Source organism: Notechis scutatus, chromosome 2 (genome assembly GCF_049901735.1).
Source record: "Notechis scutatus isolate UNSWTSFEM ecotype Mainland chromosome 2, rNotScu1.2, whole genome shotgun sequence".
Classification (NCBI taxonomy): Eukaryota; Metazoa; Chordata; class Lepidosauria; order Squamata; family Elapidae; genus Notechis; species Notechis scutatus.
Window position 1 is genome coordinate 18,886,571 of NC_142010.1, and position 72,089 is coordinate 18,958,659.

The window sequence follows — 72,089 nt, forward strand, 5'->3', positions numbered from 1 at the left end:
GCTTAGCAACAGAAACTTTGGGCTTAATTGTGAGCATAAGTTGAAGATTACTTATATTGTAATTTTGGAGGCCCTCTTGAGGTTCTCTCAGATGACTGTAGACTAGAGATGTCAAACTCGGTTTTGTCAGGGTTGTGTTTGACCTCGGGGGGGGGGTGAGGCGGAAGGCCATAGCTAGCTCTACATCACTCATGTTGGGGGTACTTGTGGTGGCCTGAGCACTCTGCCAGCAAAAACAGAGCTCAAGAGGGCAGTGTGCAGTCCTCCTGAGCTCCGTTTTCACTGGCACAAGGATGTAAGAGGCAGTCACAGCTGAAAATGGAGCTCGGGAGGGCTGCATGTGGCCTTCTCAAGCTCCATCTTCACTGGCAGAGACACTGTGAGCCTGTCCTTTGCTGTTTCCAGGGTGGCCCCATGGACCATATCTAAGCAATCCATGGGCTAGATTGGAGCTGTGGGCCTTGAGTTTGACACCCCTGCTGTAGACAATTAGGCTCTCTCACTCATCAGACATAAAGTATATTAGTGTCAACATGTCATTGGGAATTAAAGTTAGTGTTCATCCATTCTTTTTCTATCCCCCCAAAACCAAGGATTTTTTTTTCAGTTTATGCATCTCCTATTATATTGCTATGTAGGCAGTATCTCTCCTAGGGAACAATGAGATAAGAGAGGACTTAACCCACAGCTGCATATTGGCAAGAGAAAGAAAGGAATCTCCCTGCTTCCTCAGGCTGTAAAAGAGGTGGCAAGAGATTTGTCTTATCAAACTTGCAAAATTGTTGTCAGCCCTCCCATGCAGACCAGACAGGAAGCATGACCAGATGAGCTAATTCTACTGTATTATAAGGCTATATAAATAGGGTTTCTCAAGTTTGAAAGTATAACTCTCCCACAGTCACTTTTAATAGCCTGATCGATTAGGGCAATTAGTTAGGTCCTTTCTAACTTTATTTCTTTGCCCATGATGCAGCTGTGGGCTGTGCCATCTCTTATCTGATTGCTCCTTGGGCAGCATCTCTTGTCCTCTTCTCCCAAGGTCATTCCCACATATCATTACACCTACATGCCCTTCCATGGCCCAATGCCATCTTTATTTATTTATTTATATTTATTTTATTTATTTGTCAAGCGATTAACAGGTGTAAGTATAAACATAGTTATGAATACATGGAATGGGAACATATAAGAAAAATAAAAGAACCAATAGGACAGGGACGGTAGGCATGTTGGTGCGCTTATGCACGCCCCCTACAGACCTCTTAGGAAAGGGGTGAGGTCAATAGTAGACAGTCTCTAAGGTTAAAGTTTCTTTAGACTGCATAGCACTGCTGAACATTGAGTTACAATGTAATTGTGAAAAACATTAGGATACTTTAAAATGGAGCTGTTTTATGAACCATGGTGGTGCAGTGGTTAGAGTGCAGCCCTGCAGTCTACTTCTACTGACTGCCAGCTGCCTACAATTTGGCAGTTCAAATCTCACCAGTCTCAAGGTTGACTCAGCCTTCCATCCTTCCGAGGTGGGTAAAATGAGGACCCAGATTGTTGGGGGCAATATGCTGACTCTGTAAACTGCTTAGAGAGGGCTGTAAAGTAGTATATAATTCTAAGTGCTATTGCTATTGCTATACCTAGGCCCCATCTTAGAAACCTAGTCATGCTCTTGATCCAACTCCACTATCTTAGACTTCTGCCATTAACCGCACTCATATATATATTTCAACACTTAATTTTCACACATTCTTCTCACAAGCAGAGATTTAAGGTGAGCTTCCATATTGTTCCCAGGAACCGCTAGTTCTGTTGTGTAAGAACGCACTTATTTATTCACCCTGGCTACGAATGGATTGATTCTGTTTTAAAACCACCAAGACTGAAAGGCATCAGCTGTTAATGGAGAGGAATCCCCCAGAAAGATTCTGAAAAAGATTTACTTTTTTCAAATTCAGTATGGAAAATGCTGAACTCTGAATGCCTATGTTTCAATATCTGAACCAGTCAAAGCAAGTCCAAGGGTGTATCTGGGCAGCCATCTCCCCTCTGGCCCCAGCATTGCTGTTTAACCATTGGATGATGGATTTAGAAAGTTTAAAACTGGGAGTGGCCAGAAGCATAAAGAGACCCAATGGCTGCAAGGTACATGGTTTTGGGGATAGATTGACAAGTGAACTCTCAAAGTCAAGATAATTATTTGTTTCGTTCACAAATATAGGAGACAGATTGTAACATTATTTATTCCTTTAATCTTTTGAGTACAATACAAACGCATACAAAGATTCAGAGCCTGTGTCTTGAGCACACTCTTGTACTGCAGCGAGTCTTGGACCCTTTACACACGGCAAGAGAGAAAATACCTGTCATATGTGCTGTCTCCGACGTATTCTTGGCATTACCTGGCACAACAAAGTTCCAAACAGCACAGCCTTGGAACGTGCTGGAATTTCTAGCATGTAGCTACTATTGAAACAGCGACGTCTACGCTGGCTTGGGCATGTTGTGAGGATGGCTGATTGGTGGATTCCAAAAGATCTCCTGCATGGAGAATTAGTGCAGGGAAAGCACCCTAGAGGGAGACCACAGCTTCAATATAAGGATATCTGCAAGAGGGATCTAAAGGCCTTGGGAAAGGACATCAACAGCTGGGAAACCTTAACTTCTGATCATTCAGCTTGGAGGCTAAAGGCGCAGCATGGCCTTCTCCAATTTGAAGAGACATTCATTCGGCGGGCCGAGGCAAACAGGCAGTCCCGGACCAGCGAAATCTGGGGGCTGGACAGGGGACAGACTGTATCTGTCCTCAGTATGGAAGGGATTGCCACTCTCGACTTGGCCTTTTTAGCCACACTAGATGCTGTTTTAGGACCTCTTTTCAGAGCACGATACACTTTTGAGGCTGAAGGATGCCAATCCCAATGCCTTTTAATCTTTTGAGTTTAGAAGTATTGTTTGAAATGCATCTTATTACTGCAACTTAAGGGGTTTTTGATTTAGAATTTAAAAAGCTGGTAGCAGAGGAGGAAGGGAAACAGAAGGGTAAGTCCAAAAAAAAAAAAAAAGTCAAAGGATCCCAAATTGGATTCTGCAACATTATCCTAGTATACGTATATTTGCCTTCATTTATGACAATCAAAGGGACAATCATCGTACAGGAAGGCAGAGAGGAGCAGAAGAAGCAGAAGAGAGGTTAAGGCAGGTGGTCTGAAGTTCTTCCAGCAGGATGGTCGTTTTTGTCCCACTGTGTCATGGGTGGACGAGAAGCTGTGCATTCCACTTAAAGATCAAGAACCATGGGTAAACCTTCTCTCCAGCAAAATTTGCTTTTGGAAAAGTGAAGATTTCAGCATTCGTATCACCATCAAAAAAGGCTATGAGGCCTTGTGAATAGTCCAGAGAAACTCGGATCCTTCTTGGGGAATGGCACAAGGTCAAATCTGTCCTGGGCTGAGTGATTGACTCATACTTCCCATTAATTCGCTGCACTCCCCAGTAACCTCCTTGAGGGTTGAGGAGAATCAGCCCGTTTCTGTTTGCAGATTCCCTGACAATCCCCACCCCCCACCACTCCCCTTCCTCCACCACTTCCACCTCCCAGCAAAGCTTCCCAGAACTAAAGCTCTCGTGGCTTAGGACGCTGGCCATAACGTCGTATCTCAGAGGACTGCGGTTCACTTGCTGATTCATGCCTTTCCATCTCACGCTTTTCAAATCAGAGGATACGTAGAGCTGTGGGTGAGCTGTGCTTGGATTCAGAGTCAAATTGGCTGTGTGGAAGAAAGAATGGAAAAAATGGTCACCATCCGCTATGGAATCTATAGCTCTTCAAATAATTATAATAGTTATCCGTTTATTTGGCAAGAGTAAGGATCTAGAGATGGGATCTCTCCTCAATTAAGGGAATTTTTTTCAATGAGGAGATTACAACGAGGCTGATTTTAAATAACTAATAAAATAGAAAGCCATAAGAGATTTCAATTTCATTGTACGCATATTGTGCATTGACAATAAACCTTTGATTTGATTTGATTTGATTTCAAAAGTGTTCAGTACTATAGAGCTCATATCCCAGGGATCTATGAAAATGATGGAACCAAAGTTAAGATGGTTTACACAAAAAATATCTTGTCTTCTAGGTAAGTCCCAAGAAGAAGTTGCAATTCTAGGCAGAAGCATTGGCAAGTTGATTGTGTGAGAAAGCCCCATTCATTGCAAAGCCTGGACTAAATTAATTTTGAAACAATGTTGAATGTAGGGGAAATATTTTTTTTAATAAAGTTTATTACATTTTCACCTTTAAAAAACAAATTCTAAATACATTTTTTGCAGTTATTTGTGACATCAGTTATTACCATTCTCCTATACATACATATATATATACATTATTTACCCTAACCTTTTTGCTGAGGGGGAAAATATTTTTAAAATGTCAGTGCAGATTAAAACACAACAGATTGCGATTCGTGTGGTCTATCTGTCTGCCTTTCTCAAAAACACAGAGCTTTATTGCACACAAAGATCACCAAGTTAAAACAGACTTCAATAGAGTGTGGTTACCCTCCTTCTTGAAATGATTTATCTCGCTTGGGCTGCAAAAACCAAAGTATGGCATCTAAAAGGCTGATTTGTGATGCCACTAAAACAAATAGAAAGGGAAATAGCATGCATGATGCACACAGCTATTTCCTTCAGAACGGAAACCCTCCTATGCCCCCCAAAAATCTGGGTCCCCATTTTACCCACCTCAGAAGGGTGAGTCAACCTTCAGCCTAGTGGGATTTGAATTGCCAAATTGCAGGCAGCTGATAGTCAGCAGAAGTGGCCTGCAATACAGCACTCTAACCACTGCACCACCAAGGCTCTTACCTTAGCTTAATAACTTAATGACCTTTGAGAAGATGTTTCAGATGGATTCTTACACCTGTCTTTTAGTTCTCCTTATGAGTTCTGAACATTTTAAAAACCATAGCTGATATCGATATATCAATATAGCTGATGTTTATTGATGAAAAAAAAAACAGGATTACCTATTATGTGGCCTTCAGCTGATCCACACGGAATACATTTCTGTAGACAACTTTGGATACCTTTTCTTGCCTTGGTTCCCTCATTAGGAAGCTGTGAACCTTAGAGAATAGTTTGATGTTAGAACACTGTTGTCATCATTTTCTTCTCTCTTTTTTTTTACAAAGACATTGCAAGGAGTTTATTAATATATGCCATCTTTTGGAGAAGGTGTGTCAGAGTCCTAGTGATCCAAGGGCAGCTTTGGCTAACCCCCCCTCCCCCCCAAGGACTAGCTACTTAGTTCTTACCCCATGTTTAGATGTTTGGAGACTCTGCAAGGATAGATGTGGATTTGTTTCTTCTGGGATTTGCAAACCACTCTGGGCAATTTTATTCTTGGAGGGGAGAATGTATGAATCTGAACAATAAACACTTTGATTTGGCATTTTAAGGAAGTGATAGATTGAATAGGCCATCCAATCCTACCAAGGGCTTGCCAAAATTTGCACCAATGATTCTGAAGGGAGAGGAGGAAAGATTAGAAAGTGAGGTTCCACAGGCTGAGCAAGCTTGTTTAAGACCTGGACTATCCTGGTCTTCCTTTAAATTCAGAGTGGAGAGTTTTTCTTGGGCTAAAAGTTGTAGTTCAGGCTTTGAATGGCATGCTGGGCCCTACAGAAAGAACAGGTTACAGCCAGAACCAAAAATTAATTGAATTTAATTTTCTTATTTCTTTCAAAACAGCTATACTTAATTCAGTTACTTTCCAATCATTGATTTAATTCTTCCTCCTTTTTCATCACATTAATGGACCAGTTTATTTTTTTAAATGTTATTTATTGAATTTTATCCCTTTTTTATCCTTTTATCCTTTTCGTTATAAATAAGGCAGCAAACATACCCAATACCCATTCCCCCTTTTTTATTTTGTCTTCTGCTCTTTTTATATCATTTTTAATGGTTGTAAGCAGAATCATGTTTTTGAGATCAGTGGCCATATTGACTGATGGATGGATTGATTGATTGATAGATGAATGAATAGTAATAAAAAGTACTATGGTATAATAATAGTACTTAGACTTATATGCTTCTATATAGTGCTTTGCAGCACTCACTGGATGGTTTACCACGTCGAAATGTTGCCCTCAACAATTTGGGTCCTCATTTTACCGACCTTGAAAATATGGAAGGCAGGACTTCTGGTTTGAGTCTCTTTGATGACAGACTGAAATCCGCGATCGTGCACAGTTTTGATCTGTGCTCGCCGCCAGAGCGCCCCGAGCTGGCTGGTTTTCGGGCTAAGCCACCCCATAGAGTGAAGAAGGGGGAGACTGCTAGCAGGGTTGAGGAGAGCCACATCTCTCTTCCCCAGCTGGCCATTACTCCCTTTCCCGAAGGTGGTTGCAGCGGTGGTCAGAAATGGCCACCTCAAAGAAGAACTGAACCGGAAAGAATGTGCAGGAGGAAGATAAGAAGAGAAAGTTTTGGTCGACCGGGTTAAACTGAAAAAGCAACAACATAAGGTACCCTGGAATTTAAATTAAATAACATTGTTCCTAAAGAAGATTTTGAAGCTGCGAAGGAGAGAGAGAAGGGAAAGGATTAGGGTTTTTTTTCTTCCCTTCCTTATACTGACAGCTAAGAGACTTAAGCAAGAAATTGAAAAAAAATCCACTTTGACATTAATAGGCATTTAAGCTGAAAATAAAAGTCAAAGGAATAATAAAGATTTCTGGATATTTAAAAGTTTTTAAAAGCAGGAAAGGAGAGAAAAAAAAGAATAAAAGGGCAGGTTCTGGAAAAATGGAGGAGATTGCCTGCAACTAAGGAATGGTAACTAAAAGGAACTTACAGTGAAATTTTAACAAGATTCCTCAAAGATACATTTTAACTGAAACTTTGCAACAAAATAATAGAACCCCAGGAAGAGAAAGTGGAAAAAAGAAGCAAGAAGAAACAGCCTTACTTACTTGCTGATTTTTGGTTTTTGCATCTAGATGACTAAAATTAATCGGGTGGTTGTTTAAAAGTCTTTAAAATGGTATCACTCTTAGAAGAACTGAAAATGGAACTTAAAAAATGGAAAGAAGATGCACAAGAAGGGAGAGGTTCTTATGGCTTCGTATTTCAATTCTTAGAAATGGAGATCTGGAACTATGAGAAACAACAAGAAACGCTTGCAGAACAAGAAGATTGGGACAAAGAAGAAGCCATCTTTACTGATCAAATAATTTTAAGTGGGGGGAAAAAGGAAAGGGGGAAAAGAGAGTGAACGGTTTAAGACTAGAAAAAACAACCAAAAAGAAGAAGAACAATTTGAAAGATAAGTATAATATTAGAAAGCAACAGAAGAGAGGATTACAGATGAGAGAGTTAGAAGTAGAGAGACAAGGGGGTAAAAAGGGGAGGGAGAAGAAGAGGGGGAAGAAGGTAAGGAAAAGAAGTTGTAAAAGACAGAAACAAGAAATAGAGAAACAGGGAAAAGATATAAGGATTGTAACCATAAGCTTGTTTACAGATAATGGGTGAAAATCTAATTGTAAAAGGGATTCTGCAAAGGTACATAAGATAGCATTGTTATATTACAAACAGAAATAATTTTAGAAAATATGACTAAAATGATGGATAAAATATTTACTGTAATGTAGTGGAATGTTTGTTAATAAATAAATGAATTAAAGTGAATGAGAGAATTAAATGGGAACATTTTAATTATTATTAATGATTTATAAAAATATAAGTGAGAAATATGGAAAAAAAAGAATTAACTATGGAAAGTTTATAAGTGTTCCCAAGGAAATATGATATTTAATTGAAAAGAAATGTTAAAGATGTTAAGATTTTAATGAATATTAATGATAGAATTGAATTGGAATGGAATGTGTGTTTTATTTACACACACACACACACACACACACACACACACACACACACACATATATATATATAGAATCTCATCTGCCATCATCAGGCTTCTGTATACAGAAGCCTGATGATGGCAGATGAGATTCTGCTGAAACGTGCTACAACTTTAAAAGAACAACTACAATGACGTGGGAAAATACCCGAACAAAGCCGAATGCCATACATGTAAGTACCCGAAAACTTAAGAATATATATATATATATATATATATATATATATATATATATATATATATATATATATATATATATATATATAATATTTTCTTTTAAGAATATAGTGTGTATTTTAAGAATGTACCAAGCAGAATTCGATTGGAAGTTATGTATTATATTGAATGCTATAATCTTAAAGGTATACACTGAAGCTTAGATAAGAGTTTGAATGGATAAAATTAAAAGATATAAAGGTGTCATACTCCAATTAGTAACTACAGGGGGAAATTTGTTTAATGAGAAAAGATAATATGAAATTGTAACAGGACAGACAAAAGTATAAATAGAATGATTTGAATTGATATGAGATAATTAAAATAAAGTTGAGAAAATTAAAAGAGGGGAAAAACTATGTAGAAAATATAAAACAGTAATAAGATATGGAATAGAATATAAAAATGAACATGAAATTGAGTTTTGTGTCTGTATGAAGACGTGATAACCCGGGACCATGCTATTTTCAAAAAAAGATGTTTTATTTGTATTTTGTTTTTGTGAAAACCCAAATAAAATTTTCAAAAAAAAAAAGAAAGAAAGAAAATATGGAAGGCTGAGTCAACCTTGAGCTAGTCAGTATAGAACTCCTGGAAATATGCAGAGTTAGCTTGCAATACTGCATTCTAACTTCTGAGCCAACAAGGCTGTGGTGACAGGCAAGATGGACAGGACTATAAGATTGAATCTCTGCCACTTTGCAGTGACCCTCTTGACTTTTTGATTTCCCTAATGAAGCTTCATGGTGATCTCTGTAATCTGGGCTCCACACTCTGCTTGTCAACTGTCCCAGCTTGGTCAGTTAGAAAACAAAGACTCTCAGGCCCATGGTTAACCAGGGGTGGGATTCAAAAATCCCAGCAACTGGTTCACTGCCCAATTGCTGGGTAGGCATGGCCATGGTGGGTGTGGCCTACTGGAACTTCTGGTACTTCCGGTAGGGTTAGGGTTTCACCTTCCCAAGGGTCCGGAGGCTTCCCTTGGGCCTCTGGGGGCCCTCCGGAAGCCGGAAACAGGGCCATTTTATGACTTCCAGTACTTCCAGAAAACCCATTTTCCCCCTTCCCAGAGCCTCCACGCGGACCCTGCACTTACCTGCATCGAAAATGGGCCGCCTGGAGACTCCTGGGAGGGATGGGGTGGGGCCAGCCGGTCGGTTCAAATACCAGTTTGGCGAACCAGATGCAAATTTAACATCTGGTTCACCCGAACCGGTCTGAACCGGTAGAATCTCACCCCTGTAGTTAGCCAAAGGTATACCAAGTGGTTATAGAAGAAGTGAAGCTGGATCTGAAGTTTTCTCACCAAAGCATATGGTTAATTTTCCCTTGTTTCCATCCACCCCACCCCTTGGTTATCAACAGTGTGCCCCCCAAAAAAGAAAGAAAAGATAAATAGATAATTGAAAGTGAACGGACAAAAGATGCAAGTAAAATTATTTAAATTGAGGTGAAATAAATAAAATTGAATTAAGAGAGGGAATAGAAGAGAGAAAATATATAGAAAATATAGAATGTTAAATAAGATATGAAATGGTATATTTGTGAGCATGAATTTGATTTATGTCTGTACAAAAAGATGTAATCAGGGGTAAGCCGCTTTCCAAAAAGAAGTTTTATGTATTTATGTTTTGTGTTATGTCTCTCTATGTTTGAATTAAAACCCTAAAAGAACGTTGGAAGAGAATAATGAAATTGTAAATAAGGCAGATGGATACAATGAAAATATATAATTCAAGGTAAAAGAAATATAATTGAATAGAAGGAAAGGGAGGAATAAAGAGAAGTTGGGAAAAGATATGAAGTTGAACAGATAAGAAAAATATATATATTAAATTGTGCTTGTATGGAAATATGATAATTTGGAATTATTTTGTTTTTAAGTAAGATGCCTTATTTGTTTTTCCAGGAAAGATCTTTTATGTTCTTATATTCTATGTTTTGTTTGTTTGTGTATTGGTTTCAAAAATTAATAAAACTTGTTTATAAAAAACAAAAAAACAAAACAGTGTGCCCAGTTAGATGCTAACAAATTGTTTGGGAAACAGTCCCCATTTTCGCATTTCTGCGTTTCTTTGCTTGACCTTAGAACGGTCAGCGATTCTCACAGGGTGGTGCAATACTTAGTTTCAATTCCTCCTGCTAAACCTCCCTCTTATCCCACCCACTGATCCCTCTTCCTGTTGCTATGGCAGGCTGACATGAAGCAATGCATAGAGTAGCTAAATGGCAGCCCTAACACTACTCCTCTGCAGCCAGTGGAAAATATTATGAGGGGAAGCGGGAAGACGAAGATATTTATAACTTCTGGTCCCCAGATTTCCGGCTGTTAAAATGGGGAACGAACGCAGTGCTCTCTTCAACTTGTTCCCAAAAGGGAAAAAAAGGGAACAAAAGAGGTCCATCTATTTCCTCTATTTGGTTGGGTGGCCTAAAATACACACCTATGGCAATGTCATCCCCCCCCCCCTTTTATATTGACTGAAATCATACAAGGCAGTTTTCATCCTTGTTGTGCTCTATTTCTGTAGAGATGTAGCTATTTCTTATATATAGTGCAACTCCACCCCCTTTTTTATTTGATCTATTTCTTTTAAATAATTTAAATCCCTCTAGCTGTATGTTCCATTTGTGGGATTCATCCCGTCAAGTTTCTGTAATGGCAACAATAGCAAATCTACTCTCATTTACTTGGATTTATAATTCGCCCTGTTTATTCCGCATACTCTGTGCATTGGTGTATTGTCATTTAAGTCCTTTTTGATTGACCCTGTGTTTACTTTCTACGTAACCTGTGTTGTGCCTGACTTCCCCTGCTTCCTTGCCACCTGTTGGATTAGTGCACACATGGTATGGCACTCACTATTAAACGCTTGATTTTACTTGACAGCAAGGTTGATATTCTTACCCACACAAACATCTATGTTACATGCACTGATAGCACTATTAATTTTAGATTGCTGGGGGCAGAAATGTTCTGCATCAATTAATTCTCTGTCCCCATTGTTTAGTTTAAATGTTTCTCCAGAAAATCTGTGAATTTAATGCCAAGTAACTCAGTCTCTTTCTTTGAGGGATGCAAACCATCTCTTTTGCACAGTTTTTCATTGGACCAGCTGCAGACAATGTGACTAATATAACCAAAGCCTTCCCTTTCACACCACTCTTTTAACCACACATTAAACCCCACTTTACAGTGGCCTTTTCCTTTTTGTTCCTTCTATACTGGTAAAACCTTGGAAAAGATAAACCTATAGCCTACTAATTTCCCGCCCCAAAGCTTTGGAAATCATACTGCACAGAAAGTATATCTTTTTGGGACAGATCATCCATGCCGAGACGTACAGTGGCATCCACATCCTTACTGGCATTCTTGATTATCTTAAAAATACACCTCTTGCCTCTGCTGGCAGTAGCACCTGGCAGACAGCTGAGCTCTTTCAAAACCTCCGTATTCTTTCCTAAATTTACATCCCTTACGATTAAATCACCAATCAGAAGATGGCTTCTCTTTTCGGATACTTTGCTCTTCTTGCATGACTGATGTGTAATACCTGATTCACAGCTCTCCCCCATCCAAAATAACTTCTTTGTCTCGGACCACTATCTCCTGCCAATCTGAGTTACCGTCATCACAAGCCAGCTTGAGTTATCATCGTCATCACAGCCAGCCACCTTAGTATCCCCATTAAGGTCATCAAGGGCACTTTATCTGTTATGTAGGGGCATAGCGAAAGCTTTGTGTTTGCGGTTCACAGCTCTCACTCTGCCAGGTCCTACGGATGTCCATACTGCTTTTCCCCTGCACGATCTTTGTGGTAGAGAGGGCTGATAGAGGGCAGCTCAATAGAACTGAATGGCTGGGCTGGACACCTAATTTCTGCCTGAAGAGCACAGACTACAGCAGTGGGGGTGAACCTATGGCACACATGACAGGTGGCACGCAGAGCCCTCTCTCTGGGCATGTGCGCCATTGCCCCAAATCAGCATTACCATGCATGCATGTGTGCCTCCCACTGGCCAGCTGGTGTTCGGGTCTCTGCCACGCATGCACGGGGGCGTGACGCATGCAGGGGGCATGGTGCATGCACGTGGGTGCACATGCATTGCATTTTGGAGGTACACGCACGCTTTGGGCACTCAGTGTCAAAAAGGTTCGCCATCACTGGACTAGAGACTCTAGATAAGTAATCTTGCCATGTAGACTAGCAATTTGTTTACAAATAGGGTAAGTGTCCAATTTTGAAAAGAGTCCCACGAAAGACAGCTACAAAAAAAGTATTGCACTGAAGTAAGCCAGATGTTCTAAAATAAAATAGAATCTATAAATAAAATAGAATCACAAGGAAATATTGATTTCCCTGCAACCAAGTGTTGGAGAGAGGTGGGAAAGACAGAGGAGGAAAAGAATTAATGGGTATATTGATATATTAGGGAGGGAAAAATGAGGTTGGTGGGAGAAGCTAGTGTTCATATCCTTCAATCCTCTTTTTTTTCATGCTAAAGACAGCTCATGTTTCAAAGATTATGTTTTCTTTCATTTAGAAATAGAATTGTACCATCTTTAAGACAAACAGACTTATTTTGAAATCAACAGACTTATTCTTAGAAATGTAACAGTGGGGTTAGGGTTCAGCTCAATCTTGACTTTTGGTGACTGCATGAATGAGCTGTTGCAATTGCACAACGGCCGGTTATTATTAGTCAGGGGTTGGGTTCTGACTTTAGGGCCAGTTTTTATTTTCAGATTACAGGATGAAACAATGGTGGGATTCAAAAATTTTTACTACTGGTTCTGTGGGTGTGGCATGGCTGGGTGGGCATGGCTTGGTAGGTGTGGAAGGATACTGCAAAATCCCTATTCCCTCTCCACCCCACTAATCTGCTTTCCAGTTCCCTTCTCCTGTGCAGGGCAACAAAAGAAGACCCAGCCAATCAGCTGGGGCTCGGGAGGTAGAGAATAGATGGGGGCGGGGCCAGTAAGAGCTGGTATTTGCCGGTTCTCCAAACTACTCAAAATTTCTGCTACTGGTTCTCCAGAACTGGTCAGAACCCGCTGAATACCGCCTCTGGGATGAAACCAGACCCTTACCTGAAAACATCAGAACGATCACCGTGCACTTCAGAGCAATGCTTGCTATCAGCAAGATCAAAAAAACAGTTCTATGCCAGAAGTAAGATGGAGCATCTGTGGAGCATTGGGAAATAATCAATACAGGAAAAACAAATAAATAACATCAGAAAATGTAAGAGTTCTTATGAAACACCTGGAAGTTCATTGTAGATGGATCACCTGCATGACATTGACAGGTATAGGAGGGACATCTGGGGTCTATATGGGATGGGACCAAAAAAGTCTAGAGGTAATATAGGAAGCCTCACAGGTGATTTTCCAGAAGACATCCAGAAACCATTAGAATAACAGCGGGGACAGAAGCAGCAAGTGTTAAGTGAAGTTTGGTGGAAGAAATGCAGGTAGTCCTCGACTTATGACCACAATTGAGCCCAAAATTTGTGTTTGCTGAGACATTTGTTAAGTGAACTTTGCCCCATTTTGCGACCTTTCTTGCCACAGTTCTTAAGTGAATCGCTGTCATTGTAAAGTTAGTATCACAGTTGTTCAGTGAATCTGGAGTCCCCATTGACTTCGCTTGTCAGAAACCAGCTGAGAAGGCTCGGAGTGATGTTCACATGACTCTGAGATCCTGCAAATGTCATAAATATATTTGGATTGCAAAGCACCTGAATTTTGATCATGTGGCCCCTAAACAAATGGTTGTAAGTCAAGGGCAGTGGTGGTATTCAGCTGGTTCGTACCAGTTCAGGTGAACTGGTAGCAAGGATTTGGCGTGGGTCGCCAAACTGGTAGTAACTTCTGGCTGGCCATGCTCCCGACCCGGTAGTCCGGTCGCCGCTTGCTCACTTGGCCCACCCACCCAACGTTCGCTCACCCCGCCCGCCTGACGCTAGCCCTCCCAGTCACTCCTTAAGGTATTTCTTTTTTTTTCCCCTCCCAACAATCAGCTGTTCCTACAATAAGCAGTGCCGGGATTCTCCTCGCTTACTTATTGCTTTGCCCAGGAAGCTTCCCTGAGGCCCAGGAAGGCAAACCCCCCCCCCACCATTTTTTGCCTTTCTGGGCCCCAGGGAGGTCCCAAAATGAAGCATGGGGGGTGCTGTGCCCCCCTATGCCAGGGGTGGGATGCTACCGGTTCTGCCCGGTAGCTCTGAAGAGCAGCAGACACCGAACCGATTCTGTGTTTGATGCTGTTTGACCCCACCCGCCCGCCTGGGCTCTTACCTGTCCTTTATTTCCTGCTTTTTCAACCTCAGCTGCTTTGCGCGGCACAGCTGAGGTTGAAACAGTAGGAAAAAAGAGGCTTTTCAAATGCTGTGCACCCGTGAGCAGCGCTTTTCATCTGTCCGGGCGGCAAACACAGATGTTTGTTTCACACACGTGCTTAGCAAAACGTACTCACCAAACTGGTGGTAAAACCGGTTGATTCCCACCCCTGCCCTATGCTCCATTTTTTTCCTTCCTGAGCCCGAGGGAAGCCTTCTGGAAGTAAAAATACCCCCCAGGAGGCTTCCCTGAGGCCCAGAAGGCCCAAAAATGGAGGGGGGGGTTGCTGCAAAAAGAAAAAAGCCATGCCCACCTAGTCACATGGCCACGCCTCCTAGCCACGCTCACAGAACCGATAGTAAATTGTTTTGAATCGCATCACTACTCTATAGTTCTAATATTCCTGTGGAATTGACTTCCTAATGGGAATTACCTCAAAGAGCTGAAAAGATGGCGATTGTGACCATATAACTGAAGCCCTATTGTGCAACAGATATAAAAACAAAGCGTTGAGGCTTCAGCTATGCCAATCATCTTGATTTTTTTACACACACACACACACATACACACTCCGATGGATAATCCTATGCTACAGCCTTGCAAATCAGCAAGCTGATGTCAGCTTTTAATAGGAACATTCTCCATCTGAAACCAAAATACCAAACGTCAAGCATGGCTAAACTTTTCAGAAACAAAACCGCTCCTGAAACTTACGCAAAAAGACAGACGGAATCAGCCTCAAAGACTGATATAGCTCAAAACGCAATTCTAAATTCAAAGAACTGTTCTCATCTTGAAACCACATAAAACTCATCTTATTGCTAAGATCAGCCGATGTCAAATTTAAGTATTTTTCCATAAACTTTAAAAGACAGTAAAAAAAAGAGAGCTACATTTATTTATTTATTGCCCTGTTTGAGATTGAAATTAGACAGCAGAAGTGCACAGTTCAAAGCCTCTGGCCTATAGACAGTTCTCATCTCTAATTTTTTTTGGCCCTGCAAGTCCTTGGTCCCTGAACAACTTAGCTGCTGAAATTTGGTTGCAAAATAGCAATTTAAATTTAATTTCTTTAAAAAGAAAAAAAAAAAAAAACCTGGTCTTTCTTTGGGCTTTACTGTATTTTACGCTAATATCAAAAGATTCATCTACGAATAGCTTCATGGTTCCAAATAAAATAAAATAAAGGCAATTAGAATATTAATTCAATACCTTTGGGCTGAGTTGATATTAGTGTGGGGTGAACTCCCGGTTTTGGCAGGTGATGTGGTTGAGGATTCATGTTGACTAACTGTCTGCCTTAAAGAAGCGCTTCGAAATAAAAATTGAAAATGAAAGAACCACAAGCAAAAAGACCACAAAAAAAGGAAGCTAATTTATGTATCCACTTCGTTTCCATTTCTTACCAGACTCTATCAGTTTTATCAATTAAATCTCCCGAATTAAACTATTAGCCAACTATTTTGGAATCTTATTATTATTATTATTATTATTATTATTATTATTATTATTATTATTATTATTATTATTATTATTATTATTAGTCAGGAAGTGTCAGCTTCCAGACAAAACTACTCCCATTTATTCAAACCCATTTATTACATTGGTACACTCAAATTGGAGCTTGTAATTTCTATAATAAATTTCACTTGGTCTTTTTGAACTTAAAGCATTTGACTTTATGTTGCTCTTTACTCACATCATCTGTTACAGGGGTCTCCAACCTTGGCCACTTTAAGACTTGTGGACTTCAACTCCCAGAATCCCTCAGCCAACCTTGCCACTTTAAGACTTGTGGACTTCAACTCCCAGAATCCCTCAGCCAACCTTGACTACTTTAAGACTTGTGGACTTCAACTCCCAGAATCCCTCAGCTAGCTATGCCACTTTAAGACTTGTGGACTTCAACTCCCAGAATCCCTCAGCCAGCATAGCTGGCTGAGGAATTCTGGGAGTTGAAGTCCACAAGTCTTAAAGTGGCCAAGGTTGGAGACCCCTGATCTGTTAAATATAGATCCTGCTTGCGTGAACCACAGCAGAGGTACTGAGAGGACCACAAGCTTTCATCCAAATGACTAAAGCAGGCTCATGCCATTGTGCGGACCACAGGGGTGGGATTCAGCCAGTTTGGTCCGGTTCAAGCGAACCGGATGTTAAATTTACATCTGGTTCGCTGAGCTGGTAGTTGAATCAACCAGCTGGCCCCACCTACCTCACCCTACCCCTCCCAGGAATCTCCACATGGCCCATTTTGGATGCAGGTAAGTGCAAGGTTTATGTGGAAGCTCTGGGTAGGCAAAAAACGGTCTGAACCGGAAATTCTGAAAGTCCAGAAATGGGCCTGTTCTCAGCTTTCAGAGGCCCTCCGGAGCTTGGGGGAGGCCATTTTTGCCCTCCCAGAGGCCTGAGGAAAACCTCCGGACTCTGGGGAAGACAAAAAATGGCCCTCCCGGAAGTTCCAATAGGCCATGCCCACCCAGCAACCAGGCAGAGAACCGGTTGCTAGGGTTTTTGATTCCCACCCCTGGTTTGCTGTCAAAAAAAAAAAAAGAAGAAGCCATGCCCACCTAGCCATGCCCACCTAGCCACACCCACAGAACCAGTTGTTAAAAAATTTGAATCCCTTCCCTGTGTCAAACTTGTGGCCCGCAGGCTGGATACATCACATGCTGGCCATGCCCACCCCCAGTTTAGCTAAAGGGGGAAAAGTCACTAAACATCACATGACAATGAAGTGACAATGCAAATTTGACACCCCTGGACTGGATGGTTATCAGATTGTCTTGAAGCTGCTGTGAATGTTCTAGAAATAAGGAAGAAGCATATTTGCAATTTGTGACTAACCATTTAGAAAATGTAAATGCACATAGAGATGCAGAGAATAAATCAATTGAGAATGGAGATGTAGCATTTATGAAGTGGAATCTGTTCCCTCAATCAATTAAAGAATTATAAATCACCCAGAGTTTCTTATTTAGCTATCTAATCTTGAATCTTTCTGCCTTTTTAAAAACCTGGTGAGTTGTTCATTTCTCCAAACCTCTTGGGAAGATCTCATGTAAAATGTGATTATTGTGAGGAGTAAGTGTAAAGTGCTCATTTGCTCAGTCTCTTGTATTCCCTTCCTTTTTATTTGTTGACATTCTAACTTGCCTCACTATTTTCCCCTGGTATATTTATTTCTGGCAGTAGAAATCTCAGAGAAGCAATGACTAATGGGAGGATCTATTTATCTGATAATGAAGAAAACCACTGGGTTCCTAGCAGGAAAAAAAAACTTTTATTAGATTTGAATGTCATATATTAAAGAATCTATAATAAATCAATGAATGGTAAATTCTCTCTGCCATTATGATCTTACAGTTTAATTTATCCTAGTAATGCACTAGGTCCTTCTTTGACTGTTCCAAAAAGAGACATTGTAGTTATATAATTGCTACTGGTTTCATTGATGTGCATTTGTAATCCAGTGGTTGGCTTTCTTCAACAGCAATGTCAGGTTCCGCTTTGCCACAAATAAAGACCAGGACACTTTGAGGGAGTTTTTTTTTCCCTCAATGCGTTTATCTTTTCTGTGGAACGGCACGAACTGACCATCACAAACAAAAAATGCTAGTAAAATCAGCTCTATTTGCAGCAAAGCGGAACCTGACAGGAAGTCAGCTCTTCTAATGCTGCAGTTTTCCATCAAGTAAATAGCGATCGTGCATGGCAGAGGTGGTATTCAGCAGGTTCTGACCAGTTCTGGAGAACCGGTAGCGGAAATTTTGAGTAGTTTGGAGAACTGGCAAGTATCACCTCTGACTGGAGATTTTACAGTATCCTTCCCCTGCCACACCCACCAAGCCATGCCCACAGAACCGGTAGTAAAAATGTTTGAATCCCACCACTGGTCCCCAGAATGGCAGCACTGTGCCAGAAAAGCGACCAGGGCTGACAAGCAAAAGATTTACTGAAAAACCCTTCACTATGGAACAGCTTCTGAAACTATTCCTTTCTTCTTTTCATCATTAGGTGCTCTTTGGTATTCAGATGAGGCTGCAATACAATTATGTAACACTTGGGAAGGAAGATGCAACCCACTAGCCCAGCACTGGAAGTCAAGATGGAGAAAACCTGCACAGCTACCATGAATTTGCCCCTGGTGCTCAAGTAGCTTGGCACGAAGGATACCCAAACACTGCAAAAGACTAGCATACTGAAGGTGATCAGCTTGGCTTCATTGAAACCTCCTGGCAACTCTCTAGCTAGGAAAGCCACAGTGAAGCAGATGGCCGCCAGAATGCCCATGTAACCCAGAACACTGTAAAACATGGCGACACACCCTTCATTGCATTGCAGCACCATCTGTCCAATCTGAGAATCCGTGTCAAGTTCTGGGAAGGGAGGAGAAATCCCGATCCAAGTCATGCAGATGCCACACTGAACTATGGACCCAGTGAGTACCACAGCCATTGCCAAATTCTTTCCCAGCCACTTGTTCATCTTGTTTCCTGGTTTTGTAGCCATGAATGCCAGCACCACAGTCAGAGTTTTGGCCAGCACAGCAGAGACCGCGATGGAAAAGATGATGCTAAAGGCAGTTTGGCGCAGAAGACAAGTCACTTTGTGTGGGGGGCCAATGAATAAAAAGGAGGATAAGAAGCAAAGCAGGAGGGAGACAAGGATGGTGTAGGTGAGCTTTTGGTTGTTGGCTTTCACCAGTGGTGTGTCTAGGTGTTTAATAAAGATTCCTAAAATCAAAATTGTAATTAGACTTAAGCAGAGGGCAAAGAAACTCAGAGTGATTCCCAGAGGTTCATCATAGGCTAGAAAGACTATAATCTTGGGGATACATTGATCTCTGCCATTGCTTGGATATTGAGCTTTGGGGCACTCATGACAATCAACTGTATCTGAAAAACACAATATATTTAGAAACTTAAACATCAGATGCTTTTCCACAATAATTGACATTTTCTCTTTTATTCTGGCTTTTATTGCAATTTCTTAAAGAGCATCAAAATCTAGAATATGAGTCTCATGGAAGAAGGCAAATCTAGAGATTGAAAACCACTGAGATAATTCTAAAGCATTAGACTGCAAAGACACTTCCATGTCATTGACCATTTGTAACCCTCATCTCTAACACAGCAAGGTAAGGTAAAGATTCTCCTTGCACATATGTGCTAGTCATTTCTGGTTTTAGGGGGCAGTGCTCATCTCTGTTACAAAGCCAAAGAGCAAGCGCTGTATGAAGACATCTCCGTGGGCATGTGGCTGTCATGACTAAATGCCGAAGGCGCACAGAATGCTGTTACATTCCCACCAAAGTGGTCCCTATTTTTCTACTTGCATTTTTACGTGCTTTCGAACTGCTAGGTTGGCAGAAGCTGGAACAAGTAACGGGAGCTCACTCCGTTACGCGGCACTAGGGATTCGAACTGCTGAACTGCCGACCTTTCTGATCGACAAGCTCAGTGTCTTAGCCACTGAGCCACCATGTCCCTTACAGCAAGGTAAAGTTAATTGCAATTGTTTTATGCCTAACCAAGCCAAACTATTACAGTCAATCAATTTCTCAGACAGTGCCTTGGCTAAAGTAGCTACAAGACCTGAATTTTTTCACCCCACTCCATTAAGAGAAATTGAAGCACATATAATCCATGTTTGCCATATATTTGTATGCAAAATAAACACACAAACAAATAGCTATCTGAACATTTGCCCTGAGTGGAAACTTTTGGCTATACAGCTCCACATCCTATGGTCTATTTAATAATCTTAGAGCTGTGAAGGTGAAATAATAGTATGGCTGCACTTCTTCAATTTTTGCATCAAGGGCTTTTCGACAGCTACTTTAGTTAAATGTAGCTGCAAAGGCTAGAATACAGAAGACACGAAGAGGTAAATTTAAAACAGGAGTTTCCATGCTTGAGGTACACCTCCCTCGGGAAAGTGTAGACAGACTCTGGGGACCTCTGAAGACATCTTTTGGTTCCCTTGTCCCAATGTACTTTTCATTCCCAAAGTTTCATTGTATTGTTTTCATTCTGGTATTTGGATTTTTAGGGAAGTTCAAGAACACACTAACTAAATAAAAAAAAAGTTTTAGGAATCCTTGCTTTAGGTAATGCCTTTGAAAGTCAACCGTAATTGAGCCTGGCAATTATGGTTGTAAGTCACTATGGCCAAAAAGTGGGTCACCACATGACTGGACATGATTTTACGACCTTTTTAGCAGTGGCCATGGTGATTATAAAATGAATGCAGCAGTCATTATGTGAACCATTGTTCACTATTGATCAGTTTTTGCTGGAAACTGGAAGTAAATATAGCAGACACGATAACAGTGTTCCGCTATCTCAGGGACTGCCACAAAGAAGAGGGAGTCAAACTATTCTCCAAAGCTCCTGAGGGCAGGTCAAGAAGCAATGGGTGGAATCAAGGAGAGAAGCAGTCCAGAACCCTAACTCTAAGCAGAAATTTCCTGACAGAACAATTAATTAGTGGAAAAACTTGCCTCCAGAAGTTGTAAATGCTCCAACACTTGAAGTTTTTAAAAAGTGTTGGATAACCATTTGTCTGAAGTGGTATAGGGTTTCCTGCCTAGGCAGGGGGTTGGACTAGAAGACCTCCAAGGTCCCTTCCAACTCTGCTATTCTATTCTATTCTATTCTATTCTATTCTATTCTATTCTATTCTATTCTATTCTATTCTATTCTACTCTACTCTACTCTACTCTACTCTACTCTTTCTACATGCCATGTAAATCATAGTCATGTGACCATGAGGTTCTGCATACCACTGTCCTTGCAGGCCAGTTGCCAAGCTCTCAAAATAGAGGCATTTGATTGCAGGGTGGGGTGGGGAATGATGACCAGGTCATAAGTCCCTTTTGTGGGGGAAGGTCCATTGTAATTTTGAAAAGTGGCCAAGCTACCAGTCATAAGTCAAGGACTACCTGTAAGATGGACACACTCAGTTACAATGGTATGTTGACTGGTGTACCATTAGTTGACTAGTGTACCATTAGAAGAACTGAGAAAACAACTTGGGGACAGATTGTCATGGAGAAAATCTATCTTTTGTATGTAGTTGCTAGGAATCTAAAATGCTTTAATGGCTACCAAGGGTGGGATTCTACCAGTTCTTATCAGTTCTATAGAACACCTTGTTAACTTTCTAAGCAGTTTGGAAAACCAGTAGTTAGAAGCAATCTCCTTTTGTTTTTTTCCACCCTTATTACATTCTTGCCAGAACGTCTAGACTTCTTGTCTCCGGAGCTTCTGGGGCTTGACTTTCTTAAAGGGGAAGGGTTGTTTTAAGATTTTTACACTGCTGTTGGGAGGAAATACTTCCCTGGACAATCAGCACTTGGAAGAAATAAGAAGCTTTTAATGACAGAGAACCAAGATGAGTGACATTCTCTTGGCTAGCTAGAAAGATTGACATTCAAACATGAGTTTACATACCTTTTCTGAGATTTGGTCTAAAACTGATTTTTGGTGAAGGTTAATTCTGTGCTAGGTGATGTTTAATTCTGTGTTTATTGATGGGATAATTTTCCCTATTCGGCTTCAACAAGCAACAGCTACTGTTGTGATCTAATTATTTGTATTGTGTTTGAATTTTTTCCTGCCTCATCGTTTCTTTTTCTATCTGGGGAGGGGGTCTTCCTTCACTGCTTTAGTGGTATCTGGCACTGTCCTTTTGGGGTGAACTTCCAAGAGGCAGAATGCAAGTGTGGCACTGATTTTTTGTACTGCCTTTCTGGGGGGCATGTGACCTTTCCTTAAATCTGGATGATTTTCTTAGGATATCTTGTGAAGTGAGTGAGACCAGCTGGTATCTTTAAGTGATGCAAATGGATGTAAGGATTGCTTTTCCTGGGTGTGCCTTTTCTGGAGAGCTTCAATGACTTCTCCGCTAAAGGGTTTCACTTTATGAGCAAGAGTTGGCTGCTGATAATTATCATTGCATTTTAATTATTTTAATTCCTCAAGGTGCTCTGGCACCCTACATGATTTGTAACTCAGGCTTGCAGGTATTTTTAATCTAATGATTGGTATTTAGGGCAGCTTTTTGCAAGCAAAGAAGCTTTTTGTATTTTTGTACAGGTAATCCTTGACTTACAACTGTTCATTTAGTGACCATTCAAAGTTACAATGGCACTGAAAAAAATAACTTATGACCGTTTTTCACACTTACGACTGTTGCAGCATCCCCACTGTCATGAGAGGCCAGGCAAGGAGAAGCGCCCCTTGACATGAGTGATGTCCAGTTGGCCACGCCCATCCAGTCAAATGACCACCAAGCCACATCCACCAACTAAGCCATGCACACAGAACCAGCTGTTTAAAAAATTGAATGCCACCCTGATCACTAGATAGATAGCTCGGGAACAGGACAATTTCTAATATATTTTACAGTGGGCAGCATTTCTGATGGAACTACCAGCCAAGTAGATGTACATGTGTCCTCTTACAGAAACAACTGGGCAAAACAGCCACACAAAACTTTGCAAGACATAGCACTTATCAATAGCAGTAGCACTTAGACTTATATACCGCTACACAGTGCTTCACAGCCCTCTCTAAGCGGTTTACAGAACCAGCACGTTGCCCCCAACAATCTGGGTCCTCATTTTACCCACCTCAGAAGGATGGAAGGCTGAGTCAAATTTGAACCTGTCAAGATCAAACTCCTCGAGTGATCAGTAAGTTAGTCTGCAGTACTGTATTCAAACCACTGCACCACCATGGCTCTTATACAGGGGTGGGATCCAACAGGATTAACTACCAGTTTGGTGATTTACGATGTGCTTCCCTGCACGCTGCACGCACGTGTAAATCTTTGTCAGCTTGCTGTCTGGACAGCTGAGCAACGCTGCGTGCAGGGAAGCACCATTTGAAAAAGCACTTTTTCCTGCTTTTTCAACTGCAGCTGTGCCGCGCACAGCAGCTGAGGTTGAAAAAGCAGGAAATAAAGGTCAGGTAAGAGCTCAGGTGGGCGGGTGGGCCAAAACAGCAGCAGACATAGAACCGGTTCTATGTCTGCTGCTCTTCAGAGCTACCGGTTCCACAGAGCCGGACAGAACCGGTAGAATCCCACCCCTGCTCTTATACAAAGATTTGTATCTTCTCTCATGATCATGTGCCCAATTGCTTTTCTTCAAATGCTTTATACAGTCCCAGTTCCCTTCCAATCATTAAAAAAATAGCTCCAAATCTGCTTCTTTTAAAATTTAAATAAACACTTGTTTAATATTTATTTTAACAACAGTCAAAAGTCTCCATAGATCACCCTAGGTATTGTGCATGAACAAATATAAGCTGGCTGAGATCTACAGACAGCACCATCAGAAAGATTCTACCTGGGGCTTATTTAGACCTTTCCTTTTTAAAGTGTGCATTTAGGCTCAATATAGGGTCAGAAGAGCTCAATATGTTGGGGTACAAACTGTTTTGATCCAAATGCTCTGGATTTGAATGTGCAAAAATGACTAAAGTTGCTGTAAGACATACAGGAAAAAAAATTTCTCAGTGAATCTGCCTTTGGTCACCCGACACATGCTATATTTTCAGAGGAACTTACCTACTTGGGTAGAAATTGTCCCTTCTTTGCACGGGACACAATCATGGCAGCACACTTGGCGTCCTTCAGGGATCACCTTGTGGTATCCTGGTTGGCAGCATTTTGTACAGACCGAACGAGGCCTTGTCTGAAGAGTGTCAAGGAAACAATGCTTGAGGATCTGTGTGGGTTGTGTGTCAGCAATGGCAGGGTTGGACTGCTGGGGGTTCACAGTGGTTCAGGAGAGCCCCTAGCTAAGACTCTGTGCAGTTTGGAGAACCCCCAAATCCCACTCCTGGCTGGCCCCGCCCACCCCACCCTCCCCTCTCCTCCCAGGAGTCCCCACCTGGCCCATTTTCGATGTGCAGGGCGCACATGGAGGTTTGGGGAGGGCAAAAAACGGGCCTCCCGGAAGTTCGGGAAGACAAGAAATGGGCCCGTTTCCGGCTTTCAGAAAACCTCCGGAGCCCAGGGAGGCCATTTTCACCCTCCTGAAAGCTCAAGAAAAGCCTTCAGATCCTTGGGAGCACAAAAACACTCCCCCTGCTGTGGTGCAGGAGGCCAACTAAGCCATGCCCACCATGGCCACACCCACCCAGCAACCAGGCAGAAAACCCGTTGCTAAAATTTTTGAAGCCCGCGACTGAGCAATACAGCCTTTCCCCCATCTTGAAGTAGTTGCTGTCTGAGGTAATTACTTCCTCTGCATCTTAGGCCTGGCCCTATGAAATGGATTCTGCTCCATGAAACCTTATGTTATTTATCTTTTAAACTTCAAGCTGTTGCAAAATATTTCTTCCATATCTTCCCAGTAACAAAGCCTAATCAAGGCATTTTGTGTGAATTATGCGATAAGCTTGGTTACAGTCACCCAATGTTACTTTATCGCTAACAGATAACACCGTATAATCAAAGCATGCTTTTCCCAGTATGGCTGTGAGAGTTGGAGTATAAGGACGGCTGAGCACCAAAGAGTTAAAGTTTTCAAATTGTGTTGTTGAAGAACTCTAGTGAAGAGAAGGACCAGAGGAGACATAATAGCAGTGTTCCAATATTTGAGGGGCTGCTACAGAGAGGAAGGAGGTCAAGCTACTTTCTAAAGCACCTGCAGGCCAGGCAAGGAATAATGGATGGAAATTGAACAAGGAGAGATTCAAAGCTAGAAATAATGAGACATTTTCTGACAGGGAGAGCAATCAACCAATGGAACAGCTTGCCTTCAGAAGTTGTGGAAGCGTTTCATCACTGGAGGCTTTCAAGAAGAGGCTGGGCTGCCATATGTCAAAAATTGTGTAGGGTCTCCTGCTTGGGCATAGGGTTGGACAAGATGACCTACAAGGTCCCTTCCAACTCTGTTATTCTGTTTCTTGAGAGTCCCTTGGATTGCAAGGAGATCAATCCTGACTGTCCTTTGGAAGGACAGATTCTGAAGCTGAAGCTCAAATACTTTGGCCTCCTAATGAAAGAAGAGGTCTCAAGGGAGAAAAACCTGATGTTGGAAAAGATGGAAGGCAAAAGAGAAGGGAATGTCAGACAGTGGGATGGTTAGACAGTGTCATTGATGCAACAGCCATGATCATGGACAAACTCCAAGAGACCATGGAGGACAGTGGGGCAGGGCGGCCTGGTGTGCTGTGGTCCATGGGGTCATGAAAAATCAGACGCAACTTAGCAATTGAACAACAAAGAAGCAACACCTGGGAGATAGCAGTTGGCTAAGGTTATTTGACAAATTCTGCTGAATTTCAACTCACTACTTTTAATTCCTACATTAACTGGCTTTGTGGAGTTTAAGTCTCCTTCCCACCTGATTAAATGAGCTGGGCCACACAATGGCCTCTTCCTGAATGCTCATCGCTAGACCTGCAGAGATCCGGGTCTCTAGTTTTCCCACAGTCTTCCGTACAGCTGACTTGTTTGGAAATACAACCAAATTCACAATGTCATAGTTGGCCACCAATGCCCCATCTTTGTCAAAAAATACCTCTTCTCCAATGATACTGTTGAAGTGGACAGCTTTCAGAAAAGGGTGAAGCTGGAATGAGAAAGGGAATGCAACACACTCATACCCAAACAAATCAGGTAAACCAATTTGATAATCAGAAAAATGTATCTGCAATAATTTTCTCTGGAATGCCTGATGCCCACAGAAATCAAACCTTTATAAGAAACGTAATATAAAGCTATAAGAAAGCTTCTGTAAAGCTTGAGAAAGTGAGGATTTAATACTGTATTATATACTTACAGGTACTCCTCAACTTACAAAGCATTCAGTTAGTTACAAAAGCAACTGAAAAAGGAGATGACCAGTCCTCGCATTTATGACCAATGCAGCATCCCTATGGCCAGGGAATCAAAATTCAGGAGCTTGGCAACTGGCAGTTATTTTTTATGGTTGCAGCATCTCGGGAACATAGTAACCGCTATTTCCCAGTCAGTTTTCAGCAACCATCAGTCAATGGAAACCAGAAACACTTAGCAACCATGTTGATTCACTTAATAACTGCAGTGATTCACTTAACAACCATGGCAAAAAAGATTGTAAAATTGGGCACATCTTAGTTAACAATTGTATTGACTGGGCATGGAAATTCTGGTCCCAGCTGGGGTTATAAGTTGAAGACTACCAGCATATAAATAGATCTGCAAAAAAGAGAGATGATGATGGATGAATGGACAGATGGAGGGAAAAAGAAAGAGAGAGAGAGATTAGATAAATGTTTGGGAGAGAAAGAGACAAATAGATAGAAGATAGAGAGAGAAAGAGAGAGAAATAGATGATATAGATGGATGGATGGATGGATTGATTGATAGATTGATTAGATGGTAGATAGATAAATAGAGATAGATAGATGATAGATAGATAGATAGATAGATAGATAGATAGATAGATAGATAGATAGATAGATGGATGGATGGATGGATGGATGGATGGATGGATGGATGGATGGATGGATGGATGGATGGATGGATAGATTAGATGATAGATAGATAGATAGATAGATAGATAGATAGATAGATAGATAGATAGATAGATAGATATGACTTTATTAAGAAAATTTATATGACCGCCCAATTCACTCGCAGTAATTTGGGACAGATTGTAAAAATAAAACCCCAATAATTATCATGTTGTCTGTTTCAGTGCTGACAGATGTGCCCCTTCTGACATTACCGGCTGAGCAAGGCTGGGTTACTGCATGTTAGAGCACTTGAAATCGTCTATATCTTACAAAAGGGACGCGTTGACTCAGTGGTTAAAACACTGAGCTTGTTGATTGAAAGGTTGGCAGCTCAGCAGTTTTAATCCCTAGCGCCGCATAACGGAGTGAGCACCCATTACTTGTCCCAGCTTCTGCCAATCTAGCAGTTCGAAAGCATGTAAAAATGCGAATAGAAAAATAGGGACCACCTTGGTGGGAAGGTAATAGTGTTCCGTATGCCTTCGGCATTTAGTCATGCCAGTCACATGACCACGGAGACTTCTTTGGACAGTGCTGGCTCTTTGGCTTTGTAACAGAGATGAGCGCCCCCCTCCCCCCCCAGAGCTGGAAACGACTAGCACATATGTGCAAGGGGAACCTTTACCTTTATATATTACCAGTTAAAGCGAGCGGCTCCTCCTTAAGAAGGCCCAGATGCTAAAGTAAAACAACCACTTTGGCCCAGTGAACAATTTCCCTGAATTTGCAGAAGTGTCACCAGGTTGTTTGACCCATGACATTTCCTCTCTCTCTCTCTCTCTCTCTCCATAATTCTCTACATCTCTATATTTGGGTGAGGACCAAACAGGGTGAGGATCAACAGATCTATATTTTGGGTGAGGACCATTTCACCATGGCAATGATGATGGAGGATACCACAATGAAAACAACAAACCAGTGTGGGGGTTGCAGCAAAACAAGAACAAACAAACAAACAAAAAAACCTCAGCAAGAAACATTAATGCTGGGAATACCTCTTAGCAAACAAATATAATCAAGAAAATCAAGAAAAATCACAGAATACACAAAAAAGGAGAGCAAGACACCTAAATGATCAAGTTTATTTATTTACACAATCTGTTTGGACACCTCTGCAGCCCATCCTCCTGAATTCCAGTATTACAAGGGAGGGATAAAAACATTTCCCCATCCTCTCTTTTCACAACCCACCATGCTTCATAACTTGCTCTTAAACTAAGCAGATTTAAGAGGTTGCAACCTTTCCTTCACAACCAGAACCATGGCACCCATTTGAGAGAGGGCATATAAGAACAATATGGCATAAAGGACCAGGACCAGGAAGGCCTATGTTCTTGTACCTCCTTCACCATGGACCTTCCCTGGGCTGGTCCTTCTGCCTTAATCTATAACACAGTGAGGTCTAGGAATGAAGGTACTGGATTAGGAATTGGGAGGTTCTAATCCCCTTTAGCCACAAAATCTGTTTGGGGACTTTGTCTATTCCCTTCTATAGCCAGAGTAGTGTAATGGTGAAGGTGCTAGACTGGGATGAGGAGACCCAGGTTCTAGTCCAGGGGTGTCAAACTGAAGGCCCAGGGGCCGGATCCAGCCCTCAGAGTGCTTAGATCTGGCGCACAGGGCTGCCCTGGAAACAGCGAAGGACTGGCCCACAGTGCAGCAAAACCACACATGACCCTCCCAGACTCCATTTTCAGCTGCGATGACCTCCTGCAGCCCTCTGTCAGTGAAAATGGAGTTTCTGAGCTCCGTTTTCAGTGGCAGAGGGCTGCAGGAGGCTATCGCAGCTGAAAATGGAGCTTCAGAGCCCATTTTTGCTGGCAGTGCTCAGGCCACCACAGGCACTGCCCCCCAACATGAGTGATGTCAAGCTGGCCACACCCACCCTGGCCCCCCGAGGTCAAACACAACCCTAATGCGGCCCTCAATGAAATTGAGTTTGATATCCAGGTTCTAGTCCCTCTTTAACCCTGGAACCTCCCTCAAGAAGACAGGCACTTGGTCCAAGGATAGGGCACGAATGAACGTAATAGACGGTGAGTGAGAGAATGGGGGAATTGGTGGGGGGTTTAATTTATCCTCAAATCTCACTGTAAGACTTTGGACCAATCCATCTCTTCCTCTTGTGTGGCAAAATGGTTTTTGTGCTGCTACAAATGCGTACCAAATAAAAATACTACATTTTGGTGGGTATAAAATTAACCTATATTAGGTTCTCGGAAATTGTGCAGATATTTGGCCCATAGAATTACCAAGAATTGGACACAACTGAATGGATAACATCATCATCATATTAGGTTCATTTTTATATTAGCTCCTTTATTCCATTCAATCGTGTCTGATTCTTAGAGAGAGCCTGGCTGCTTTGTTACTGTACAGTGTATTTATGTACAATAAATAACAAGATAAGCAGAGGTGGTATTCAGCAGATTCTGAGCAGTTCTGGAGAGCCGGTAGAGGAAATTTTGAGTAGTTCGGAGAACCGGCAAATACCACCTCTGACTGGCCCCGCCCCCATCTATTCTCTGCCTCCCGAGTCCCAGCTGATCGGCTGCGTCTTCTTTTGTTGCCCTGCACAGGAGAAGGGAGCTGGAAAGCAGGTTAGTGGGGTGGGGAGGGAATGGAGATTTTGCAGTATCCTTCTCCTGCCACGCCCACCAATCCATGCCCACCAAGCCCCACCCACAGAACTGGCAGTAAATTTTTTTGAATCCCACCACTGAAGATGAGGAATAATTTGCCATTTTAAAGAAATGGATGCCTAAAATGGTTTTCTTTAGCAATACAGCTGGCCTTGTTTACATTATGGGAAAATTGTTCCAGCTTTATTTTCTGTACTTTCTCCATAATATCTCTGAACAAGTTTAATAAATCAAACACGCTATTCCAAATATGGACATATTTTATAAGTACATTCTTTTCTATAGCACTTAGTTATTCTATAGCTGTTTGATCTCAGCCACTCAAAGTATCTTTGCTGGTCAGTAAATATCAGCTCATACTGGATATTTTTTCAGATAATTTAACTGAACAATGATTTTACATGATTAGCTTGGTTGATCGCTTGTTTGATTTATTATTTTTGTTACAATTATAGGAGATTTTTGTTGGCTCATCATGCTAGATAAAACTCAATAATCAATCAACCAAACAAAATCCTACAAATACCTTAAACAGTTTCTGAGTTTGGGCGACACACTTAGCCATAACCTAACCACAAAGGTCTGGATTCAACCAACATTTAGCGCTAAAATGTGGTTGGTTGACACTTTGAAACTGATGTGTCTTTAATGTGTTATATGAACATGACTATTGTGTGAAGAATGTCTTCTGTATATGGTTTCTTGGATCACACTGAAAAATGCTGAGTTTTCAATGAATTTTCTTTCCGATGACATGTTAAGAAAAACATGGATGTTACCCTGATGTCCTGGCACACAGGTTGATTTAGGTGGTTCTCCCTCATGGGCATTGGCTATAAACTGATGGGAACAAAACTGATGAACCATGACATTACATCATAAACCTTACCCTTTCACATATGTTCTTCACATTCAGCGGCACTCATTCCTGTCTGATGAAACTTTTCTTCCCTTACATCTTCCAGGAAACTAGATAAGGATGTGTAAGTCACAGTATTTGCATCACGCTGACACAAGTCATGTTTCATCATGAGTTTGCTCCTTTACAGAAACCTGTGATATATCTCTCCCATAGCAAAACAAGTCTGAGGAAACATTCTTAGATCTGGTCAAAACCACAATCTGTCTACCCCCAAAATTGTCCATGCCAACCTGTCCCAATCTTCAGGTATACAAACACGACAATTCTCCAAATACCCAACAACAATACCCAATACCAACAGAAGGTCGACCTGCATTGACCTTCTACAATTTACGATTCATAGCACAGGCCAACAATAGAGTCTATGAAAGTGCTCTATTGTAAGTGGAATTCACTCTTACTTGCCATGGCTGTAGAAGGTTTGGAAGATCTACCTCGTCTTCTCTTGGAATGGCAACATGGCTAGATAAGGATGTGAAGATATCCTGGAGGGCATGTGCCACAGCATAGACTGTGTGGTAGATGTTGTAGCTCTCCGGGGACATTCCTTTCTCGGGCCAACCTGGGAGGAAGCCTGCCATGTTCCTTCTCACAAGGCCCCTTTTCCATGTCTTCCTTGATAATCTGTAGTTGGAATCATGGAAGTCAAACATTTCTGACCAAACTGATTCAAGGGAATCATCTTGAATCAAAATAAGATCATGGAATTTGGATCTTTGGTTTGCCTGGATGGTGAAGGTTAGTGCTCCATGGAAGGGTTTGATGTCCCAGTATTTAAAAGTTGTGCTTAAGGTGAAACCCCACAAAGCTGTGGAGATCCAAACTTTCCCCAGAGGGGTTTGATTGGCTTCTTCAACGTTGCACAATATAAGAGGCAAGAGAAGCATTGTGTCAAGATCCCCATAATAAATGAGCACCTTGCTTGTCCAGTGTGTAAGGACAGCCTCAAAATGTGAGAATTCCTCATAAAAATCATTCACCTTCTCAATATAAATTTGTGAAATCTTAAATATGAAAGCTACACAGATCCCACTCCCGAAGACCATTGTCTCAATGGTCCTCATAAACCAATCTCCGCCATCATGTTTTGGGGCAATGAGTCCAATCCATGTCCACTGAAAATGCAGCAGTAGCTTCATGATCCCCACATACTGTGGGGTTTCCTTTGGGCTCATCCAGAAAGAGGAAGGGAACTGGGCTTTATCACTCAGAATGTGGTTAACAAAGCCATAAGTGAGCTAGTGAGGAAAAGAATCAATGCTTAGTGTTGAAAACAGCATTCAGTCTCTTAAAAAAAAAACAATCTGAAATGGCTTTAGCTTCTCTGTGAAGTCTGATCAAGGGGCATTGAAAAGTCCAGTTCCTTGGATTGATTCAGCTTTATTTAGATGAATTGATTTTTATTTTATTCATCAAATCTTAAAACTGCCCATCTCCCTCACAGAGGGACACCGGGTAGTGTACAAATCAAACATTAGACATAAAAAGAATATATGTAATTTAATTTTTTATTTTAAAAACGAATGTAGTTTTTCTTACTTGTAGCTCCTTATTCTCAGACCCCATAAGGACCACAGATGTTCTAAATCTTCTGAGTAGATCTGCACCAGATTTTACTACCAGAATATAATTAATTCTTATAAATGGATTGTTTTAGCATAGTTTTCATTGCTATTTGGTTTTTTAATTCTAAAATAGGTTTGATGTCTTGTAGCAGTAGCTCCAGGATAATAAATAATATATTTCATGTTAGAATATCACATAGAAACATAATTCTCATCTACCTGCCATTTTTAAATGCTTAAATTAATTTTCAAAAATCCATATTAACCTGCTATATATTTTCAACAATTTTCAATTTGCATAATGTCAGATTTAAAATTGAGAAAGTAACAAAAGGCAATCTTATATTCAAACCCCAATTGCTCATTATTGTTTTTCTGAAGTTTAAAAATTGGAATTGCTTTGCATTTCTGTCTATTGGTCTGAACTGTGTTTTTAATTCTGTGAAAATTATCATATCTTCATACAGGATTGTGTTTTATATGAAAGCAATGACACATTATTTCTAGTACATGCATTTTTATATATGGCCACTTTTACAAATGACCTTCTGTAATCATATATTTTTGCATATTTCCCCCAGTCTAATACATTTCTATGCTTATGCTTATTGAAATATTTAACTTTGTTAATACCATATTGCAAAAAAATTAATATTTAAAGTCCACTCCAGTTTGCATATAGCTTCACGGCATGCAAAATATAAAAACTGAGAGCAAATACAGTACAGTCCTCTCTCTTTCATATTGTTGATATTGCTTTAAAACATATTCATATCAGCTAAGTTGTATAAGAAGTTTATGGAAGTTGTCTGGAAATACATAATAAATAATACTCAAAGGAAATTTAGAAACCGTTCTGAAAGCAAATCTGTAAAGTAGAAATTATTTTCTTCCGTTGTTCTTAAAAAGAACAATTCATGAGATTTCCATCCTGTGTTCGTTCTTGGGCCTCATTGACAGAGGCAGAAGGGAAACTTTCAGAGATCCACTCTATATGGACTTCCTTCTTCAGTCAAAAGTCCAGAACCACCAGTCAAATTCTGTCAGTTCATATTCTTATGAACACACAATTTATTTGTGGCAGACTTCAATAAGAAGCTCCCAAACCGAAGAAAAGAACTGACACGCTCTATATTGTGCACATGATGTTCTTTTTCAAATTTTTGTAGGATTGATGCAAGTGGTTCACTCAAAAGTGTGGACTCTCCAGGATTGTTCATACCTGGGGGACCTTGTAAATGCTTAGCATGGTAGTCATCTGAAAGAAGGTTTCAAAATCCCCTCCTTGAATCACTGCCAAGGGCCTGTCTTCCCTTCCACATTTGAAATTAGGGACCTTCCCATGACTAGAAGAAAGTATATCTATGGTGGCTTCGTAGGTTGTCCTTGCGTTGAAACAATTTTCGTAGATGCTGTAGCCAAGAGTAATATTGGGCAACAGCAGGGGGTTTTGGTTGATCTCCTCTATGGCTATTAACATGGCAAAAATATGTTGGAAGTTCCTTTCCAGTAACCTAGAATAAAAATTAAACTGGACATCAGCCCATTTAAATGCTATTTCTTAAGCTTGCTCTTTCAACTAAAAATCTCATTGTCCTGAACTGGAATTGCCCCTTCAAAAGCTTTTAACCCATCCATTTGAATCCCAGATAAAATAGCTCCAAGATTACTGGAGAGGAGATCATACTAGATGATAGTTTAAAAAAAAAATCAGCATTCCTGAAATCTCAATGAAAAGCAAAGTGTGGATAGCAACTTTCCAAGAACAGGTGTCAAAAAACAGGATTACATGTGGAAATAAGCTACTTGATGAAGTGCTCTCAAGTTAGTGTCAACTCTTAATGGCTACATTCCTTATCATTTATCCAGTGGCTCATACTTCACCAAAATCTTCATGTGAACCTTGGCATTTCCTCCTTTCACTTTGTAACATCTCTCATATTTTAAAGCACTTTATTTTTTCCAAAATTGGGAATGTAAGAATATATTACTGCTGGCAAAAAAAAACACCCCAACCTACGTTGCTGATTGCGCCAAGGACAAACTAAATTGGAGAAGGCCAATTGAAAGATAACTTACGGGAAAAAGTCTCTGGCAGGATCAGATCTGAAAGTGTGTGTTGGATACAAAGCTGTTCTGGTGGGTATAACTCCAGCAACGAGGTAATCTCCCCATTGATAATAGTTATAAGGATACATTTTTAGCATTGACCGACCTGGTTTTTGAGTTGTTACTGCCCCAAAGTTCAAATAAAGCAGTAATAGCAGAACCATCATTTTTTTAAAAAAAATACACCGACTTGGTAGAAGGCTTACCTTTAGTACTCAAAATGGTATTTCTGATTTTTAGAAGGATGGTTCCTAATTTATGGGAATCCAAAGCCCGAATCATAGTAATTATTGGTATAATTATTGACCATTCTTTTTCTGGATTTTCTGAAGAAATTATTATTAGTGATTTTAAGTACCATCAGTTTCATCATCTGAAGTGGCACGTGAAAACCTTAAAAGTTCTTGCCACTAGGGACAAATAACAGCAATAGGCACTAGAGGCAAATAACAACACTGGCAATTATAGTGATTTTAATAATTACAATAGAAATGTTATCGTCTCCAGAAATTGTACACGTGCATGATAGCTGCAGGCATGTGCGCACAGCAGGAGGAAACATGTTTGCCAAAGACCACCTGAGTCCTGTCATGCTTCATTATGAAACTCTGAAGGGATTGTAAACTTGGTCAAGAATTTTGTTAGAAAAAAGAACAGCTTGCCCTCAGAAGTTGTGGGAGTTGTTAGATATGGGCTAGATTGAAGAGGCAGGACAACAGTAGAAGGAAAAGGATTTCTTTATTTAGCTCTGAACAAAAGACTGCCGCCCGGTGTGCCCGCTGTTCTTTTTACAGGCTGCTGTCCACAATTTCAGCCACTGACGGCTGTTCATTTTCCCGCCTGGAAAATGAACCAATGGGGGAAGCCTGACATCACTGACTTTTCTCCATCAAATATCTAACACCCCTCCCCTCCTGGAAGACACATTCATCCAATCAGCTCTCACTCACAGACATAATCACTCCTGTGAGTGCGACTGGACCTTCTCAGTTCATCCCCCCCACCCCAGCAGTGGCAACCTGACTAGTTGGATCTGTTGTCACTACAGAGCCAACCTCAGGGTTTTTCAGGGGCGGGGCTGGCTCCAACGGAACAGAGGGTTCTGAGTTTCTTTGCTGGATTTCCACCCCTTCAGCTAAATTATCCTGCGGTGTACTTGAGTGTGAGGCCCACCCTAGAGTGGGGAGGCTTGTGTTTTCAGTATTGGTAGTTGTTAGGGTTGGTCTTACCTCTCTATGTTGTGTTTCTGTTTCTGAGGTTTTCTGGTCATTCAGATTCCGTTCCAATCGTCCCCGGAGTTGGTCTATGTGTCTGCTCCATATTTTCCCATCTTCTAGTTCTACTCTATAAGATCGGGGGCCTGTGACTTGCACTACTTGTGCAGGGACTCATGGGGGCCCCCTTGCATAGTTGTGAGCATAGACCGATTGACCTATGTTCAAATATCTGCATTTACTCATCGAATCTGTGGGTGTGCTTGGATTGTAGTGCGGGTGTAATCTATCTAGCTCTGATCTTAACTTCCGCCCCATTAAAAGTTCTGCTAAACATCTCTGTGTGGCAGCCGAAGGTGTGATATGTTGTATCACTAAGAATTTGTCTTATTTTCATTTGCCAATCACCTGGTCCCATTTTTGCTAAGGTTTCCTTCGTGGACCTTACGGCTCTCTCTGCCTGCCTGTTATTCTGGGTGTGTCCAGGTGCTGATAATGCGTGGCAGATTCCCTGTTCAGATAGGAAACATTCAAAATTGTTTGCTGCGAATTGGGGCTCATTATCCGATACCACAACATCTGGTAACCCATGTGTGGCAAACAATTTCCTCAATACCTTAATCACAGTGTCTGCTGTGGTGGTTTTCATGATCATTACTTCCACCCACTTTGAATATGCATCAACAGTTATTAGAAATGTTTTCCCCTGCATTGGCCCTGCCAGGTCTATATGTATTCTAGACCAAGGTGCTTTTGGTGATTCCCATTCTAGGTGTCATGCCCTTGGGGAAGACTGACTCTGAGGAAGAGGAGGAACAGCCAACAGGGAGTGGGAGGGTGACTCCAGAGATGGTGGAGGAGGCTGGGGAAGGGCAGAGGCCGGCTGAGCGGTCAGAAGAGGATCCAGGCCCATTCCCTATCCATCCTAGGTCACACAGGGAGGAGAGGATCAGGGAAAAGCGAGATCTACTCAAGAGGAGATTACCATGATCCTCCTCGTGGCTTGCAGGTGGGAGCTATGTATATAAGTTTGTAACTGCGCAGTTAGAATTTGCAGGAGTCAATTTTAGTGTTCACCTTGAAAGAGGTTTATCTGTGCTGGCGTTCTTCCCATGGACTCTTCTCAATTATTTTCCTGGAGTTTATGATTAGTTATCTTGGCTTGCTTTGGAACTCTCATCAATGCGGTTTGTTTTGGTTTTCTGTTTGCCTCATAAGTTACTTTTGTGACTTTAAACTGTGCCAAATAAAACAGTGAAGTTAAGTTGAAGGCCTTACCGGACTTTAATATATGTTTAGGGTTTGGGGTTATTTTGAGAGACTACGGGTCATCACACTAGGGTTGGTGCTGAAGGGGGTGCGGGTCTAGATTCCTGACAACCCATTTTTCAATTTCCTTATCCATTCCCAGCCACCAAGTATAACTTCTGGCTAACGCTTTCATTCTTACTATCCCTGGGTGGCCCTCATGCAACATTCTTAAAACTTGTTCTCTCAACCTCTCAGGTATCACAACTCCATCCCCCACAACAAACACCCTTTAATTACAGACAGTTCATTTTGCCAAATTTTAAATGGTTTAAAGTCACCTTCCAGCGCTTCTTCTGGCCATCCCCTCAACACCCAGTTTAAAATACGTGCCAGAGTTTTGTCTTTGGCTGAGTGTTTGGCTATCTCTGATGCTGTGATAGGGCCAGTGGCGATGTCTTCAATGAGGAGTATGGATGTGTCTAGAGTTGGGTCTTCAACAGGTTCCGGAAGGGGGCAACGGCTGAGTTCATCTGCATGAATTATGGTCTTGCCTGGTCGATGTATAAGGCGATAGTTATATGCAGCTAAGAAAACAGTCCATCTTGTCATTCTAGGGGGTAATATGCTTGGTGTTGGTTTGTTTCCTACTATGATGCCTAGGAATGGTTTGTGGTCTGTGACTAGTTCAAATTGTCTCCCATAAAGATATCCGTGAAAATGCTTAATGCCTGCTACTACAGCCAGTACTTCCTTATCTAGCTGGCTGTAATTCCGTTCAGCTTTGGATAAAGTTTTTGAGTAGAAAGCAATGGGTGCTTCTCTGCCATTCGGGAATTTATGGCTGAGAATGGCCCCTACCCCAAAAGGAGATGCATCACATGTTAGTGAAAGAGGTAATGTTTCATTATATTGTACTAGAACACTGTTAGAAGTTAGGAGTCCTTTTATGGATTCACTCTATAAAGCCTTAGTAAGACCACACCTAGAGTACTGCATCCAGTTTTGTTCACCACATTATAAAAAAGATGTTGAGACTCTAGAAAAAATACAGAGAAGAGCAACCAGGATGATTAGGGGACTGGAGGCTAAAACATATGAAGAACGGTTACAGGAACTGGGTATGGCTAGTCTAGTGAAGAGAAGGACCAGGGGAGACAGGATAGCAGTCTTCCAATATTTGAGGGGCTACCACAGAGAGGAAGGGGTCAAGCTATTTTCTAAAGCACCTGCAGGCCAGACAAGGAACAATGGATGGAAACTGAATAAGGAGAGATTTAACCTGGAAATAAGGAGAAACTTTCTGACAGTGAGAACAATCAACCAATGGAACAGCTTACCCTCGGAAGTTGTGGGAGCGCCATCACTTGAGACTTTCAAGAAGAGATTGGACTGCCATTTGTCAGAAATGGTGTAGGGTCTCCCACTTGGGTGAGGGATTGGACTAGATGACCTACAAGGTCCCTTCCAACTCTGATTATCTGTTAAATCCTCTCTCATTTGATTGTGCTCCTCTGCTTGCGTGGTGTGGATGGTCACCTCGACTCCTATGGCTCTAAACCATTCTATTCCGAGGAGGTACTTCTTTGTCCATGATGGTTAAAGGCAATTCACCGGTGAAGTTTCTGAATTTTACTGGAAAAATTCCTCTTCCTAACATGGGAATTCTGTTCCCTTGGAAATCTTTTAGTACTAAACGTTGTGGTTTTAGTTGTTGTCGAGTTATACCAGGGATTGCTTCTTTTATAGTTGTCCAGGACACCATAGATATGTAGGATCCAGAGTCAATTTCCATATCACAAGGTTTTTCTCCTATTATCATTGTGATGTTGAATTTCTTTGATTTATGGTGATCAGAATGCCCCACTATTGTGTGTTCCTAGTCTCTGTCCTTCTCCATTCTATTCTCTTCCCTCCTGTAATTTGAATGAGGAGATCTCTGGAATCCCCTTTGTTGTGATTAGGGAACCCTGCTTGTCTCTGACTGGGGTATGCTGGCAGATTTGCTCTGCATGCTTCAGCAATATGCCCCCTTCTCTCACATTGGTGGCAGATTGTATCCCTGAATTTGCAAACCGCCCGGGGCTGGTTCCCTTTACAGCCTGCACACCATAGGGGGCTCTGGCTCGTCCCTTGGGGCCCTGATCTTCTATCAGGTTTTACTCTATGTATTTCTTCCTTCTCTTCTTCTGAGAGTTCTCCAATCTCCCCCTCTCCCTGATATTTGCTGGTTGTCCCCCATGCTGAGTGAATGCTCTCGGATTTCTCAATTTTAGCTGCTGGTTTTTCCAAGATTTCTGCTGCTCAGGCTTCCTCTATTACTTCTTTTAAAGAGATGCTCTTTTTAGTTATCAGCTTCCTTTGCAATCGCAGGTCCCTCATTCCAACTACAATTCTATCTCTTAAAGTTATTTCCACATTTTCAAACTCACAACCTACAGCAATATCTCGTAGGTTTGTAAGGTAATCATTTATGGCCTCACCTGGTTTCTGTTCTCTGCGGTAAAAGTTAAGTCGGTGAGCCAGTGATGATGCAGCAGGAGCATAATGTTCTTCTAACATCTTCTGTAATTCTTTCCATTCCATTGTTTCCACATCTTTGGGAACAGCTAGTGTTCTAGCCATTTTGTAGAGGCAATTTTCACAATATCCCAGGAATAGAGCTCTCTTCCTCTGTTCTGTTGCATCCTGCAGTGAATTTGCTTCTAAAAACATTCAAAATTGTCCCATGTATTCAACCCAGTCATGCTTTTTTGGATCAAAAGGTTCTGGTTGAGCATGGGTGGACATTCTGATGATCAGCACGGTGATAGCAGCGTTCTGTTGTTAGAATTTTCCGTCTTCACCTCGTTTCCTTTGTTCTCTTCTAGAATCCCTTCCTCGTTGCCAGTGTTAGATATGGGCTAGATTGAAGAGGCGGGACAACGGTAGAAGGAAAGGATTTCTTTATTTAGCTCTGAACAAAAAACTGCCGCCCGGTGTCCCTGCTGTTCTTTTTACAGGCTGCTGTCTAAAATTTCAGCCACTGATGGCTGTTCATTTTCCCGCCTGGAAAATGAACCAATAAGGGAAGTCTGACATCACTGACTTTTCTCCATTGAATATCTAACAAGAGCATCATCACTTGAGACCTTCAAGAAGAGATTGGACTGCCATGGTGTAGGGTCTCCCGCTTGGGTGGGGGGTTGGACTAGATGACCTATGTTAGGAATGAGAGTCACCTAACAGTTGGGTTGGAAATATATAAACCAGGATAGTCATTTAATACTGTATCTTTAAGTGAATGCTGTAATTGTAATTGGCTGAGGTTCCTCCAACAGCCATAAGATGGAGCCAGAAACCTGGTTTCTTTCTCCTTGCATTTCCTGTTTTGCCATATTGCCTGATTGTTGTTCTGCTCAGATTGCTGTGAGTTTTGCAACTGTTAGCAAACTCCATTTACCGAACTCTGTTTATGATACTTGACTTCGTTTTTGGATTATCCCTGGACTGATACTTACTGCTTTAACCGTGTATGATTTGGATTGTTTGTTGGACTTTGTTTACCCGTTTACTGGAAGTAAAACCTACATTTTACTATTCAGTGTATCTGTATGCTGGTTGTGTGTTATTCAACATCACTCTCACTACGTTTCCCTGAGTGCACTCATTCTCCTAATGGGGAATACCCCAACAACCTACAAGGTCCCTTCCAACTCTGATTATCTGTTATCTATCTGTTATCTGAATGCTTGGTTGGGCTACTGTTTTGTGGGGCTGGCCTAGAAACTAGGAGATTGTGAGTTCTAGTCCCACCATAGGCATGAAAGCCAAGTGGGTGACTTTGAGCCAGTCACTCTCTGTCATCCCAACTACCTTCCAGGATGGTTGATGTGGGGAAAATAGGAATATTTAGTATGTTTGCTGCCTTGAGTTATTTATAAAAATAAGAAAGGCAGTACATAAACAATAAGTTAATAAAAACACATCCAAGGATGCTCAGCACATCCACCTTGTTCCTCACTCTTCTTGTTGCTTTTTTCCTCCAGCATGGTTTTGCCTCATACAGAGAGAAAAGACCAAAAAAAAAAAAAAAACACCTCACCCAAATATAGATCCTCCCTTGCTGGGTTATTCACCATGCCTGCCTCCATTCACCCTTTGAAACCACAGCCTGTATTTTGCCAGTTCAATTTCTTCTGCCTCTTTTGTGGTTTTTAATTTAATGTCAGCATGATAAAAGTAAACATTCTGAGGCCGTGTTTCTCAAACTTGGCCACCTTGAAGATGTGTGGACTTCAACTCCCAGAATTCCCCAGCCAGCTATGGTTGAGAAAGGTTTTAGGGGTTTTAGTCCAGCACAAGTCCAGTACAAGTCATCAAATCCAAAAGTCTTGATTTCACAGATGGAACACGAATCCAGGGCTCTCCTGTAAAACCAAACAAATGCCAACGTTTCCCCAAAAGTTACTCATACAGAAAGCACAATAACAAAGTTGGAAGGGACCTTGAAGGTCTTCTAGTCCAACCCCATGCTCAGGCAGGAAACTACACCATTTCAGACAAATGGTTATCCAATCTCTTCTTTAAAATTTCCAGTGTTGGAGCATTCACAACTTCTGGAGGCAAGTTGTTCCACTGATTAATTGTTCTTACTGTCAGGAAATTTCTCCTTAGTTCTAAGTTGCTTCTCTCCTTGATTAGTTTCCATCCATTGCTTCTTGCCCTGACTTCTAGTGCTTTGGAGAATACCTTGACTTCCTCTTCTTTATGGCAGCCCCTGAGATATTGGAACACTGCTATCATATCACCCTGAGCCCTTCTTTTCATCAAACTAGACATACCCAATTCCAGCAACCGTTCTTCATATGTTTTAGCCTCCAGTCTCCTAATCATCTTTGTGGCTTTTCTCTTCAATCTTTCTAGAGTCCCAACACCTTTTTTATATTGTGGCAACCAAAGCTGGATGCACTTTAGTATCTTTATCATTATTTTCAGGGGTGGGATTCAACCGGTGTAATAACTGGTTCAGTGAGCACACGCTTTGCACAGCATTTGAAAATCTTCTTCTCCTGCAAGCCCTGTGTGTAACACAGGGTGTGCGCAGCAATCAGCTGTGGCGCACAAAGCAACTGAAGTTGAAAAATCAGGAAATAAAGGACAGCCTAGAGCCCAGGCGGGCAGGTAGGCAAAACAGAAGAACAGAAGATAATCAAAGTGAACCGGTTCCGTCTCAGCTGATCTTTGGAGCTACCGGTTTGGCAGAACAGGGCAGAACCGATAAAATCCCACTTCTGACTATTCTTGAAGGTAGCTCGTTCCTCAGAACCACCCAGAGAAATTTGCATTTTACTGAGCTCTTTTTTAAAAAAAATAATCCATGTTTTATGAAAACATCGCACTTGATAACAGCAGCTGAATGATTCTATAATAAGAAATTTTCCTGAAAAGAAAAAAAAGAAGTGAAAGACAGAAAAAAGATAAGTTTAAAAAATCCAATATTTCCCAACTCCAGTATGAAATCCAACACTTGATGAGCCCAAACAGGAAACCAAAATGTCAAGATGTTGCTACTTTTCTTCATTATAAATTCTTAAATATGTATCATTACAATTCAAATTGTTGCCTGGCCTTGTCTCTCCACCAGAACAAAGTTAAGTCAAATGATAACTTAATGTCAGGTGAGAGTAACCAGAAACAGGAGCTGTGTTCAAAGTACTGCATCACAAGATTATTACATTACGTTACATTATGTTACATTATATTACATTACACTATTATTACCTATATACCTGAATCTGATCTACTAATAGTCGAGGCAAATTGGAATGAGATAAGAGTCAACAGAATTCATGGGGAAACCTAGATTTAGCATTTTCTGGGAGCCCAGCACCTCCAAACTGCCGCCGTATTTGACCCCACCTTCGGGCTTCACCTGGTCATTTCCTACATTGACCAATTTCACAGAACCAATATTTAAAATCTAGTATGCAAACATCTTTCCAGAAACACACAATCACTCTAAGTACAATTTATCTATAATTCTTGCTAAATTGATATATTCCCATTTGGTGATCGTCCAAGCTCACATTTGACCCAAGGTTGGTGATTGTCTACTAGTTCCCATGAATAAATGGCATGTTCCAGTAACCTCCACATGGTATGTAGAATATTGGCCTATTGGTGTCTGCAGACTCTTCAACACTTGTCTGTTCCTTCCATGTCAGCCCAAGGTAGGCCAGGATTATTTTTATCTTAACAATTTTCAGTACTCCTTGACTTCTGACCACTACTGAGCACAAAATGTGTTGCTAAGTGAGACATTTGTTAAGTGAGTTTCGCTCCATTTTACAATCTTTCCTGCCACAGTTGTTAAGTGAATCACAGCAGTTGTTAAATTCGTAACACGCTTGTTAAGTGAATCTGGCTTCTCTGTTGACTTTGCTTGACAGAACTTCATAAAAGGTGATCACGTGACCCCCGAGGCACTGCAACCGTCATAAATAGGAACCAGTTACCAAGCGCCTGAATTTTGATCACATGGCCATGGAAATGCAGCAACTGCAATAAGTGTGAAATAATAGCTGGCTATGGTTTATGCTTCTGTTGCCCTCCTTTCCCTGTTCATATTTTTCAAATCAGGAAACAAGTAACTGTGGATGAGCTAAATTTGGGTCAGAATTGGTGTGTGGAGAGGGAAGAAAAATGGATCTCAGTCTATTGCAGGGGTGTCAAACTCAAGGCCCTTGGAGATGCCCTAGAAACAGCAAAGGACCGGCCCGCAGTGCCTCTGCCAGAAAAAATGGAGCTTACCCCTTCTGACCTCCATTTTTGGCCACAATAGCCTCCTGCAGCCCTCTGCCAGCAAAAACGGAGGTCATGGGGGCTCCATTTTTGGTGGCAGAGGGCTGCAGGAGGCCATCCCAGCCGAAAATGGAACTTGGGAACCTGTTTTCACTGGCAGAGAACTTGGGCCACAGGCACTTCCGGCAGGAATGATTACAAGCTGGCCATGCCCACTCTGGCCATGCCCACTGCACACACACCTATGTCAAACACAACCCTGATGCAGCCCTCAATGAAATTCAGTTTGACACCCCTCCATTAAAGGAACAAGCATATTGCTTTGGTTCAATACATCTATGCAATTCTTCCTTTGGACGCCTTCAGTAGTGTTGGTCTCCACTAGGTTCGCGGATCTAAAGCTGGAGGGGGGAGAAACAAGTTCTCCCCCTCCCAAGAACTCCTCCTATCACTCCCCACACTTAATACTCTTCCACTCAGCCTTTCTTTTTAATTAGATACCCTTCTAAACAATTCACTGAGCTGCATTTTTCAACACCTCCAATTTCTAAAGAACCACCCTAGAATATGGGGGTCTATTAATTGAAAATGTTGGTAGATGGAAGGGTGGCTTAGTTTCCAATTTTATTCATTTAAATGTTTTTTTCTTAAGTGAGATGAGATGTAAAACTTGATAGGCACTCCCACTCCCTGTCAACTGTTCCACCTCTCCCTCGGAATCAGATTCCAACAGGGGCATGACAAATCCTCTGGTAAAAGAAGTATGAAGAAAAGAGAAGAACAGAGACAGGAAAGCAGCATATGTTGGCACAGAAAGGAAGTAGACAGCGCCCTCACTAAAACATTCCAAAAATAGGAATCTTCCATCAAACACTTTTCTTTTTAAAGGGCAACATATGCACTTCAGTCTTGTGACCAGAGGCTGAAGGACTAAATGTTTATAAGGGCACAGTGTTAAGGAACAAGACGCTTGGCCTGAATGTAAACTCAGCTTAGGTCATGTCTCCACTTGTCCAGTATCACACCAAAATGTCCCCTGGCAACTACCTTGCTTTGTCTCAACAACAGAATAACAGAGTTAAAAGGGACCTTGGAGGTCTTCTAGTCCAGCCCCCTGCTCAGGCAGGAGACCCTGTACCATTTCCGACAAATGGTTGTCTAATCTCTTCTTTAAAACCTGCAGTGTTGGAGCACCCACAACTGCTGAAGGTGACTTGTTCCTCTGATTAATTGTTCTCACTGTTAGGAAATGTCTCCTTAATTCGAAGTTGGTTCTCTCCTTGATGAGTTGCTCTCCATTGCTTGCCTTCAGGCGCTTTGGAGAATAGGTTGACCTAACTGCTAACTTTTCCTCCCCCTATGAGATAGGTTTAAGTTACTCTTAGATGTACTAGAATTAAAATAATATTTCCTCTATTATTCCAGCATCCAACAACAACTGCAAGGTATGTAAAATCTATCATAATTGTACTCATTCTATGTAGTCTCCATGTAGTTCATTTAATAAACTACAACATCATTCAGTGATGGTTCAAAGTTACACTGGCCTTAGAAAAAGTGAATTATGACCAGTACTCTTATTTGACCTTTGTACACACTCTCCATAATCAGATGATTATAATTCAGGCGCTTGGCAATCAGCTTGCATTTACAACTGGTTGTAGTGTCCTGTGGTCACTGTCAACTTATAAAATATTTATCTGGTCTTTTAGAGTTGCCAGCAGAAAGTGGGGGGAGCAGCTTGCAACCAGAGCTACATTCCATAAATGTTTTCATAGATAGTTTCTAGGTGACTGAAGTTTCTGCTGCACAAAATTCTAACTGGAGAGTATGAGTGATTACTCTTGGCTATGGATGTGTCCCATTGGAGAATATGAATTATGATACACCCAGGGGTGGGGGAAACCAGGGTCAAGGGTGACAATGAATGATGTGTCTCAGAGTCAGCTACACCCAGGTAGCACCAGCATATTTACTCCTAATAAATCTTCTTTAAGCTTTGGAAATCCAGCTAGAGACTCATGATTTAAATGGGGGTAACTACCAGAGCCCTGACAGCCACATGAACATGATTTTTTTTCTTGCTTATTTCCACCAAAAAATGCCCTTAGGGGAATTTGATTTACCTAATGACTGCGGTAATTCATTATGATAATGTAAAAATCGTTATAAAATCAGGCTCAACTTTACTTACAACAATGACTTACAATGAAAATTGTGGTCCCAATTGTGATCAAAAGTTGAGGACTACCTGTTTATCAGAGACAAAGTCAGATGATCAGTAGTGGGTGGAATCAGAAAAACACTTGGTCATTTTAGATTAACCCAGACACAACTGTTCACTCAAGGAATGGTAAAAAGCACAAAAACTCAGCAGTAGCAGAAAGTCAGAATCAGAAAATATATAAAGCAAAATGCATATTGCGATAAGTTACATCTTCACATCTGCTTTATTAATTTTACACAAGGTTTATGCTGCCTGCTGTGCTGAGCAGCTTGCACCATAAAACCCATCCTTCTCATTATCTTCATCTCATGGCAAGTGTCCCCCAAAATTAAATTACTTGAATTTCTTTCATATATGTTTAGAATCTTTACATCAGGGTTAAAGCAATGTTTCTCAACCTTAGATAATTGAAGAAGTGTGGATTTCAATTTCCAGAATTCCCCAGCCAGCATATGCTGGCTAGGAAATTCTGAGAGTTGAATTCCACACCTCTTCAAATGGCTGAATTGAAAACACTGGGTTAAGATATTCCATCAGAAAAATCTGTTTTTCACTGAAAATGATGTTGATTACTCCTTCCTTAAAAAATACAAAACATTTATAAAAATGGTAAAATCATTCTAACATTAAAGACAGTGTAATAAGACAAAAAACATATCCAAATCTGGCAAGACTATGTTAGGAAGGAGTTAGGGTTCCCCCATCTGGTTGCTTAAAAGAAATATTCCATGGAGCTCAGTATCTTATTACACAAATGATCTGTAAGTTCAAACTTAGTAGACTTTATCTAGACATCTACTGTTCATACTGTGTCAAAGTTAAAATAAGAATTTTTATACTGAGGTACAAATTTGTAACATCTGTCATATTTATCTTAAAAGTTTTCTTAAGTGTTCAAATAGCAGAAACTGTACAGAGAAAAATTTACAGGAAAAAGAGAAGCCCTTGATGCAGAAATATTGCAGTCTAAACTGGCTCTTCAATGTACTGCTCCATTTTCAGTGAATTGATGAAAAATTCTTAATAGATAATTACTGTCAGTTTCATTGGTATGCATTCATAATCCAATAGTTGCCTTTCTTCCCAATAGCACAAGATTCATTGAAAATTCACTGTATGAAGATCTCACCCTTGGACTATTTAAAATAACAGATTGATCAATTTTGGGACCTAAAGATCCCTGGACATTGGATTTTGGTTTTTTAGTTTGAAAAGTGGCTTTGGCTTGGATAAAGGACAGTTGGATAGTTGGACAATTGGCTGGAAAGAAGTAAAAGAAACAAAAATAAAGTTGAGTGGAATTTGCAAAGAAATTGCGTTGGATTTTCAGGAAATAAAAGATATACTGACAGGAGGATTTGAGGACATTTTGAATAAAATACAAAACATGGACGCAGTGCTGAAAATCAAGATACAAATGACAAGAAGAAAGCAGGAGCTCCAGGAAGAGGAGGAGCCAACTGAAAGAGCAACTAAAGATAAAAAATAATAAAAATAAATATAATGATTGATGTCAACCAAGGGGAGAGTGTTATAAGGGAAATTAGACAGGAATTAGAATTGCAAAGAGAAATCTTTGAGGGAATGATAGGGGTGAGACTAGATAATTTGAAAATGAGAGTGGAATATAATAGAGAAAGAAGAAATGTTTAGGAGGAAGGGTCAAGAAGTGGTAGATAGAGACAGAAATGTAAGAGAGGAATATAGGAGACAAGCTAAGAAGCAAAAAACTATAGCTTTAATTTGAGTGAGAGATGATGGTTAAAAAGAAGAAAAGGATATGATTTTATAGAAATGTTTATTATTAGTTAAGATATATAACTGCTGAAGGTAATAAATAAGAATATTAACATGCTATTGTAGGAAAAGGAATGACATGGGATTTGATTGACACAAAAACAATATTGTGAAGTATTGTATAAGATAATGAAAGGCTATAATTTAATAAAAATAATGATTAGAATTGAATAAATTGCTAAAGGTAATATGATGAATACTATTGTATTTATGTCAAAATGTGACTAGAAAGGGAATTTTTTTCTTTTTAAATATAATAGTGACATATTTAGAAATTAAAAAGGGGATAAACAATGGAAAATAATAATTTAATATAAATTTGTGAATTGTTATTAGAACTATATAATCTGATAAACACTGCAAATGTGATTATTAATATATAATTCGTAGTAAAAGGAGTGAGGTTAAGAATATAGATTGACACAAAAATAACATTGTAATATTTAATAATCGAGATTGATAATTTAACAAACTATATGTATTAATATCAAATTTTAAAAGATTGTAAACTATATTAAACAAGAGGAATATTGTCATATTTGTATAAAAATGTAAGACACTACAGAACCACACTGTTCACACAATGATCTTTTTGTTGTAACAAAAAAATATTGAAGAAAAAAGATTCACTGAAAAGCTCTTCACCCTGGAATATATTTTGATACTATTACTTTCTTATTTTCACCAGTGGGTGCTCTTTAGTACTCAAATGAAGCTGCAATCCAGTTATGTAGCACTTGGGAAGGAAGATCCAACCTACCATACTAGCCCAGCATTGGAAGGCAAAACAGAGAAGATCTGCACGGCTACTATGTACTTTCTCTTAATACTCAAGTAGTTTGGCACAAAGACACTCAAACTTTGCAAAAAGACCAGCATACTGAAGGTGATAGACTTGGCTTCATTGAAACCACTTGGCAATTCCATGGCTAGAAAAGCCACAGTGAAATAGATGGCTGCCTGAATGCCCATATAACCAAGAGCGATGTAAAACATAGTGACAGATCCTTTATTGCATTGCAGCATCAACTGTTCAATCTGGGATCAAGTGTCAAATTCTTGGAAGGGAAGTGTGATGGATTGTAGTGATGAGATGGAATCCCAGAAGAAAGGGGGTGCATTCCAGAGGAGCAAGAGGCAACTTGGCCCAGATATCATGTATGAGAGAAAGAGGATGAAAACAATCCCTCCCTAATAGTTCATATTGTACATGCAGATTGTAGAGTCCTCAGTCTCTCAAGGTTTTGTCTATAGGTGTGAGACAATAAAGACTCTTAGTTTTGGACCTGATTGGAGGAGAAATTCCAGTCCAAGCCACACAGATGAATTTCTTCATTCTGTTTCCTGACTTGGTAGTCATGAATGTCAACATCAAATTCAGAGTTTTGGCCAACAGAACAGAGAAAGAAACTGAAAAGATGATGCTAAAGGTAAATCACTGTCTGAGACTGGCCAATATAGAAAGGAAGACAAGAAGGAAAGCAGGAGGATGTAGGTGAGCTTTTGGTTGGTGCTTTGACCAATGGTGTGTTTAGGATTCTCAAAATCAGAATTGTATTTGACTTCAGCACAGGACATAGGAACCTGAAGTGGTTCTCGGAGTTTCTTTATAGGCTAGGAAGACCATAATCTTGTGGATACATTGATCTCTACTGTTTTTGAATTTAGAACCCTCACAATAGCACTCATGCTTTAGAACACTCATGATGGTCATCTGAAAAGCCCAATGGATTTAATACCTCCAGCTTCTTTTTTAAAAACTCAGGACCTAAGTGCCAAGGAAATACTAACATATTCTCAGCCAGTCCTTGAGTATTGAAGATTTGTCTTTAAATGAATCCAAACTCCAGCTCCTCTTTAGGACAATGATGGTTTATTCAATATAGCATCAAACAACAAATACTCTAATCAGGCACAATAAAAAAACTATACACTGCACTTTTCACTAGAAGATGGGAATCCACTGGTGATAGTACAAATAACAATTATAAATAAAAACTAAATAAGGCGTCAAGAGTGTAGTGAAAACTGTAATGTTTTTTTAAAAGCAGATTTTCATTAGAAATTAATACCAAATTTTGAGGAGACATGGACAAAAATGACCAAATATTTATCCCAATAGCACTGTGAACTATGAACTACACTTTCTTTCTGCAATTACTGTATTAATAATTATTACTTTATTATATTAATGGAGCCTTTCTTGACTTAATCCCCTCCAAAGAGATTAACTTGAAAGGATACCAGGTAGGAACAAGGTAGGGTTAAGGATATTTACCTCTGATAGCAATAGCACTTAGATTTATATACTGCTTCACAGTGATTTACAGTAATCTCTAAGCAATTTACAGTCAGCCTAATGCTCCCAACAATCTGGGTCCTCATTTTACCGAAGGATGGATGGAAGGCTGAGTCAACCATGAGCCTGGTGAGATTTGAACTGCCAAATTGCAGGTGGCTGGCAGTCAGCAGAAATAGCCTGCAGTACTGCACTCTAACCACTGCGCCACCATGGCTCCTAATTCAGTAGAGTCTACAGATTAATTCAGTATAGTATTGTATGGTGTGTTATGGTGTGGTGTGTGTGTGTGTGTCTGTGTGTGTGGTGTAGAGTGGGGTGTGGGGTGGGGAAGGGTGTTGGGTGGGGTGAGATGAGTGTGTGGTGTGTGGTGAGGTGTACTTCAGGTGTGGTGTCATGATGTGGATGGTGTGGTGAGGTGTAGATGTGGTGTATGGTATGGTGAGGTGGGAATGTGGTGTGTGTGGTGTGTGGTGTGAGGTGTGTGTGGTATGTGTGTGGTGTGGTGAGGTACGAATGTTGTGTGGTGTGTGTGGTGTGGACTGGAGTGGAGTGAAGTATAGTCTGCAGACTAATAACAGCATAGCACACAGCACAACAATGTAACGTAACGTAACGTTACATAACACAGCCTACAGACCTGGACCTTCATGTCAATCCCCAGTACAAATATTGTTCTATCTCGGTCTAACCATGTGCTTCTCTTGGCAATTTTAAGGATGTCAATTCCCAGAATTTACCAACCAATGTACAGGGAATTCTGGGAGTTGAAGTCCACACATCTAAAGTTGCCAAGGTTAAAAAACTGATTTTCCCCACAGGCTGAGTTTCATTCTCATGCTTTCTCTTTCTCAGCAATGCACAATCTTCTGTGTAAGTTACTCTTCGTGGCTCATTCATTCCTACCCTATGCCCAAGATCGGTATTTGTTTATGCTGAGATCTAGAGGTTCCTCCAGGTTCCTCTTTCACAAAGGCCATTGGCATCAGCTTGCAGAGCTTCCACTCCACACAGCAAAGCTGAGCCACAAAAGTGCTACTTAAAAATGGTTTGGAATGCCGATGTGAAATTGCTATTTAGAAAGAAGTCTAGCCCCCTTCGGAAATCATACAACTTGATCCCACCCGATGGCCATTACTATAACAAACTAAAAGACTCAAGGTCCATCCCACCCTTGATAGGACCTGATGGTAAAGACTGCAACGACGACACCATTAAAGCCAACCTCTTTAACACATTCTTCGGCTCAGTATTTGTAAACAGCAACGGATCATGCCCAGTATTTCCTAGCCGTACCACAGATAACAACAATGATCTAATACATATTGATTTTACAGAAGACAATGTTGAAAAAGCACTACGCAATCTAAAACCATCTCTATCTATTGGACCGGATGGAATATGTGCCTACTTCTTAAAAAAGCTATCCACTGCCATAGCCAAACCTCTAAGCATAATCTTTGAAAAATCTTTCAGGACCAGCTCCTTGCCTAACCTATGGTCACAAGCCACAGTCATCCCCATCTTCAAAAAGGGAGACCCAAGCCTAGTTGAAAATTACAGACCAATCTCCTTATGCTGCGTCACCTGTAAAGTCATGGAATCAATTATTAACCAATCCATCATCCTCCACTTAGAGACAAACAACCTACTCTCCAATAAACAATTTGGTTTCAGAAAAAAACTATCCTGTAATCTGCAACTCTTACACTGCAAAAACATATGGACGACACAACTCGACCAGGGCAAAGCAATAGACGCAATCTACACAGACTTCTGTAATGCCTTTGAGTCAGTGGTACACGACAAATTACTCCTAAAAATAAAATCCTATGGTATCTCTGGACAACTGAATAACTGGATAGAAGCATTCCTGGCAAACAGACAACAAATGGTCAAAACTGGGAGCGTCCTATCAAATTCTGTACCTGTCAATAGTGGTGTCCCCCAAGGCAGTGTTCTAGGACCAACTCTCTTCATACTCTACATAAATGACCTCTGTGATCATATTAAAAGCAATTGCGTTCTTTTCGCTGATGATGTAAAGCTGTTCAATACCACAGACAATACTGTTACCCTACAAAAAGATCTTGACTATGTATCAGAATGGTCAAACAAATGGCAACTTCAAATCTCAACAAATAAATGCTCTGTCTTACATATTGGCAAAAAAAATCAGAAAATAAAATACAAGCTGAATAGTCAAGATCTTGTTGATGACCCAAGCTCTGTAAAGGACCTTGGAATACTCACCTCTAATGATCTAAGTGCTAGAGCCCACTGCAACTACATAGCCAAAAAGGCATTAAGAGTTGTTAACCTAATCCTACGTAGCTTTTTCTCTGGTAATATCACACTACTAACCAGAGCATACAAAACATTTGCTAGACCAATACTCGAATACAGTTCATCAGTCTGGAACCCACATTACGTATCTGATATTAGCACAATTGAGAAAGTCCAGAAATATTTCACAAGAAGAGTTCTCCACTCCTCTACTCGTTGTAGAATACCTTATGCCACCAGACTTGAAATTCTAGAACTAGAAAACCTTGAATTACGCCGTCTTCGGTCTGATTTAAGCATGGTATATAAAATCATACATTGCAATCTCCTACCTGTCAATGAATACTTCAGCTTCAACCATAACAACACGAGCACACAATAGATACAAACTCAAAGTTAACCGCACCAAACTTGATTGCAGGAAATACGACTTCAGCAATAGAGTGGTCAATGTCTGGAATACTCTACCCGACTCTGTAGTTTCTTCCCCAAACCCCAAAAACTTTAACCTTAGACTGTCTACTATTGACCTCACCCCTTTCCTAAGAGGTCTGTAAGGGGCGTGCATAAGCGCACCAACGTGCCTACCGTCCCTGTCCTATTGTTTCTTATTCTTCTTTTATTTTTCTTATATGTACCCATTTCATGTATTCACAACTATGTATACACTTATACTTATTATCTTGTAAACAATTGGCAAATCAAATAAATAAATAAATGAATAAATAAATAAATAAATAAATAAACCAAGCACTGGATTCCTACCTCCTGTAAGGATTGCCTCTCCTCCTAACTTAAGAAAGTGAAGACTCTTGAACCAAAGTATTTCTAAAGGAACCCTTTATTAAGCAGAAGTGATAGCAATACATTTGAAGCAGAGTCTGAATACCCTTAGGCAAAACAAGTAGAATGAAAGCAGTAAAACCCCCTCCCTTTAGCCAAATGCGGATTTCAGCCAATCCACAGGTGTGAAGATGTCATTGTACCGGCCGGTCTGAGAAACAGATAAGCATACATTCCCATGGCCATCTCTGCTGGCTTTCAAAGTGAAACAACCCACCTGCCCCCACCCTAAACATTTCCCAAGAGGTGAGAAAATCTCAAGGCACTTCGGTGACAGGATACAAGTAATAAAATAACAGTTGTCGCAGGCAATAGTAATGAATCAAATTCAAGGGCTCCCACTTCTCCCTATTGAATGACAGTATCACTGTTAGGGACACCTCCTGTCTTCTTCCTAGTCTGATGAAACAGGATCACCTTCGGACTTTTCTGCAGAACAAAGAAAAATGAAATATCAAGATAAGGTGTACATCTTATCACTGAAGAATCTGAATCTAGAAATAGGATTCTGACGATTCCATGATTCATGACATAATATATATTTATGAAATAGATATCAAAACATTATTGTTCATCACATGATCAGCCAAATGTTTAGATTGGAGATCCACCAACTCAGTCCTTCTCAAAAGCCAGGATGGGCAGATATTTTTTGAGGGTGTTAAAGTTATCATTGCAGGATGTAAGCTATTCCAAGTAAAGCTGCCTTTTGCAATTGACTGAGAGGGATTTTGTCAATGCCGATGGTGGTCAAGGGGTGATCCAGGTGTTTTGGGATTTCTTATTGTTGTTGTTATCTTTATGTGAGTAACTAAGGCTTACTTAGAGGACATTACTAGAGACCTAATTCTTGTGGTGTCTTTGAAATATGCTTGCTCTACAAAATGTATCGCTAGCATTACAAAATTGCCCAGTGCAAAATCAAATGCGTATGTTTCAGCAAACACAGGCAATAACATCAATTTTTAGAAATTGCGCTATGAATGAGATGGGCGATCTCTATATTTGATATATAAATGATTTTTAAAAGCAGCTTTTTCATCAACCATTACTCCCTTTCAAAGGCAGAACTAATAGATGAACTTACGTGGCTCTTCAGCCTTTGAAAAAAGGCTCTTTAAAAAACTGCAATGCTCTTTCGCCCTTTCCTGGAATGGCCCAGTATTAAGAAGGAAGAAATTGCGCTCTGTAGGATCATAGAGAGGCCATTTATCCTTGGTGGCTGCTGACCCGGAAGGATTCCTGTGGAGGAAGGAAAGGACATTGATGGAAGGTTTATCAAGCAGAGATCTAATCTGGAATTAAGGGGGGATTTCCTGATAGTGAGAACAAGTGATCAGTGGACAGCTTGTTTTCAGAGGTTATGGGTGCTCCATCACTGGAGGCTTTCAAGAAGTCACTTGTCTGAAGTATATGGTATAGGGAAGTGGTGGCTAAACTTTTTGGGCTCCTGTGCCAAAAATTGTGCGTGCGCATGCATGCTCACGCTCGCGTGCCAGCACCCAAAAGGCAATGTGCGCCCCGCCATGCCCCCTACGTATGCGTACGCAATCCCCACCCACCCATCCCTGCTGCCCCCTTACCTGCACTGTGCCTCACAGCTGATTTTCGGCCAGTTTGAGGCCTTTTTCAGCCTCTCAACGGCTTGAAGAAGGTTTCTGCAGGCTTCTACAAGCTTTGTAGGCCGAAATCTAGCCCCGTTTCACCACTTTAGTATTTTCAGAAAAATAGGAAGTGATAAAACGGGTCTAGTTTTTGGCCTTCTGAAGCCTGCAGAAGCCTTCCTCAAGCCTTTGGGAGGCCGAAAAAGGCCTCAAACTGGCTGAACATCAGCTGTGAGGTGCACACATACGCAGTGAGGTAAGTTTGCCTGCAGCTCGTGTGATGGCAAAAATGGCTCTGCGTGCCACCTGTGGCGCACGTGCCATAGGTTCGCCATCTCCTGCTTCAGCAGGGGATGGACAAAAGAGCTCCAGGATTCCTTCCACCTCTGTTATTCTGAAGTAGCTGTGTAATTCTTCTTTGGGAAATTGAAAGAAGGGTGGGGTTTGACTAGATAAAATCTCTTGTGTCTGTTCCTTGCTGACCCAAAGCCTGGTCAACTCCTGCCAGTCCCAATCCACTCCCCCATTCCTCACACTCCTGGGCACCCTGCATCTTGTCAGTTTCCCCTTCATTACTTGACTCCCTTGCAAGCCTTTGCTTGTTCTCTTAACGGTACAGTAATAATGTCCTGTTCCTTACTTCCCTTTTGCCTCCTTTATTTCACTTGTAGAAATAACATACCACTGAAATCAAAAAGGAATGATCGCCTATAACTGACATAATTCAGCATCCTTAAAATCAGTACAGGTAGTCCTTGACTTAAAGCCATTCATTGAATGACTGCATTGAAAAGAGTGACTTACAACTGGTTCTCACACTTACAACTATTGCAGCATCCTCACGGCCACGTGACCAAAATCTGGCTGCTTGGCAACTGGCATATATTTACAATGGCTGCAGTGTCCCGGGGTCACATGATCACCATTTGCAACTTTCCCAGATGACTTTCAACAAGCAAAATCAGTGGAGGAAGCTGGATTCACATAATCATATATTGTACTTAAGAATTGCAGTGATTTGCTTAATAACTGCTGTAAGAAAGGTTTTGAAATTGGGCATGACTCACTTAACAACCATGTTGCTTAGCAACAGAAATTCTAGTCCCAACTGTGGTTGTAAATCATGAGCTACATGTATTAGCACAACCTGTAAACATAGGCAAAGAAATAGAGTGCATTACTTTATGGCTGCATTACTTTAGATATTAAATACGTTTGTTGAATGTGTGTGGGGGGGCTTTCTTTGGATTTAAAATACAAATTGATAAAAATAAAGTGAACCACTTACCCAGTTCTGGCAAATTCTGCCCAGTAGTGCATCACCTTACGGCTCAGTCTGGCTTCAGCCTCTGTGTATGTTTGATTGACAGGCATCACTGATTCAAGGGTCCCAAAAACATAAGGAACCTCAGCACCGTGGGATGCCCCAATCCATTCAGGCCAAATTGACCATGAAGGGCGATGTGCGAATAAATACGCATATACAGGACTCCCCGTTTTCCTGATATTTCCTGCAGCTTCAATGAATGGACATGTAAATATCCGATCTGTATAGAAGTGGGACATAGCAGAGCGGTATTTTGCTGGACCGTGATTTCCTTCACTGTACCTCAGTGCTATACTCTGAACCACATCTTCAGTTGCATTTGGCACCAACAGCTGTATCCCTTTCAGAAGCTGCTCCTGATTGATGAGATTGTGGGTGACGTTAGAGAAAACATAGTGGACAAATGTGGCTGCTTCATCAGAGGTTTCACCTATGAGGACAGGCTTGACTTGAATTTGCCCCTCCTCCATGAGCTTTTCTGGTTCCCCAAATAAAAAGTCCTCATCTGTGGTTGGCCTGAAAGGAAAATTCACAAGGGGCCCACCTTTCAAGGACATAGCTATTTCATGCTGAATAAATTCAGAAACATTTTTTGTTTGCAGACAGTGCCCTATGCTGATCTTATTGTCCTCAGAGCAACCTAGCAGATGAACAAATTCCAGCGCTAACCGTTTGATTTCCTCAGGAGACCTCCAAGCCCAGTAGGCATTGGCTGTTCCACTCTGTATCACCGCTTGGGCAAAAAGGTCCTGGCTTTTTGGCGCGAGAAGATGGAAATTCACAGAAGCTCCTCCAGCACTGTGGCCAAAAATGGTCACCCGAGAAGGATCTCCCCCAAAGGCAGCTGCATTCTCTTTTACCCACTTCAGGGCCAGCTGTTGGTCCAATAAGCCTAGGTTCCCTGGGGCAGCTGGTGGAAAGTAAAGGAAGCCTAAGGCTCCCAAGCGATAATTGATGGTGACCACAATGACATTCTCAGTGGCAGCTAAGGATGCCCCATTGAACACGGCCACAGAAGACGTGCCCATGAAATATCCTCCTCCATGTATCCAGACCAAAACAGGCACTGGGGCAGAAGGTTGTGGGTGTGGCACCCAGATGTTGAGTGAAAGGCAGTCTTCTGACAGTGGTGTTTTAGGAGACCATATCTCTGCTTCAGGGACATCCTGGGAAATAAATTGAGGACAGGAATTGCCAAAACTGGTGGCTTCCAATGGTTGCTTCCATGGCTGATGTGGAAGAGGTTTCTGGAAACGCAACTTCCCCAGGGGAGGCTCAGCATAAGGAATGCCTAGATAGGCTGTCACAGATCCAAGGCCAGACAGGAACTGCTTGCCCTTAATAGGGCCACTGCTGGTTATGACCACTGTGTCTCCATTAGAAGCACAACTGGAGGCTAGTGGAAAGGGGAGGAGGACGAGGAGGAGGCAGCACAAGAGAGACGGGCATAGCAGACAAGGCATTGCAACAGAAGGACGAGTCAGTGGACCTGGAAAAAATGACAACCAATATAAGATTATTCCAATACTGTATAAGCCTACCTTATGCCGATTCATGATTATTGTGATGGTGGTGCTCCTTTTTTTCCTGAGGACACCAATGGTGAGCAGGTAATGACTTAGTCAACTTTGCGCTTCTCCATGATGTATCTCCAACCTTCTAGAACTCTTGATTAAAGAGCCCCTTGTTCAGCGAATGGAGAGTTTTACACAGAATTGCTAGTAGATCTTCTCCAGGGTTCCCAATACAGTGTTGGTATATATTATTTGCGTTCTAACTTTCTAACTTATTCCAGAATCCTATTCTGGAACTTGGTGTACAAATCCCTATCTTGTAAATTATGGTTTAAGATATAGCTGAAATAAATAACAATGTAAAATTACCCCAAATCAACATTTTTACCGCTCCGATCTTGTTTTAAACCCACCGATCATGTCAAGCCAGAAGAGTCACTGAAATTTAGGATTATGAAGGTAAGCGTGCCCTCTTTTGGGTGTGCTGTGCAATAAAATTCCTTAGAAAAACCAGTTATGTTAAGAATGGCAAACTAAGCAAAATTGTAAAGCATCAGAAAAAAATGGAGAGAGCTAATCTATAAAAGGCTATAAATCAGTGTTTCTCAATCTTAGCAACTTTAAAATGTGTGGACTCCAAGTCCCAGAATTTTGGGAGTTAAAGTTCACACATCTTAAAGTTGCCAAGGTTGAGAAATAATGTTATAAAAAGCGAGGTACAACTGAAAAGATAAAAGAGCACACCTTTAATGTCTGACTCTGAACCAGTAACTCAGGTTTTCTAATCACTATGGGATTTCCTATTTTCTTTCACACAAAGACTAGCCTCAGAAACATTTTTTAGAACAGCTACATTCCCCTAACTGAGGGGTGCCCAACCTCTGGGCTGTGGCCCACTACCAGGCCTTTAGCCTTTCGGAACCAGGCTGCGGAGGTGGCAGATGAGTGTGTGAGCATGCACGCATCCCCACTCACATGAGCTGCATGCACGTGTGCCTGCCACACACACGGATTGTTCCCCTCTACACACACACCCAGCAATCCACAACCGAAAAGGTTGGGGAACTCTGATCTAACCTTTGTATTTTCCCATCCACACATGCTTTCCTCAGCAGGCACTCTAGGCTGCCTAACATAAGCATTTCTCTAGGTTTCCTGAAGAAGACCTAACATTACAAAGCCAACATGGGTTTGTCAAAAACAGGTCATGCCAGACTAATCTTATTTTATTCTTTGACAAAGAGACAAAATTAGTGGACCAGAGGTGTTCTGTATTAACATACTCCAAACCCTTAAATCTGATTGGCCCTCACAGGCCGCAGCCAGATTGGTCGACTAAACGGCCATGATTGGCGTGCTTAGAATCTACCGTGATTGGTCTAGCCGATCGTGGGAGATTCAAAGCGCTGTCATTGGCCGCCGCGCTCATGCCGTGATCGCAGGTCTTGTACTGAACTGTATACTCAACAAAGAGCTGAATGTGCACCTTGAGTCTCGCGTCTCTGTGCGACCCGATCTACCCGGGACTGATCTACCCGGGACCGATCTCCCAGACTTAACACTGGTGACGAAGGTGGGACTGTGAGATGGGAGACCACCAAGCACGTGGCAGAGCGGAACTAGACGACCGACGAAATGGCCAGCAGCACCGCGCCACCCGCACCCTTCAACCCGGCTGCTGAGGATTGGGAATCCTATATAGATCGATTCCTAATGTATCTAGAAAGCAGCAATCTGAAAGATGCCAACGGGCAGAAAAAAAGGGCCGTGTTCCTGACACACTGCGGGCCCGCAGTGTTCAAGATGGCGAAGGCCCTTGCCAAGCCCGACGATGTCAAGGAAATGGACTGGGCCGATCTCGAGCCGTTGCTGCGAAGCCACTATGCCCCCACCGTGCCCACCCTCATCCGACGACACGACTTCTATCGGCGAGACCAACGAGAGGGTGAGTGCATCAGCGATTTTGTGGTGGAACTGAGGGGACCTCGGGGGCATGTGCGGGTTCACTGACCTAGACGAAGCTCTACGGGACCGTGTCATCCTCGGACTCAAGGACCCCGTCCTACAGAGTCGGCTAATGGCGAGGGCGACATCTCCTCACCGAGGCCCTCGCCAAAGCATCTGCAGCCGAGGCGACCAAGAAATCGGTGGCTCGGATGCGGCTGGCGGGCGCAGCAGACCGGCCGACAACCATCGCGACGCCCCGGTCCTGGAAAAGTACCCAGAGGCAAGCCACTGACAGACCACCACCACCCACCACAGCGACGTTGACTCCCTGCCCGACACTGAGGACGAGGAAGAAGAGATCCACTGACTCCAGGCAGAGCGGGACCGGCGGGAGCGACGAGGACATAAGTCGGGGTTCCAATGTGCCGGCTGTGGCGGCGACCACCCCCGCTCAGAATACCGGTTCCTCGAGGCCATCTGCCGGCATTGCGACAAGTGAGGCCACATCGCAAAGGTATGCCGGAATAAGCGGAACTACAGCCCCCGCCGACGAGACGACAGCCCCCGGCGACATGACAGCACACCCCCAAGGACCCGAGATCGCCCCACCGAAAGCCGATGGAGCAAAGAAGGCCAAAGCAAGCGGCTCGGCGAGGCGCGACGCAGAGAGAAAACACACCAGATGGTCGTCATCGGCCATTTCTCCTCCCTAGATGCCCGGAAGGTACATGTGGAGGTAGGCATCGAGGATCAACCATGTGTGATGGAGGTGGATTCCGGGTCCTACCACTCCATGGTTTCCTGGCGCACAATCAAACGCCTGGTGCCTACCATCCGCCGCCGCGAGCTACAAAGCCAAAAGCTGATCCTCAAAGACTACCAGGGAAACCGGATCCCTGTAGCCGGAACGGGACACTTCAAGGAAACCTTCAAGGGGCATACCGAGGTGCTGCCGCTCACCATTGTGGACCGGGACCGCCCAAGCCTGTTGGGGCTGCAATGGTTTACACCTCTAGGCATCAGAGTGACGGGCATCCACCACGTTGACGAGCCAGACTGGGAGACGGCGCTCGTGAGGGACTTCCAGGAGGTCTTCGACGACACTCTAGGCAAGTATCGGGGGACCCCAATCTCCTTCAACCTAGACCCCACCATCGCCCCAATCCGCCTTAAACTGCGGCGAGTGCCATTCGCACTCAAGCCGAAGATCGATGAGCAGCTAGATAAGCTCATCGCACAAGGGGTGCTAGAGCCCATTGACCATGCCAAGTGGGAGACACCCATAGTCACCACCATCAAGCCAGATGGATCCATAAGAATTTGCGGTGACAAAGATTTTGACAAAGAACATGTTATTAAGACAAAGAGAAGAGCTGACAGACCTATTGAAAATTCAAGTTACGAATAAAGTTAAATATTTGGGGATATATTTGACGTCAAGATGTACTACACTGAAAGAGAATAACTATATTAAACTTAAGCAGCAGATAGCATCTGATCTGAAAAAATGGGAAAACTTACAATTGTCACTGATAGGTAGAATTTCAACAATTAAGATGAATATTTTACCTAGAATGTTATATTTGTTTCAAACAATACCAATTAGGTTAGGTAAAGACTATTTTGAAGAATTAAATAAAATAGTGTTGAAGTATATATGGCAAGGTAAGAAAGTGAGAATAAAATTAAAACTTTTACAGGATGCTAGAATTAGAGGAGGATTTGGTCTTCCTAATTGGGAGTTGTATTATCAAGCTGCAAATTTAATGTGGGCTAAAGAATGGATAACGTTAAGAAAGACTAGATTGTTGGCATTAGAAGGACATGATTTACTATTGGGTTGGCATGCTTTTCTATGGTATAAGGAACTAAATCACAGGGTTATTTTAGAAGGCATTATATACGGGAATCGTTATGGTTGAATTGGGAGAAAATTAAGAAACAATGTTATTTGAAAATTCCAGTTTGGTTATCAACTATTGAAGCCTTTTCTTATCCTATAATTTATAAGAAGGAACAAACAGTTAGATATGGGGAATTACTAGATGAAAAGGGTGAACTTAAAACGATGCAAAATTTAGAAGAACAAAGTATAAAGATGAATTGGTTTTCATATGCTAAATACATTCAAGGTATCTTAAAGATTCCAAAATGGAAGGATTTTATGACAAAATTACTGATTTAGATAGGATTTTGACAGGTACTGATGAAAAAGTGATTAAAAATTATATAATTATTTGTTGGAAATTAAATTGGAGGAAGAACAAGTTAAAGAAACAATGATTGCTTGGGGGAAGAATTTTGGATATGGGATTGACTTAGAGAAATGGCAAAAGTTGTGGTCTCAAAATTATAAAATGACAATGTCAACAGCATATAAAGAAAATTTGTATAAGATGTTTTACAGGTGGCATTTCCCCGACAAGAATAGCAAGAATGTTCAAGAACAAATCTGAAAAGTGCTGGAAATGTCATCAGATTCCTGGTTCATATTACCATATGTGGTGGACTTGTGAGGAGGCCAGGAAATACTGGACTAGAATTCGCATATGGTTGGAAAAAATGACAAAGAAACATATAGATTTGAAGCCAGAGATTTTTTTATTGGGAATCTTATCTGATACATATAATAAAAACTTAAAGTATTTGATTGTAAATGTATTAACAGCGGCTAGGATTGTATTTGCTAAAAATTGGAAGAGTGAGAAAATACCATTAGAGGAAGAAATTATTAAGAAAATATTGGAATGTGCTGAAATGAGTAGATTGACATTTGAAATTAGAGAACAAGAAGATAAACAATTTTATGAAGTTTGGGATCTTTTTTATCAATGGTTAGATAATACAATATAATAATAGAATAGTTAGAAATTTAGGAAATAACGAATATACATTTTTTCCTGGTCTTGATAACACTTAGAATATTTTATTAAGATAGACTTGGTATGATTTCATGATTTGTTATAAAATAAAGTAACTAAATTACAGTTATCTCACTTAAGTATGAATTAGTAAAATTATAGTCAAATGATGATATTAGGATATATAATTGTTGATCGATAATATGAGTTATTATGTAACATAATTATTATGATGACTATGAAATGGATGCACAAAAAGGAGTGGTAAACCAACCGATACACTGTCTGTAAATATATGAAGAATGATGTTTTTTATGTTATGTTTTATGTTTTTTGTGTTTTTGTTTGTCGTTAAAATCAATAAAAACTTTTATTAAAAAAAAAAAAAGAATTTGCGGTGACTATAAGGCCACCCTCAACCACGCGCTACAACCTAGTGCCTACCCCGTCCCAGTAGTGCAACACCTCCTACACTCACTGGGGGGAGGCCGGGTCTTCGCAAAGCTCAACCTGGCTCAAGCCTATCAACAACTGCCGGTCGATGCCACCACTGCCGAGGCACAAACGATCGTTACGCATCGAGGGGCGTTCCGATGCAACCGGCTCCATTTCGGAGTCAGCGTGGCCCTGGGAGTCTTCCAAAGCCTAATGGAAAGACTGCTCCAAGGGATAAAAGGGGTGGTGCCCTACTTTGATGACGTCTTGGTGGCGGCCACAAATAAAAAAGAATTGGAAGCCCGCCTAAGGGAAGTACTACAGAAATTCAAAGACTCGGGGCTTAAGATTAAAAGAGAAAAATGTCAGCTGTGCACCGAGAGAGTCGAATTCCTGGGTTACCTCCTAGACAAACACGGAATCCACCCGACTGGAAAAAAAACTCAGAGCCATCAAGGAAGCCCCCACCCCAAGGAATAAGACAGAGCTGCAGGCTTTCCTTGGGCTCATTAATTTTTAAAATGTTTTCCTACCCCAAAAGGCAATCGCGGCGGAACCCTTGCATAGGCTGTTGGACAAAACAGCCACCTGGACCTGGGGGAAGCGGGAGGAAAACGCATTCAAACGGACCAAGGACCTACTAACATCAGATGCAGTTCTTATCCAATACAGTGAGACCCTGCCGCTAACTGTGACGTGCGACGCATCACCCTTCGGCGTCAGCGCCATCCTCAGCCACACATTGCCAGACGGAAAAGAGGCACCCATCGCCTTCTTCTCACGAACACTCTCCAACCCAGAAAGAAACTACGGTCAGCTGGATAAGAAGGCCCTAGCAATCATCGCCGGCGTGAAAAAATTCCGCGAGTACCTCTATGGTAGGACCTTCTCCATTATTACAGACCACAAACCATTGCTAGGGATCCTGGCAGGGAACAAGGCCACTCCGAACATCCTATCTCCCAGGATGACAAGGTGGTCCGAGTTCCTTGCCGCCTACAGCTACCAGCTGACACACCAACCCTGCAAAAACATCGCGCACGCAGACGCACTGAACCGCTCCCCCCTGCCAGACCTGGATGATGACCCAGCACCCACCGCGATGACCCTACACATCGAGACTCTACCCAACCCACCCCTGACCGCATCAGACATTGCCAGAGAGACTAATAAAGACAAGTGGCTGGCGCGAGTCTTGGGCTGGGTAGAGAAAGGGTGGCCGGAAGGCAACAGGGACAAACAATTCAGACCCTTCAGAAACCGGCAAACCGAACTTTTCACACAAAAGGGTTGCATACTTTGGGGGGACAGGGTCATAATCCCAGAGACATTACAAAAAGAAGTATTGTCAATGTTACATGAGGGGCACCCGGCATGGTCAGGATGAAAGCCCTAGCCAGGAGCTACGCCTGGTGGCCGGGAATGGACAAGCAAATTGAGGCTTGGGTAGCCACCTGCAATAGCTGCCAGGAAACCAGGCCGAACCCCCCCCTCCGCCCCAATTCGGGAATGGGAAACCCCCAGAGGCCCTTGGTCCAGAATTCACATAGACTTCGCCAGGCCTACCAAGGGGCACACGTTCCTGATCACCATCGACGCTTACTCCAACTGGCTGGAGGTAAGCACCATGAAAACAACAACCACGGAGGCCTTCATCAAGAAACTGGACAAACTCTTCACCACACACGGACTGCCAGATGTGCTAGTGTCAGATAATGGACTGCAGTTTACCGCACTAGAGTTTGAAAAATATCTGGAAGAACGGGGTATCCGGCACGCGTTAACCGCGCCGGCTCACCCGGCGGCGAATGAGCGTGCGGAGCTAATGGTCAGATTCATGAAAAATACCATACAAAAAATCCAAACCGGCGACATACAGGAAAAAATAAATAAACTGCTCCTAATACAACACATCACACCCAGCACCACCACAAACAAAAGCCCAGCAGAATTACTCATGGGCAGAAAACTAAGATCCCCGTTAGACAGGTTACACCCCACATATAACCCCGAAAGACCCCCCGACTCATCTAGCAAGCACCGGACATTTAACATAGGGGACTCCGTCTACGCAAAGAACTTCACGGGGGACCCACTCTGGGTACCGGCACAAATAACTCAGGTAACGGGCCCCCGGTCTTACCGACTACAGTCAACAGACGGACGAACCTGGAAGCGGCACATCGACCAGCTCAGGTCAAGGATAGCCACTAAAGCATGCAAACACCACCGACAACAAACAACGAAGAAACCAGAAGGGGGGGACCTCAGACCACCAGCAAAGAAGAGAAGAAAATCCTAAAGGGCAAACAGAACAACCCCAACCAGGTCAACACACCCCGAAATAATAAGCCACCCTCACTCACCGGTAGATGACACACCCACAGCAGACGAACGACCCGAAGCTTCACCTGAGGGGAGCAGCCAAGCCAGCTCAACCAGCCCGGAAAGTCCAGGTGGGAACGGCAGAAGCGGCAGCTCAACCAACCCGGGTAGACCAGGAGGGAGCTACCAGAGAAGGCCCAGCTCACCCTTCCAGGCGGTTCCATCCAAGGACCCAGGAGCGACGGACAGCCCGTCTGAACCGGTTGATGGCCAGACAGCAACTGAGCCGCGCAGGTCAACTAGGCAAGTTCGAAGCCCCGCCTACCTGCATGACTACGTGACCACGCTCCGTCGGACGAGACCAAGAGGGGAGGGGTGTTCTGTATTAACATACTCCAAACCCTTAAATCTGATTGGCCCTCACAGGCCGCAACCGGATTGGTCAACTAAACGGCCATGATTGGCGCGCTTAGAATCTACCGCGATTGGTCTAGCCAATCACGGGAGATTCAAAGCGCTGTCATTGGCTGCCGCGCCGCGGACAGCTCCTATATGAAGGGCTGCCGCGATCGCAGGTCTTGTACTGAACTGTATACTCAATAAAGAGCTGAATGTGCACCTTGAGTCTCGCGTCTCTGTGCGACCCGATCTACCCGGGACCAATCTACCTGGGACCGATCTCCCAGACTTAACAAGAGGAATGCTGTCGATATAATTTACTTGGACTTCATTGATTAGAGACAGTCCCATTCCAATCACAAAGCCTTAGCAATCAATCACATCTACTGCATTGGAACCATCTGCTCTACAGGAAAAAGCAAACCCACACAAAGTAGATGCCACACAAATATTGGAACAGAGGCGAATCTACTGGAATTTCCCACTCAGCGCTTCTCTCCAGCCAGCACCAGCAAAGTCCCTCATGGGACACAGTAACTTCATTTTCCACTCACACGGAGGAAGACAAATTAGACTTTTAGAAACTCAAGCTGTGGGGGAAGTCAATTATGTTCTTCATATGCATTCTTCCCTACAATCTGCTATTTTTATGAAGTAGAAATGACCAGAAAAGGAAACTAACTTTTTGCAAATTTCTCTTCTTCCCACATAGATGAAATTATAATCTCAAAGAAAGCAAGTTTATCTTGAGAGACCCCTGATCGTAGGGATGTGAATCTGTATTCCTTTTTCTTCCAATTTTATTTCTTTTTTTCTGTCTAAGATTATTGGATCATTAGGTGATAGAGAAAGAGGAAAACAATACTGTAGACAATTTGATGGGGCAAGAATGGGATTACTTGATTTCTCTGAAGCACATTTTGTAAAACAAGAAACCAAGCACATTGTACAGTGCTGTGCCAGGGAGAGAAGGAAACTTAATATAGGAAATTCATTCTATAAAAACTTCCACTAGCATGACAAGTTGTCATACGAGTTCCACTAGTATGATATTACCATAGTGACAATACTATGTAATACACTAGTATACTAGTATACTAGTAATACACTAATATAAAAATAGTGGAATATTAGTGTTTCACTGGTATGATGAGTGTCAAACTCTGAGTGGGATCTTGAAATCCTACCAGACCACCACTTAAGTGTGAGCCAGCAGTGTGCTGCAGCGGCCAAAAAAGCCAATACAGTCCTAGGCTGCATCAACAAAGGGATAGCATCAAGATGACATGAAAGTTAGTATCACTTTATCCTACATTAGAAAAACCATACCTGGAATACTGGGTCCAGTTTTTGGACACCACAACATAAAAAAGATGTTCTGACTCTAGATATGAGTGCAGAGAAGAGCAACAAAGATAAAACAGATGAAGAAGGGTAGCAGGAATTGGGTATGTCTCATCCAACAAAGAGAAGGACTAGGTGACATGATAGTCATTTTCCAAAGCTAATACAATCCTTTGGGTTGTATAAAGAGAGGCATAGAATCAAGATCACATGAAGTATTAGTGCCACTTTACAAAATCCTAATAAAACCACACCTGGAATACTGCAACCAATTTTGGTCACCATACTCCAAAAAAGATGTTGAGACCTTGGAAAAAGTTCAGTGAGAGCAACTAAGATGATCAAAGGCCTGGAGTTTAAAACGTATGAAGAACAGCACTGGCTAGTGATAGGAGGTTCTGCTTGAGCAGGGGTTGGACTAGAAGACCTCCAAGGTCCCTTCCAGCTCCATTCTCTTATATTCAATCTGAGGGGCTGTCAAGGAAGAGGGGATCGACCTATTCTCCAATGCACCTGAGGGCAAATAACGGATGGAAGCTTATCAAAGAGAGATCCATCCCAGAATTAAGGAGAAATTTCCTGTCAGAACAATTTAATTAGCGGAACAGACGTTGGTGGAAGAGATTGAACAGCCATTTGTCTGTCATCGTATAGGATCTTCTGCTTAAGCAGGAAGTGGATTAGAAGTGGATGTCCTATGGTAGGAAATGAGATTTATTGCCATTTTTAAAAGCTCAACTGTTTATCCTGCCAGCCAGGCGGCCAATCCCTCTATTTTAGTCTCTAGCTTCTGGATGTAATTTATAGATTTATTTAATATTCTGCCTTTATTATTTTTAAGGCAACAAACATATCTAATTCTCCTTCCTCCTCATATTTTTACCTTTAGCTTCTTCAAACTGCCAATCTGATACAATTGTGTAACTGGTTTTACAAAGCCAGCCTCCAAGTTAGTAAATAATTTTTGCCCAAGTGGGATAGGAGAAGAGGTTATTCCTTAGTTACAATCATCAGGAGTGAATTGGTGCTTGAAGTTGCCCATAGGATAGTTGGCTGAGAGGTGTTTTTAGCTGGATTCAGACATGCAGCAATGCTATAGTTTAACAGTTCATCTCCCAAAGAGGCCATTAGGGGGTGGCTCATAAACTAACATTCTAAGGTCCATTTTATTATTTATTAATAATGAAAGAATATACTTAAATACAAGCATGTGTATTAATAGTAGAATTACATGGATTAGATGAATGGAAGAATTACGAATAGATTTACCATATCTTCAAATGATACTGTGATTGGTATTAGGATTATATATTAAAACACTGAACAATGAAAGAATGAAGGATGAAACTATAATATATACAGATGTGAAGACTTAAATAAGGGTAATATGAATAATAAAGCAGATGAAAGATGGAAAACAGAAAAGAAACGTCTTTGAATACTATGGTGACATGAATAAAAGTTAGAATAGAAATGAGAGGGGAATAACAACATATATATATATATATATTAACATAACAAGATATATGTAATAATAAGAGGGAGGTTTGGAAATTGAATGGCGGTAGTATTAGATATATTTAAACAATATGAAACAATGAAAATGAAATGTAATAACTATGAGTAATAATATTATGTTTATTTGTACCAAAATGTATGATACCCAGGTATCACATTGTTCAACGCATTGATATGTATAAGCAACATTATATAAAAAAAACTTCACTTAAAAAAAAAAGGTGACGAACATATGTAATACTCCCTCCTCCTCCTATTTCCCCCCCAACAACAACTCTGTGTGGTGAGTTAGGCTGAGAGAAAGTGACCAGCCCAAAATCCCCTTGCTGGTTTTTATGGCTAAGGCAGAACTAGAATTCATTGTTTTTGGTTCCTTAACCACTGGACCAAACTCTCTCTCCCCCTCCCTCCCTCTCATAATTGCAAGATACACAGAAAGAGCTTAAAGCAAAAGACATATAAATAATCAAGGAAAGTGTTCTCTGTTAAACAGAAATGACATTTAAGAAATGTAATCCCCCCCAGGAAAAATCGGGACTAGATTCACTTTCACTGGTTTCTTAACATCTCCTTAAAAAAAGGCCTTAGGGCCAATATGCAGAATAAAATAAAGAAAAATAAGTAGCTGTAAGATATTACCTTTCTTTCCTTTAATAGCTGGCAAGGGATGGTCTCTCTTACTTGGATCTTTACTTATATATCCATCTTCATCCATCTTTTAGAACTTTTTGATTTTTTTGGTAGTAGCAGGTTTTATAGTCTTCGCAAGAGGAAGTGACATTTCTTTGAGGTTCTTCGAACAGCTAGTCTGATACAATTGTGTAACTGGTTTTATAAAGCCAGCCTCCAAGTTAGTAAATAATTTTTGCCCAAGTGGGATAGGAGAAGAGGTTATTCCTTAGTTACAATCATCAGGAGTGAATTGGTACTTGAAATTGCCCATAGGATAGTTGGCTGAGAGGTGTTTTTAGCCAAAGTGTTTCCCAACCTTTCTGTAAGCTTAGTTGCAGGTGTTTACTGTAACTCTTGAGGAAGAAGTCAGGTGTCTGGATTGGGAAAGGAGTTGGAAGGAGTTGTGGGTGGCACATCTCCTATGCAACAGAATGAATCATCCCAGGATATGGTGATGAGCCTCTAATGACGCACAACTACATTGTTGAAGAAAGTGCACTAAAATAAAACGTTCTACATAACTTTGGAGCCCTTTTCTAGGCAATCAGTCCCTCCTTCCATTGGAAATGAGTGTCAATATTAAATTGGGAACTAAATGTTTGGGTTTCACTCGTTTCTATCTCTCCAAGTCCAAGTTGCACACCAACTCCGAAGGCCAAGTTTTAAAATAAGAGCAAAGCACAGAATGATTGATTTTAGAATGGAGGTGTTTATCCTGGTTCCACATAGTTACCTTATGTCCAGGGATGGTATTCAGGGGGTTCAGACCAGTTCAGGCAAACTGAATTCAGGGATTGTGGGAAGGGAACTACACTAAGACAGTGTTGCCACAAAAGCAAAGTCAGAACCCCTGAACTCCACTGAAACAAAGCCAGAGCGGAAGCCTCTGGGAAAACACAAACTGCACCCCAAATTTTACCCTACAAAATATCCCAAGCTAAAGAAATTGAATCTCTAAGGACATTAGGACAAGAAAGCCATAAGGAATTGCTATAAAACAAATATCTCAAAGAAAAGAACCAAACCAAGGTAATTAGAACTCTAGGCACATTAGAAAAGAACGCATTTAAGAGCTATTATAAAATACAAAAACCATTATAAAATACAAAAACTTATATTAAGCAACAGGACATGCAGGAAAAGTAAATTAACCCTCGATATTAGGAAAACAGAACAAACAAAAAGTCAAGTGTATTGCAAAAGACAAAGATAAAATATCAATTATAAACAACACGATTAGCTAACACTTAAGCACACTTACTCACTCAAACACGCTAGCACTCACTCCCTTCCTCCCCCACAAGAGATTGCCCTCAACAAAGCAACAGGAAAGGAAATTTCAGAAAGAGGACTTTGAGAGGATAAGAGTAAAATCAGATAACTGGGAAAAGAAACAGTGGAATACAATAGAGAAAGGAGGAAGGATAAGAGAAAGGGTCAAAAAATGAGAGAAAATGGAAGACAAGCTAGGAAGAGATTAACTAATATTGTAAGGAGAGTAAGAGATGATGGCTGAAGAGGAGAAGGATAAGGATTCCACATGAATTTTATTTTATTTTATTATTTTAGGTATACAATTATTAACTTTGACAAATTTGAAATTAATATTTTATTATAGGATTATTAAATATATATATATATATATTGTTAATTATAATAAATATAAGGCTCAATATTCTAATTGGAACAAATATGAAATTAAGACCTTATTATAGGACTATTATTCAAGACTTATAATTGTTAACAGAAATATGTATGAAAATTAATACGATATTGTAGGGAAAGAAACGATATGTGGAATATGTCAGAAAGAAAAATAAATAGTATATGGTAATAGATAAAAATGATTATATTATTATTAGAATATATAATTTGTTAAATGAAAATAAGATGGAAAATACGATTTGTGTATTGCAATGAGATTACAAAGGGACTTTGTTTTAAAAATATAATAGTGACATAATTAACATTAAAAAAGGGATAAATACTGGACAATATAAATCAATATGAATTTATGAATATGAACCATATAATTTGTTAAATTCTACAAATATGACTATTAAGAGAATATGTATAACAAAAGAAATGACATTAAGAATATAGAGATTGATGTAAAGTAGCATGAGAATATTGAATGATAAAAATTGATAATACATAGTAATACTAAATTAGCTCAACCCACCAAAAACATAACCATAAAAGACAGACCAGAAATAAAAGTTAACGAGTAGTCCTTAATGGGTCCAAGTCTACATGGAGGGAAGTAAGCAGTGGGGTGCCACAAGGTTCTGTCTTAGGCCCTGTACTCTTCAATATCTTCATTAATGACTTAGATGAGGGAATAGAAGGGGAACTTACCAAATTTGCAGATGATACTAAGATGGCAGGAGTGGCTAACACCCAAAAAAGATAGGCTCAAGATCCAGATGGATCTTGACAGACTAGAACACTGGGCCATATCTTACAAAATGAAATTCAATGTAGAGAAAAGTAAAGTCCTACACTTAGGCAAGAAAAACCAAAAGTACACATATAGACTGGGTGAAACCAGGCTCAATAGCAGTAACTGTGAGAGGGATCTTGGAGTCTTAGTGGACAACCAGCTAAATATGAGCCAGCAGTGTGCAGCAGCAGCAGCCAAAAAAGCTAATGCAATCCTAAGTTGTATTAACAGAGGGATACAATCAAGATCAAGTGAGGTACTAATTCCACTCTATAAAGTCTAAGTAAGACCATACCTAGAGTACTGCATCCAGTTTTGGTCACCGCACTATAAAAAAGATGTTGAGACTCTAGAAAGAGTGCATAGAAGAGCAACAAAGCATAAAATCACCAAACTGGTACCCTGTTTCTCCAACAATACGGCCTCCCCCAATAGGAAGTCCCAGCATGTTTTATAGGCATGAAATGAAATTAAGCTCCTCCCCCCAAATTAAGGCCTATATTAAAACATGCAAAATGGGGGGGAATGGTGGGGGGGCTTGCCATTAGGAAGTACTTTTGTTGCACACCTGGATATGGTGCTGCCTGCGTTGACCCCGATACGAAGTGCCCCACCAATGCCGAGGCCAACATCCAAGTCATTGCCGCCCGCCCGCCCGAAGATGCAAGGGGGGGGGAATTAAGTCACCCCCAAAAAGACGGCCTAGCCATTTTTTCGGGGCTCAAAAAAAAATAAGACCCGGCCTTATTATATGAGAAACACGGTAG

General features: G+C 41.3%; 3 protein-coding genes across 3 annotated transcripts; all 3 read right to left on the reverse strand.

Moving 5' to 3' along the window:
* Positions 1–2,212: 2,212 nt before the first annotated feature.
* Positions 2,213–15,795, reverse strand: LOC113423177 (butyrophilin subfamily 1 member A1-like). The gene is made up of 4 exons (XM_087954402.1): positions 15,693–15,795; positions 13,230–13,325; positions 5,025–5,123; positions 2,213–3,764 (listed from the first exon to the last, which is right to left on the reverse strand). Exons 1-4 carry the CDS (start codon positions 15,760–15,762, stop codon positions 3,244–3,246), a joined length of 786 nt encoding a protein of 261 aa, XP_087810528.1. The 5' UTR covers positions 15,763–15,795; the 3' UTR covers positions 2,213–3,243.
* Positions 15,796–18,412: 2,617 nt separating this feature from the next.
* Positions 18,413–35,506, reverse strand: LOC148131867 (vomeronasal type-2 receptor 26-like). Its single transcript, XM_087954146.1, has 6 exons — positions 35,466–35,506; positions 33,350–33,641; positions 30,964–31,800; positions 25,843–26,070; positions 24,057–24,183; positions 18,413–19,375 (listed from the first exon to the last, which is right to left on the reverse strand). Exons 1-6 carry the CDS (start codon positions 35,504–35,506, stop codon positions 18,468–18,470), a joined length of 2,433 nt encoding a protein of 810 aa, XP_087810272.1. The 3' UTR covers positions 18,413–18,467.
* A 17,407-nt stretch (positions 35,507–52,913) lies between these two features.
* LOC148131868 (cholinesterase-like) lies at positions 52,914–69,235 on the reverse strand. Its single transcript, XM_087954394.1, has 4 exons — positions 68,847–69,235; positions 55,826–57,353; positions 54,021–54,175; positions 52,914–53,362 (listed from the first exon to the last, which is right to left on the reverse strand). The coding sequence occupies exons 1-4, from the start codon at positions 68,920–68,922 to the stop codon at positions 53,328–53,330; spliced, it is 1,794 nt and encodes a 597-aa protein (XP_087810520.1). The 5' UTR covers positions 68,923–69,235; the 3' UTR covers positions 52,914–53,327.
* Between the last annotated feature and the right edge of the window lie 2,854 nt (positions 69,236–72,089).

What these genes read in the sequence shown, in the direction of transcription:
- LOC148131868 (XM_087954394.1), bottom strand. Translation starts at nt 68,922, where the DNA reads ATGGATGAAGATGGATATATAAGTAAAGATCCAAGTAAGAGAGACCAT. An exon ending in AGCTATTAAAGGAAAGAAAG is followed by an intron (nt 57,354 to 68,846) that starts GTAATATCTTAC and finishes CATTTTTTCCAG; the next exon opens with GTCCACTGACTCGTCCTTCT. An exon ending in TTCAAAGGCTGAAGAGCCAC is followed by an intron (nt 53,363 to 54,020) that starts GTAAGTTCATCT and finishes TTTGTTCTGCAG; the next exon opens with AAAAGTCCGAAGGTGATCCT.
- LOC113423177 (XM_087954402.1), bottom strand. Translation starts at nt 15,762, where the DNA reads ATGAATCCTCAACCACATCACCTGCCAAAACCGGGAGTTCACCCCACA. An exon ending in AATATCAACTCAGCCCAAAG is followed by an intron (nt 13,326 to 15,692) that starts GTATTGAATTAA and finishes AATGCTCCACAG; the next exon opens with ATGCTCCATCTTACTTCTGG. An exon ending in AGCTGAAGGCCACATAATAG is followed by an intron (nt 3,765 to 5,024) that starts GTAATCCTGTTT and finishes TCTTCCACACAG; the next exon opens with CCAATTTGACTCTGAATCCA.
- LOC148131867 (XM_087954146.1), bottom strand. Translation starts at nt 35,506, where the DNA reads ATGACCAGAAAACCTCAGAAACAGAAACACAACATAGAGAG. An exon ending in CAGAAACACAACATAGAGAG is followed by an intron (nt 33,642 to 35,465) that starts GTAAGACCAACC and finishes TTTTTATTCTAG; the next exon opens with GTTACTGGAAAGGAACTTCC. An exon ending in GCATTTACAAGGTCCCCCAG is followed by an intron (nt 31,801 to 33,349) that starts GTATGAACAATC and finishes TTTCCTCACTAG; the next exon opens with CTCACTTATGGCTTTGTTAA.